General features: G+C 42.9%; 1 protein-coding gene and 1 pseudogene across 2 annotated transcripts; one reads left to right on the top strand and one right to left on the bottom strand.

Annotated features, from left to right (window-relative positions):
• LOC147429914 (uncharacterized) overlaps positions 1-730 on the bottom strand; it is a 9,645-nt pseudogene extending 8,915 nt beyond the window's left edge.
• A 13,811-nt stretch (positions 731-14,541) lies between these two features.
• Positions 14,542-46,059, top strand: LOC147429913 (Nucleotide/sugar transporter family protein). 2 transcript variants are annotated; one of them, XM_086496105.1, is made up of 11 exons: positions 14,542-15,258; positions 15,486-15,655; positions 15,732-15,817; positions 41,903-41,952; positions 42,045-42,112; positions 42,207-42,331; positions 42,571-42,618; positions 42,720-42,920; positions 43,036-43,122; positions 45,187-45,281; positions 45,372-46,059. In XM_086496105.1, the coding sequence occupies exons 1-11, from the start codon at positions 14,645-14,647 to the stop codon at positions 45,487-45,489; spliced, it is 1,662 nt and encodes a 553-aa protein (XP_086352231.1). In that variant the 5' UTR covers positions 14,542-14,644; the 3' UTR covers positions 45,490-46,059. The 2 variants fall into 2 exon arrangements, with proteins under 2 accessions (XP_086352231.1, XP_086352232.1); XM_086496106.1 differs by having other exon boundaries at positions 14,543-15,258; positions 42,606-42,618; positions 42,736-42,920.
• The last annotated feature ends 26,030 nt before the right edge of the window (positions 46,060-72,089 follow it).

Below are 72,089 nucleotides of genomic sequence, written 5' to 3'. Positions count from 1 at the left end.
CTGTTTTCTTGCTCGTTTTTCCTTTGACGAGGTAGGAGTAGCTTGTGCTAAATATGAAGACGTGCATGAGCATGAAACATGGCTTCTCCCTTCTTGCAGTCGAAGGTTGCATGGCAAGTAGGCCGGCGGGAATGGGCGCTAGGCATGGAGGGGATGATTCTGGAATTTTTCAAGGTGAGCATGCCTACAGGAACAGACGCTATGCTCAACACGACGGATTTTGGAGCTGCAGCAATGCTGTCTTGGTAAGTCTCGATGCGAGTGCGGGGGCATGCCGGTTGCTTTTTGCTTCTGCAGAGCAGGCGGCGCCAAACCATGTAGATGAGGTGAAGCAAGAGGTCGTCGCCTTCGTTGGTCTATGTGTTCCCCGATGCAGAATTCCTTTTGCATCGCATAACTTAGGGTACCATAAGGGTGTCCTAGGACTGGACCATGCAACTCTCCACCCAACCATGCTGTATATAGACTCTTAGTCTCTAAACATAGCGCCCCTTGACCACATGTCTGTCCTGGCCCTTGGCCTGACATGAGCCATTTCAAACAAATCTTGCATTTCGTGGCTATCACTAGAGTCTCGCCCATCCATCTTCTTATCAGAGGTGCTATAAATTTGATACATATCAAGAGGACCTTGTCGCCCAAGCATTTGGTTTGAAGAATCTATCCACTGTGGCTGTTGCTCAACGGCTGGGAGTTCATTCAAATCCCAATGACAAGCCATCCCTTCCATTGTCACCGTTATTCTCTATCTTGACCGGGTTTACAAAGACTTTTCCACCTCTCCCCAACTATCCAATCATGAAGCCATGGCAAGAAGATCCTCTGCCCTAATGATGGCATCAAATTTCTCCCATTTTTGCATTGCAATACCCTAACTTGCCTTGGTTTACAATTGAAGAGCTCAACTGTGGGTGGCTGTGGAGAGATTTCGATTCTTCACGACGAATGTAGCTTGGCAATCCAGAGCAGGGACCTTGGCAATCCAAAGCAGGGACAGAGGCTCATAATTGGCGAGCTCTTTCATAAGAGGAGAGGGAGAGGAGAGTTGCATCAACACAAGGCCATGTCAAGCTGCAACATCACTTGCTCTACCTGCTTACACTGACGCCATTCGAAAGAGGGGGAGAGAAGGCTTGCAATGGTAATCCCTCAATGCTCTTCCTGCGCGCCCCTTCGGAGCATGCATGGAGAACCACCACAGTGTAACTACCTCTACAACCCCCAATCATGCAATTTTTGAAATCGCATGACATGGCACCCAACCCCGTCATCATCCCCCACCCCATCAGCCCCACCTCATCCACCGTGGCCTGCCTCATCACCCTGCCACATCGGCACTCCGTAGCCCCCCGACGAGCCCGGGTTTACGTCTTGCAGCGGGCAACCCCGCCCCTGCACCGCCATGCGACTCGCCACGCTGTGAGCGGGATGGAAACACACAGAACGCCTCTATAACAACCTGGCACACACTCTTGGGAAGATACACACACACACTATGGGGCACCACTCGGCTTACACAACCCACCTGGCCGAGACAGGGAACACACAGATGGAGCGAGAGGAGAGAGATTATCCGTTTACCCACTCCACACAGAGAGAGAGACACACACACACACACCCAAAAAACTCAGCTCAAAAGAGGAGAATTTCTGATGTTCAGATACAACTAAGCTTGGGCCAACACCAATCGGGCAAATAGCTCACACAATATGGGTAAAATATGCCATATACAATCACAAATTGGAGCAGAAGCTTCGCTCAGAGGAGAAACTTACACAACCAAAACAATAGAAAAACAATAAGGAATTTGGCAAAATGGACAGCGCCATCACGTCCGGAACGGCCCAAAACCCCAGTCTACAATGTCAAAGTGCTCAAATCCGACCTCGGATGAGCAGTTTACGCCATAACAGGCTCCAAAAACCCCAAAAACACAGTTGCGGCTGTTCCTCCTCTTCTCTCCACGTTTTTTCTGGTCTTCTCTCTGTTTTTTCAGTTCCCACACTTAGCTTTATTAGTTGGGCACCCTTGGCCTTTTAGATGACTTCAAACGGACCCCGGACAGGCCAAAAACTGGCCTCGTAGTGCATAGTTGTCACCTTTTCTCATCATCCGCACACCTGGCACTCAGCTTTTTTCAATAATGCATCCTGCAACCACGTGAAGTGGTCCCAAAAGATGGTCCTCATGATGACCTTTCTGCATAATTATCACAAGAAAACATCCACGTTGTGTCCGTACTTCTCCACGTGCAAGTATTGACCCCATTCGGCCTTCTGACGCCACTAGATGCCATCTGACGCACCTACTTACCTCATGTCGTCGGCCCGCAGATAGCTTCCTCGATAAGTTTTACGTGCTACCAACTCCTCATTATTATATAAAAAACACACCGGTACTGGTAATAGTGAAAAACGATGCACTATGTACACCCTGTCCTACTTGTACACATGTGGGCCCCACGTAACCACCTGGCTATGGAAAATGGGCAATTCTTTATTCAATGCACCATGCATGTGTATGTACATATGTGCAATCACTTCTTCCAAAAAACTCCTGACATAATTTGCCCATCCCCTAGCGTGCTAGATCATTCATGAATAGCAACAACAAAAAGCGATATGAGACTCGCAGCGTCACAAGTCTCCTCATCCTTCACCAACATTGCTTGATCCACAGACAGCTCATCTTGCTCCACCATCATTAACCTGGCATGATACAATTTAAGACGCAATCCATTTACCCTTGACTTATGTAGAACCCCATCCTGGTTAGCCAACTGATATGTACCATTCGGAAAACACTCCACTACCTTGAAAGGGCCTTCCCACTTAATTTGAAGCTTCTTTTGGAAGGTGTTGTCCAGCTTACTGTTATAGCGCAAAACTAAGTCATGCTTCTTGATACCCTTACTTTTGACCTTTTCATTTATCTTTGCCAAAGCCATATCCTGCCTCTGCCCATAATGCTCCAATGCGCTCATCCTATCCAACTGAACCTCTTGTAACTGCAAGAGCCTCTCTTTGAACGCATCACTAGGCGGCCCAAGCAACTTCTCTAACATCTTGACCACAGGCAACTCTACTTCCACAGGCAATAGTGCTTCCTTTCCATACACCAAATGAAATGGAGTAAACCCTGTACCTGTCTTTACCGAAGTACGGTAAGCCCATAATGCACTAGGCAATTCCAAATCCCAATTCTTTCCTTGGCGCTTTGTCACTTTCGAAAGGATTTGTACCAAGTCACCATTGAACCTTTCATTTAAGCCATTACATTGCGGGTAATAAGGAGTGGTATGCTGGTGCCTAATCTTCATCTTCGCACATAAAAAATCTAGCAGTTTAGCTCTAAATCCTGGCCCCTTATCTGAAAGTAGCTCCAATGGCGCCCCAAACTTGCAACATATTTCATCGTACGCAAATTTTTCCACATCCTTTGCAGTGATCTGTTTTACTTCTACAGCCTCTGCCCATCTAGAGAGATAGTCCACTGCCATCAAAATATAGCTTTTGCCCCTGCTTGTGATAGGTAACGGGCCTATTGCATCAATCCCCCACTTTTCAAACACATCAAATGCCATAATGGTTTTTCGTAGCTCTGGCTTCAACACTCTCTTCCCAAATGCTTGACACCTATTGCAAGACCTACACCAATGGTGAACATCCTTGTGCAATCTAGGCCATACATACCCCTCTTGCAAGATCTTATGCAAGGTGATCTTTAGAGAAAAATGTCCGCCACGTGTGCCTTCATGATTCTCTTCCAACACTCTGTAAAGCTCCTCCCGCCAAGGTACACGTCTCAACACAAGATCAGCCCCTTTCATGTATAAGACATCACCAATCAATTTGTACTTGTATGGTCTACGCACAAAACCATACTTCTTAGACTTTTGAATGTCCTTTGGAATGATTCCTGTTAGCAAAAACTCCTCTTCTTTAGCCAAACTTTCCCGGCCATGATAAAGAGATAAATTGGTCCTCAACACAAATAGCTCCCCAATCATGCCTTGAGCTGCTTCATGTGCCTCTCCATTTAGAGAATGTTCAATGTGTTTGATGCTCCATGCTTCAAACTTTTTTAACAGGCCTTTAATTCTGAAACACATTTCCTTCAATGAGTTATTCTTGCTCTTCCACACACCCAGCACTTGCTTCACGACTAACAAGGCATCACCTTTTATGCTCAACCTTCTAACCCCATGCTTCAAACAAATGTGTATTCTGGCTTCCAACGTAGCATATTCAGCCTCGTTGTTACTATGAGCATCCAATTTGAACCCTCTCTTGCATACTAGCTTCCCCTCTGGATCATAAAGTGCTATACCCCCTGAAGCGGCATCATGGCTCTTTCTGTATGAGCCATCAAAGAACAACACATGTGCGTTACTAATCTGTGGCACTTCTTCAACTACCTTTCTCACCACCTCTTCCTTAACAAGAAGGGGATTCTCCTTGTACGTCAACAAATCAGCTAGGGTAGCCCTTGTACTGTCTTCCACTAGAAAAGAGAATTCAAACTCTTGCAGCTCAATTACCCATTTCTTGACCACATTTGACATGTTAGTGCCATTAATTAACTGTGGCAAAAAGGCATAACTCGTCAAGAAAACAAAAGGTCGTGGTAGCATGTAATGACAAAATCGTCGAAACAAGCAAATATTACACTGGCCATCACTAGCTTTACTTCCGAGAACTTTCTCTCTGCTACCAACTTCACTCGGCTTGCACAATACACTGGCCTCATATAATGGCTGCCCTTCCCCTGTTGCAATAGCATGGCCCCAATGGCATCATCCCCTACTGATGGATTTACATAAAACACTTTCTCCCAATTAGGAGCCTGCATGGTTGACAACCTCCCTAACACCTCTTGAAACACTTCTTCACACTTGTCATCCCATTGCAATGGATCATGCTTTGCCACCTGTTGTAATGGATAAAGAACCTGAGAAGACAATGGAATAAACCGTGCCACGTACTTCACTTTGTGTATAAAGGTTGCCAATTGCTTAGTACTCGTAGGTGATGGGAGAAGAATAATAGACTTCACCTTGTCTGGATCAGCCTCAATGCCATTTTCTGACACCATATGGCCCAATAGTTTCACCCTTGGCTGTGCTATATGACATTTCTTTGGATTAAGTTGTCCTCCACATTCATCATACCGAGCCAGTACCATTTGCAACTTCTCATGGTGTTCAGCCCTACTGCTGTAGACACAGAAGTCATCCATAAAAGCTTTAACACAACTACCAATGAATGGTTCCAATACCCAATTTGCTCTCTCTTGATAGAAAGATGGTCCATTTGACAACCCAAATGGCAATACCGTGTAGCAATAGCATCCCCATGGCGTAATGAAAGCTGTCTTTGTTCGGTCTTTAAGAGCAATCTTCAACTGAAAATAGCCTGAAAAACCATCACACACGTTGTACCTCTCATAACCTGCCTGAATCCAAGATCTGATCGATGAATGGAAGAGGATATGGATTCTTCTTAGTGGGTGCATTTAAGGATTTAAAATCTACACAAATCCTCCACTTTCCATCCTTCTTTGGACTGACTACTACTGGACTCACCTAGTCTGTGGTTTCCACTGGGACTATGAACCCTACCTTCAATAACTTGTCCACCTCTTCCCTCAAGGCGTCCATCTGCTCTTGCCTTCTTAGACTTTGTCTCACTGGCTTAGCACCTTCTTTCAGCTCTATATGCATCTCTTTGCCCTTGAACCCTCTGATCTCTTCATATGAAGTAATGAAAAAATCAGGAAAACTAGCCAGCATGTGCAAATATATCTCCTTCTCCATAGCTGAGAGGTCTCCACTGATCATTTGTGTCATCAATTCCTGCTTCTTTGACGATTCAACCTTGGTCTGCATTAGTCCTTCAATCACTTCATAAGGCCCTTCACTTTCATCTTCAACTTCATTCGCAAATGCAACTAAACCAGACTCCTGGATTTCTTTATCCATCAAAAGAAATGCAACATCAGCATCCTCATCACTGCTGGTAGTGCTATCACTGTCCTCATCAGTCATCACTGTGGAATAGTCTTCATCACTAGACTCATCCTCATCTTCATAAAGCTCCTCTAATCGTTTCCTTGTGTCCATATTATAAAGCTTCTTGGCACTTGTCTTTCCATAGAGGCTAATTGTACCACGTCGCCAATCTTGAACAGCTCCCACTGCACGTAACCATGGTCTGCCCAGTATAATAGGATATGCTCCCAACCCCACTGGCATCACATGAAAATCAACGACCGCCTTTGCATCATATGCCTCCACTTCTAAGCTCTTTACAACACCCAAACATTTTACTTTCTGATGGTTTGCCAATCTGATCCGAAAGCCTGACACCCCAGTCACTGTAAGACCCATCTTCTCAACGCATGAGTGTGTTATGACGCATATTTGGGCTCCGCCATCAACATAACCTTGTCCCAGATTTTTTCTTTTATGCCACACATCTACAATTGGACAAATGTCTGGTAGCTCATCCATCGCCAACACCTTCACTGAACCTCTCTCTGGCTCTTTCTCTATTGGGTTAACCATCCTCTTCCATTGTTGCTTTAGTTTAGGCACCATCTCTATAAACTGCCCAAAAGTGACATCTGCCTTCCTGCTTGTCAAATCCTCCTTCAAGTCATAGCTTAATTGCTCATCCCCTAGTGGAAAATCTGAAACATGAAATTTGCAACGAGCTCTCCTTTTCCTCTTGGCCTTGACATCCTCGCCTTCATGGCTCTTTCCCTTCTTCTTACTAGGACCTGGGGTACTTCTTCCTTCCTTTTCCTCTGTAGTCCTATTCCCAATAGGCATCACTAATGTATCCTCCAGCTTTGATGCCTTCTCCAAGGTGACTACACTTAACACTTTTGTCTTTCCCTTTTCCTCTTGGGTTAATCCACTGGTTCCTTCATCTCCCTTAATTTCGATGCCATAATCATTTGACCTAGTTAGCACCTGTCTTGGCAATGGATATATGTCTCCCCCCATCCTTGGTGGCTTATCACATTGTGGGCTGATGTGACCCAACTCTCCACAATTATAACATGTGGGTGTCTGCCTCCAGAACCTACCATTGCTTTGTCCAACACCATTCCTGGGTCTTTCTTCACCTCCTAGCTGATTTTCAAACCTCCCTCGACCTCGATTATTTCCCACTTGACCTAGTAGGTTTAGGCTGAGATTCTTCATTAAATCTACCACTTGCCGCATGTCTTGCCTTAACCCATCATCTTGCACTGATGTAGTAACCACTGCTGGCATAGCGTGAGGAGTAACAGAAACCACTGGTTCATGATGAACCGCTGGCATGCGACCTTGTAAAGGGTCCATAGGCTGAAATTCAGACCTCATAGGCAAAGACTCTACTCCTAGCTGGCTCATTTTCCTCAGCTTCTGTTGGGGTATAGGCGCCTGTGCCTTGCCCGGCCGCCCAGAGTCTGGGCGCCCACTGACTTGTATACCTTATACATAGCATAAGTGTATAGGGGGCTACTCACTCTTTGAGTCTCCCCACCCATATCTGTGTTGTGTGTCTCCTTCTCTCTCTCGCTCACTCTCCGTCTGTGGTGCTCCCCGATCCCCTTCAATTGGTTCATAGAGCTATGGTGACCGCGGAGAGCACGACGGCTTTGAGAGCTTCGAGGCGATAGCTCACTTGCTCTCGACGGTAGAGAGATTAAGAAAGCTTGGAAGCTTTGTGAGAATGCAATGGGACCTTGTGAGCTCAGTTGAGAGTGATGTATGCTCTTGTGGAAGCTCAGAAAGGAGTGTGGAAGATTGTGTGTAAGTGAAGGTGCTGCCCTAAAACTGTGTGCGCAGCACAGTTTTCATATTCATGAAGGTGCTGCCCTAAAACTGTGCGCAGCAGCACAGTTTTCATATTCGTTTTTCTCCTTGTAGAATGCAGATCTACGAATTCTGTTGGCATTGCCCATTCGTTTCGACGTGGTCTACAACTTTGCAGAAGAAACTTTTTGCAAATTCCTCACCATTTTGCTGATATTCAGCTCAGACTGACTGTATACAGAAATTCCAGAGTACAGAAATTCCAGATTTTTTGTTGTCGCATTGTGTGCGAGTTTGATGCACTTTTGGAAGCATGGGAGATGCTTGAAGTTGAGTGCATAAATTCTGAGTTGAAGATGCAATTGCAGCTTGTGTTAAGCTTGTGGTTTGAGGGTTTTTGGTAGACTTGGGCAACGAAGTACGGAGGCGTTTACACACCACCGAAGCAGTCTCTTGAGAGACGCAGTTTTTTGGAGCACCCAGGTGGAGCTTCTTTCACTGGTTTTCACAGGATACTTTGGCAGTGATTTTGTGCTTGGATTCATGGTCTTTGCGGATGGTTTGCATATGGTTATGGCGCATGGTTGATGCCCATTATACATGCATTTTGACGAGCACTTTCAAGTGCCGGTGAGCTCTCTTGAGAGCATTGTTTTCGCATTGAATAAGTTTTCGGATTGCAAATCTTTTGGCGCTTGCTTATGCGCGGTCACTCCGTTGATGTACGTTGAGTGTGGATTGCCATTGTATGTGAAAATGTGGAGCCACTTTGGCATTCTTACTCATTGGCATTGAGTAGTGTTATGGTTTATGGTAGAGATTGTACTTGAGTTTTTGCTCAGTTTTCAGGGGAAATTCTGTCCGATTTTTCCCAGATTCTCGCCATAGTTTGTGATCGAGTGTTTACTCTCACTTTGACAGGTTTTGTCAGTTTGGACACAGTTTTGTGTTTTTGTATCCACTCTCGCAAGAGTGAGGAGTTGTGTATCTTTCTTTGCTTGAGACAGTGGTTTGCTCTCAGGTGGGAGAGTCTTGTGATCTCGAGCATTGTTTGCCATAGTTTTGCAGAGCTTATGCATGTATATTGAGTGTAGTTTGATGCGCATTGATTGCTCATTGTATTGAGCTTGCAGGACAATGGTTATTTTGTGTTGATAGCCATTGTGCGTCGAAACTCTGGCGAAATTTTCCTAGGAGTTTTATGCGTATCATTTATGCGATCTAGGTAGAGATTGCGGGTTGCACTCAGCATTTGCGTGCGGTGTTCGCTGCAGGTGGGAGATTTGTGCGTATATATGCATCGATACCGCACAGTGTGGGCTTGGTGATTAGCTCACAGATTGCAGTGTGATACTAGAGCATGCGAGACTTGTATTGACATTGTGGGAGCTCTATTTTGGAGTGTGTCTCACAGGTTTTACATTGTGTTTCTGGCCATATTGGTAGATAGTTTTCAGGTGTTGTTGGTGAGGTGGTTTTGCTTTCTAGTTTGCTACATTGTGCTCATGGCAGAGACAGGTGATCGATCAGATTGTGACCTCTCACAGATGCGCATGTTTGATGGGTCAGACTTTGCGGCATGGAGAGAGTGTATGCTTGACGCATTGACACAGCGAGGGTTGCATCGACCATTGAGTGGTGATGCAGGTAGACCTTCAAACATGTCTGACGATCAGTGGCAGGAGCTAGAGGAGATGGCACTATCTACGCTCTCTTTGCACCTTGCAGAATCTGTATATGCTCTTGTTATGTATGAGACTACTTCGAGAGCACTTTGGCACAGATTGCATGATATGTATGATAGATCCGAGTCATCACAGACTCGTGTGAGACATGTACATTCACGAGCACGTCGACAGGTGATATGTTGGTATTGTGGTCATTCTGGACACGTTAGACGGCGTTGTTTTCGTCGTATGCGACATCGTAGGAGACATGGCAGTCTCAGAGATGTATGTAGTGATGCCATGGACTCAGTTGCTTTGACAGTTGAGGCACATGCAGTGTCGGAGTATACTAGTGACGGGGATGTCACTTTTACCTCGAGCTATGCAAGAGATGCTATACATGTGGATAGTGCACTCCCTTCGCAGTGGTTGCTAGACGCAGATGCTATATTTCATGTCACGCCGCATCGTGCATGGTTTTGTAGCTATTCTAGCGGGATGCTTGGCAGTGTACATTTGACCGATGGATCGGTGCATGTGATAGCAGGTGCAGGAGATGTGAGACTGTCATTACCGAGTGGTGCATCTTACTTGTTATGACATGTGCGCTATGTACCAGATTTGACAGTGAGTTTGATCTCAATTGGTCAGCTTAGAGATTGTGGATGTCAGATTTCGCTATGAGAGCGAGATTTTGTGATGCATTTGGGTTCGCTAGTGATTGCGAGAGGTGCCAGGAGTGGTACAGGTTACCCATTGCATGTGAATCACGAGAGAGACGGTGTTGTCTCTGTGATCATGCAGCCAGGTAGAGAGCGCGAGAGCAGGCGAGTCTCTTTTGCTCATGGGTTGCAGGGTACTTTGCATGGAGTGCAGAGTAGTGAGCTCGTTGTGCACACAGTTGGGGCACGACTTGAGCAGTCACACAGAGAGGTGACAGAGTCAGACATGCATGCTTTGCTAGTGACTGAGCAAAGCAAAGAGTCAGTTGTGCAAGCTACTTCTATGCAGGATAGACAGGTAGAGCGGTCTTGCTCTAGTGAGTCACGACAGGAGGACGTTGTGCAAGAGTCTATGCATACGGAGTTAGAGCATGAGAGCTCTAGTGAGTCACAACAGATTGAGTGGTCATGTTTGCAGTGGATGATTGCAGAGGAGGCTGAGATGTCAGCGATTATGCAGTCATTCCTTTCTATGCTTGACAGTGAGCATGGGGATTTAGTTGTGCAGGATATGTCTTCCAGCAGACACCTAGAGCAGCTGGTTTGCTCTGAGGTTGCACGACAGGTTGATGTGTCTTTTGCGGACAGTCAGGAGATGCATGTGGCTGACACGCCTTGTCAGTCAGAGATGCCTATTGCCAGGGATATATATGTTGATGCATGCTCCGTAGAGCTAGCAGGGCCCGCTAGCATTGCATCGGTATTCGGTGGTCTCATGTATGAGATGTTGATCTTGAGACCGGATATCGCAGCTGCAGTTGGAGCATTTGCAGTTGGGGTTGTCAGTAGTTTGTTGACTGATGATGGCATAGTGCATGAGGGAGATATGCAGGTATTGCGTACATACTTGCAGTACGTGTGCGGTACGTCTGGTGGTGTATGGACTTACATGGGAGCAGGACAGCCGGATGCACACGATCACAGCCAGCCAGTGGGCATCGGTTGAGAGCGGTTTTCTCTCGCCTTTTGTAGTCTTTAGACTAGATTCTCTTGCTTAAAGGCACAGTCGCCTTTAAGTGGGAGGTTGTTGGGGTATAGGCGCCTGTGCCTTGCCCGACCGCCCAGAGTCTGGGCGCCCACTGACTTGTATACCTTATACATAGCATAAGTGTATAGGGGGCTGCTCACTCTTTGAGTCTCCCCACCCATATCTGTGTTGTGTGTATCCTTCTCTCTCTCTCTCACTCTTCGTCTGTGGTGCTCCCCGATCCCCTTCAGCTTCCACTCTTTGTTCCTTGCCACCTCCAATGCATCTTCATAAGTCCTAGGCTTCTTTAGCTCCACTCTCCAACGTATATTCTCCCAAAGACCAGCCAAGAACCTGTCCTTCTTCATCATGTCAGGCGGGGTACTTGTGGTGCTAAGGCCTTGCACATCCGCTCCCATGCCAATGAAAACTTACGTATGTACGCATCTATTGGCTCACCTTCCCTTTGCACCAAACCTTGTACTTCTTGCCACACTTTGTCAAGATCTTCTATCTTCACAAACTCCACTTCCAATCCATGCCTTAGATTGTCCCAACTCAATCTTACAGGTGGATCAGCCACACGCAACTCCTCTTCAAATGCTTTGGACCAAACTCGTGCATCACTCTTCAAACAGATTTGGAGAAGGCGTAACATCTACGCTGGGTCATGAATTTGGTTGCTAATGCAGTCAACCTCCATCTTTTCTAAAAAGTCTTTCACATCTTCATCACTTCTTCCATGAAACTCCGGATAAGAGAAAGCCATGGCTACCCAAGTTTAATGCTTTAAGAACCCCTTCGAATACACGTGCAAGCACCCAAAACTTTTCACTACCCAATCCCCAGAAACTTCAATGGGGCTCAACTTTAGATAAGGACAAACACATGCACATCAAATGAGTTTTCATAGTTAATCATTGGAATTACAACAGGCAAAGGACATTCCAGGATCTCTCGTAATCTTCTTGGCCCGAACATAAAGACTATGCGCTGCTGGAAAAAAGATCTTCCTGGACACATGAACATTTATCTGGATTCTCTGAGTTAAATGAAAAGGAGTGAATTGAGGGCCATTTTGATCATCCATTAAAGTCAACCATGCAGCTCACAAGAAAGCACACTTGTCTTATCCTCTGATTTTGCCAAAATTTCAGCAGCATAACAGCATAAATGGCTTAAATGACCAAAAAACCAGCCATCATAACTTGGAAAAATTTTGGCAGAGTTTCCCCAGAAGAAGAGCAGTAAGAACCCAAAATATAGACTGTATATGTATGCATAAACTGCCAACAATAAAACCTGAGCATCAATTAGGAATCACTAGTATATAGCCTATGGCGAGGTCACGAAAAGGGTGCTCCAGCTACCTGTATCACCGAAAGGATCTCCACATTTGAGAATCCCCCAGCTCAATAAAACCTCACGCTATCGACCCTCTCACGAAGGCTAATGCAAATCGCGTATAATCAAGTCCCAGAAATGACTATCTTCCAGACCAAGTCTCAGAAATGGCTGGGACTGCCAAATAAAACCAAGTAGGGCTCCACAAAGGCGTACAATGGTAGTTTCCATAAGTAACGTATAATCCAGCAGACAATGCGCTCAAACAGGCGCCAAGTGAAGCATACCCACAACAACGGCAAGTGACACCACTGCTAGTATATCACTGTACTCCAGCTACTTGTACCTTTGTGAATCACCTGTACCTGTACCTGTCCCTATAACCTGTAACCTGTAGTCTGCAACCTATAATCCCGAATCTCGAAGCTTGAAGCTCGAAGCAGAAGGTACTCGAAGAAGATCCTTCGTGGGGGCACCAAAAGAATGTGAGCGGGATGGAAACACACAGAACGCCTCTATAACAACGCGACACACACTCTTGGGAAGATACACACACACACACACACACACACACACACACACTATGGGGCACCACTCGGCTTACACAACCCACCTCGCTGAGACAGGGAACACACCGATGGAGCGAGAGGAGAGAGACTATTCGTTTACCCACTCCACACAGAGATAGACACACACACACACACCCAAAAAACTCAGCTCAAAAGAGGAGAATTTCTGATGTTTAGATACAAATGAGCTTGGGCCAACACCAATGGGGCAAATAGCTCACACAATATGGGTAAAATATACCAGATACAATCACAAATTGGAGCAGAAATTTCGCTCAGAGGAGAAACTTACACAACCAAAATAGCAAAAAAACAGTAAGGAATTTGGCAAAATGGACAGCATCATCGCGTTCGGAATGGCCCAAAACCCTAGTCTACAATGTCAAAGTGCTCAAATTCGACCTCGGATGAGCAGTTTACGGCCAAAACAGACTCCAAAAACCCCCAAAACATAGTTGCGGCTGTTCCTCCTCTTCTCTCCACGTTTTTTTTGGTCTTCTCTCTATTTTTTCAGTTCCCACGCTTAGCTTTATTAGTTGGGCACCCTTGGCCTTTTAGATGACTTCAAACAGACCCCGAACAGGCCAAAAACTGGCCTCATAGTGCATAGTTGTCACCTTTTTTCATCATCCGCACACCTGGCACTCAGCTTTTTTCAATAATGCATCCCGCAACCACGTGAAGTGGTCCCAAAAGATGGTCCTCATGATGACCTTTCTGCATAATTATCACAAGAAAACATCCACGTTGTTTCGGTACTTCTCCACGTGCAAGTATTGACCCCATTCGGCCTCCTGATGCCACTAGATGCCATCTGACGCACTTGCTTACCTCATGTCGTCGGCCCGCAGATAGCTTCCTCGATAAGTTTTACGCGCTACCAACTCCTCATTATTATATAAAAAACACACCAGTACTGGTAATAGTGAAAAACGATGCACTATGTACACCCTGTCCTACCTGTACACATGTGGGCCCCACGTAACCACCTGGCTATGGAAAATGGGCAATTCTTTATTCAATGCACCATGCATGTGTATGTACATATGCGCAATCACTTCTTCCAAAAAACTCCTGACAACGCATTCGACCGAGATGCCCTTGCGCACTGTCGATGCCATCAAACGGGCTTGTCACCATCCAAGGCAAATAGTCCTGAGGCTCTCTTCAATGATGAGGCCTTACCATTTCCCTAATGCATGGCATGCATTGCATGCATAAGTATGTGATCGTATCACATAATTAGCTAGAACAATTCACATGTAGTTCACACATGATTCAGACCCGAAACACAAGGTCAATTTATATGTCTATTACCTACTCATGAAAATAGTTCCTTTTTACATGGAGTTTAATTTGAGATCGAACGGACATCGCCGATCTGACTTGATGTCAAAAGTGGGGCACCGGCCGATCAGCTAAATTTGCAGAAATAGAAAATTGATGTGCTCTTACAAATTCTCTTTTTTCGCTTGAATGAGTCGAACATGTGTCGAGCTGCTTGGATTAGCGCATGATTAGTGCAGAAGTCGCCATTGGTAGCAGAGGCAGCCCCGTGTTAATGCGCGATGGTGGGTGACGAAGAAGAGGAGTACCCTCTCTCAGATGGGGAACTTTCGTTCTCTCGCTGGCGATCCAGCAGCACAGCGCAGCCCCGTGTGAGACCCCAAGTCTCGACCGTAGATGAGCCTGTTCTTGACTTCCAAAAGCAGTTCGCGCTTCGCTCTGAAAGCGAATCAGATGCATCCTTACCTGGCCTTGGAGACCGGAGAGGCATTAACATCACCATCTCCACCCACCCATCTTGGGATCCTACTCCCGATTCCAGTGTATCTTCCCCAGGTTCAAATTATGCTGTCTCTGATCAAGATTTTGAGAGGGATTTTGGATTTATGCCACCCTCTACAACGGCCCATGCAGCTGATCCCCATCAAGGACTGGTGGACCGACATCACTTGTCTAGAACGAGCTCGCGTTCTGCTTATTCCAGGCAAGAAAATGGATACCATGGGCCAGCAGACGAAGAGCAGGGGAGTCAAGGATCGAGCGAGCTATCACTACAAGAGCTAGTCGAGCGGCAAGAAGATGACCTCATCTCTTCTAGGAGATCTATTCTTGTCGCTCTATTCCGTACTTTTATCTTCATATTGATATGGTACTTCTTCAGCACTGGCCTAACAATGTGAGTGCTGTTTCTTTGTACTGTTAAGACCTTACATAGCACTATCAATTTCAAATTTCCGCAGAAACTATGCTCAACATTTGCAGTTTTCTTGCTTTTGTTCATCAAGAAGTGGATATCTTGTGTCATTTTGTTTAAAGCAATGGGCTTAAATTTTTAGAAAAATCTTCAGAAATAGAGCCTATGCATACTGTTTACCCATCCTATTCTACCCTGCACTATTTCAGATACAATAAAAAACTTATCGGAGCCAAGTTGTGGGAATTCCCAGCTCCACTGCTGATGAACACAGTCCACTTTACCATGCAAGCGGTTGTTTCATGGATTGCTTTACGGTTTTTTTTCCCTTCAATGCGGCCAACATATAGTATTTCATGGAGAGATTACTTTGTAAGAGGTAACAAAAATCTTATAAGCATTTAAAGGCCAATTAATTCTTCAGAAATTCTTATTTTTGTCTTCGGATTTGGCAGTGGTTCCTACTGCAATCGCAACGGCATTGGATGTTGACTTGACCAACGCCTCCCTGGTCTTCATCTCGATATCTTTTGAGACAATGGTGAGCTTTTGGTGTAATCAAACCCATGGTCTCGTATTGTAGTAGAGTTGTTGCGATGCAAATAGTCAACATGACACCAAATTTGAAGAGCATGAAAGTCAGCACTTTAAACAAACTAATGTTTGAAGCTAATCAAATTTAACAACGTTGTTTTCTTTGACTGAAAAGTATTATGATACATGGATATTTGAAGTGGCCTATCAAAATATTTTGACAATCAATTGCAAAAAAATCCAGTGTCAAGAGCGTATTTGTTTGCATATTCTATTCCAATGCATGTTTTGAACTATCTATCATTATCACTCCCTCCATTATATATTTTTTCCCATTTTGAAGTTTTCTTTTGCTATGAAATTTGTCTTCATAAGTAGCTACAAATTTAAAATTCTTGTTTTTTGTTGTGACCTTTGTTGGAAGGGATTAGTAGTCTTCTTATTGTTTCTTGCTCTTAAGAGTGGCCTAGCTAATGACCATAGGGAAGCATTGCAACTTCGTCAAATCACTTTTCATTTAGGAATCTTGCTACCCAAGATTAGTGTGATGGTTTACACGAGGGTAGAGAGATCTGCTTCAGACGAACCACTAGATGGGAGTGAGCCTAGACAAGAGACATAAGTTTTTATTGAAGAGTCGGACCAACAATCTGAGGTGTCGACGACAGGTTCATGCATTTGAGAGGGTGCAACAATCAGTGGTCCTTTGTAGGTTCAACCAAAAGTCCCACTTGTAGTGTGGCCTTGGTTGAGCGGTTATAGGAGATTGTACAGTCCCTAGTTCAGCAGGATGAGTGCTTTGATTACTTTGTTGGTTATCCCCAGCTCAGCTCATTTCTTAGCGAATCCAGTGGGACCAGGTCGGCTCAAGGTTGATGTGTTCTTTATGCGGGATTCTGAGAGACAGGGCAGTGTGTTTATTAGTCCAGAGGGATTGCAAATTTTATGGTATATATTCTAGATGATGCATGACTGCGCTTAGATGGAGTTGGTTGTTAAACAGATGGATCGATAGAGCAGCCTTTGATAGAGCCACATAGCTTCATGGGATTTGAGTTTCATCCTCATGTGACAAATTCCGGGTAGATGATGCCTTGGGGAGGATTGTAGGTGGCATTGAGCAAGTCACTGGCAAAGTGGTGAATCCACCGCAAACACACGGCAATACTATTAACACTTGAACTATTAAGAGAGACAGAGTGGTAAAGCTCCACCTCTAGATGCACTAGCCCCTAAGTTACGCCTCGTATGATATTTCGTTTTATATTGATAAAGGAACATAGTACAACTGCCAAGGAGTCACTCTGTAATTGTGCAACCGTGCAGTTGATGTTGTGCTAATTCTTTCGATCTTTGTGGTGCGTATGCCCTATCAACTACCTCATTTTTTGTGCTAATTTTTTCGATTTAATGTTTCTTTTAGTGCTAGGCTTCATTATGGCTGAGTCTGCCCTTGATCTCCGGAGTCATGACAGAAACTCAGTATGCTGAATTATGTGTTGATGTATGCTCATGTGTGTGTGGGTGTGGCGTGTGTTGTGTTTGGGAGCATATGTTAGTACCTAGTTCTACACCCACTATTGGGCACTGACGACGTTAGTGGGGATGTCGTGGTATTTAGTGAATGCTACGCATGATGAGCTGATGGTTATATTGTCTTGTGGGTGACTACCATGGGTTTATACCTTGCACTTTCCTTAGTAGGTGAATCTAGGCTTATCCTGGATTCATCTAGGTATATATTTGATATGCCAAAAGTGACTTCCAGGCTCGTACAACGTATGTAAAGGCATTGAAACCCAAAAGCAACATTGCTAAGAACAGGGTGCCCAAAAGCAAGACTGCTCAAGAACCGACGCCCAAAAGCCGAAAAGCTGCCACATCAGCATTTCCTTACATTTGCTGTCACAAACTGCTATGTGTCAAAGCCCTGAAGAATGGAGCCAACTTGTAGATGCCAGCCGAGGGGCCTAAACCCTAAGAAGAACAAGTAACAGAAGAAGAAGTCCTACTAACTTATGGGGACCCCGTCCGATGGGGCCCCAAGTGACGTAAAGTATTAAAATAAAGCAAGACCCCCACACACACACCTAGATTGATGACGTGGCAGTTGTACACATGCCTAAAATTCCGCTAACAGTGTTGACGTGGCAGATTTGCGCAAAACGCGCTGACAGAGCTGACATGGCAGTTGTACGGATTTCCGCAAAACGCGCTGGCAGATTGTACGGATTTTCGCAAAACGCACTGGCAGATTTTGGGCATTGCTTTTGGACCAGATGCTTTTGAGTTTGAAGGTTTTTCATGTAAACTGCTTTCCTAGGCCAAGGGCCTTTAAATATGTGCGAAGGGCTCATTCTCTGGCATGCTTCCTGGAGTTTAGAGTCTAGAGTACCGGCTTGTACTGAGTTGATGCAATATAAAGAAATACCGAAAGGGGTGCCAAGGTTTGGGGCCAATACTTTCTGGGGTGGAATTCCGCCAATGTGTGTCGCGTGTCACCTCTCTCTCTCTCTCTCTTAGTTAGTTGTTATTGAAGTGCTAAAAGTCTGTTCACTTTGTTCTTTTCTATTGGCACGTGGTGCCGGTCTTGTGACAGTGATCTTGTGACCGAAACCATGGACGACTATAACCATAGGTTTCTCGACGTGTACCTTCCGGTGTCCTCTAAGTTCATTTTCTTGGCAGACCAGTGCGAGCGCTACACCAATGCGGCTACCATCACCATTGTAGGAATATTGTCTCTCCAAGCAAGCCTCTACCATGCAAGAGCTTATGGACCATGTTGCGGTCGGCTACAAACTGATGAAGGGAAAGGTAGAGTTTACCACAGAAGAACCTCCGGCGACTTACCACAACTCTCGCCAACAAAGAACAAATTCTCGAGTCTCGTGAAAGTCAACCACAATGGCCTCGTTTGACACCTCAACAACAAGACACCTTACTACAAGAAGGCCGATTTTTGGATGCTTTCAAACAGGACAACTATTTTGGTTGTCCTCAATACACTGATAGACCCGCGAAGCCGACTCCCGCGTCGACAGAAACCCAGGACCATCTCCAGGCAAACGAGCTAAACCGTCCGTTGGATTAGTATCTGACAATCTATGGCATACGCCTTGAAAGTACAAATGAATTGTGTCGAGCATATGGCAGAGTCAACGGTTTGAAAGCCCTAATTTTCTTTGACCCAGGAGCTACAGAGAACTTCATCCATCCAGAATTCTTGAAGCAGATGGACTTTGATTGATGGACTTTGATTATATGATGCAGAGGGTGGAGAAATTGAAGCTGAGCTAGCCATAGGGCAAACTCAGAAAGTCCAGAATTCTTGAAGCAGATAGACTTTGATTATATGATGCAGAGGGTGGAGAAATTGAAGCTGAGCTAGCCACAGGGCAAACTCAGAAAGTGGTACCACTCACTGGTGCTCTTCTAGTGACTATCCAAGATTATCATGGAAAAGCCGATTTCCACATTATGAAGTTGGGCAATTGTGACGTTCTGTTAGGCATGCCTTGGCATGACAAGAATGATGCGACTCGGAACCGAACCATCACCATGATGCAGATTGGCAAGCTAGTCGTCCTCAAAGTTCGGTTGTTCGAACAAAACCCTGAATGAACTCTCTAGTTGTTTTATAGTTAGATACTTTTGAACTTTGTTTGAGAAAGTATTGTTTGAAACTTTGTTTGAGAAAGTATTGTTTGAAACTTTGTTTGAAATTTATTTGAAATGAATGGTATCTGTTTTGAAACTGTCTTGGTGCCAATTTGAAATGTCCTCTGGCTTTAATACTGGTTTCAATGATTGGTGATTTTACTCCCGAGAGGATGGTGAGAAATGATGAGAATGCTTGTTCATACTCATGGCCCGGACCCTTGTGGTTATTTGCGGGGGGAGTATTGAATGATTGAAAAGTGATGTTTTTACTCATGGCCCGGACCCTTGTGGTTATTTACGGGGGGAGTATTGTTGTTACTCATGGCCCGGACTCGCATGGTTATTTACGGGGGGAGTATCAAGAAGTCTTAAGCAGTGGTTACTCCCAGCACCTCCAAACGACGGAGGCTGTGGTCTAGGGGGCGTTTGATTGTAAAAGGCCTCTATATCTCATGGCCCAGACCTTTTTAGGTTATTTGCGAGAGAAGTGGTGAGGGAGTCGTTGAACAACTCATGGCTCGGACCAGGATGGTTATTTGCGGGGGGAGTGTTCATTGACGGCTGTATGTTTCTATGTCTTGTAACATGCATATGTGAGCATTTGTGCTGCATTGTGATGTGCCAACCATTGACTATTCCTAATTGGATGAGATTGCCTAGGTATGTAATTTTAGTGCATCAAGACACCCATGGAAGATCAGTGCGCTCTGGGTGTGATGGCTAATTTCACTACACCGGAATATCGAGAGTTTCGATCTGGACGGAAGGAGAAGCCAACTCCTTGATCAAAAGCGCCAAAAGGAGAAGCTAACTCCTTAACAAAAAGAGCAAATTGATTGTCCCTCGGAATGTCCCTCAGAACGACCCTTGGAAGTTTTTGAGCTAACTTGAGTTGTTTTGTAGATATGCTGTAATCGCGGACTATTACTCTCTTTCGAGAAGGGGAGATGTCACAATTTGTTGACATGCCAGCCTTGAAGAATGGACCCAACTTGCAGATGCCAACCGAGGGGCCTAAACCCTAAGAAGAACAAGTAATAGAAGAAGAAGTCCCACCAACTTATGGGGGCTCTATCCGATGGGGTCCCAAGTGATATAAAGGATTAAAATAAAGCAAGACCCACACACACACGCATGGACTGATGACGTGGCAACTGTATGGACATGCCTAAAATTCCGTTGACAGTGCTGACGTGGCAGTTGTACGGATTTTTGCAAAACGCACTGGTAGATTTTGGGCATTGCTTTTGGACCATATGCTTTTGAGTTTGAAGGCTTTTCTTGTAAACTGCTTGTCATAGGCCAAGGGCCTTTAAATATGTGCTAAGGGCTCATTCTCTGGCATGCTTCTTGGAGTGCAGAGTCTAGAGTACCGGCTTGTACTAAGTTGATGCAATATAAAGAAATACCGAAAGGGACGCTAAGGTTTGGGGCCAATACTCTCTGGGGTGGAATTCCACCACTGTGTGTCGCGTGTCGTCTCTCTCTCTCTCTCTCTCTCTCTCTCTCTCTCTCAGTTCAGTTGTTATTGAAGTGCTAAAAGTCTATTCAGTCTGTTCTTTTCTATTGGCACGTGGTGCCGGTCTTCTAACATTTGCCATGTGAAACGAACTCTTGAGAGGATCTCCCGGCTACCCGGACCACCTATAAACATACGTTGGATGAACCCACGGACCTTAGCCACCATCCGGTAGCATCCCCTTGCTGCGGCAGCGTCCGAGGACATAGGCGTGCACACCGGGCGTCCTACACTACCTGGCCTCACCTCCTGGTCCCTGGAGGTGACCTCGCGCACTCCTAGCCTCACGTGCTAACAACTGGCACTCTGCCAGTGGGGGTCGATAACTGCAAACGAGGCCTTGGTCTACTTTTATTAAAGTGACCAGCCACACTGGCCGGGCGCACACTACGTCTGCCTGGACACCGGATGCCCTTCCCGACGGTGTTGTAGATTAGATTCCCTCTCTTGTGATCGGGACATAATGTCACGAGGATGTGGCAGATGTTAACTATGTCACGAGGACGTGGCAAGTGCTAACCTTAGTTTGTTTCTTTCCAATGATTTTTGAGACCCTCTTTTTGAAGTAGCAAACGGTCGGACATTGTATGTTCAATGTGAATGGTAGTTTCATCCGTAGACGGGAAGTGGTCGGCACTAGAATTCGTATAGTAAGAGGATGTCTAGGCTCAGAGCAAGATCATGTAGGTCCCCCCGTCGCACTTAGCAAGTTGGTGGATACTATGAAGTGAACTCAATAAAGGCATAAAGTCAAGGTGGGACTACCAACAGAAAGTATCCGACAGTTAGGCCACATTGCACTTTTGGATGCGGTCCCAATGAGGATAGATGGTCAAATGACCAGTGAGAGCCCAACGAAAGCATCTCCTGAAAATTAGGGAACTGCTATTTTGGGCCGAGAAATGTGTTCGCGTCATTACCTTCGCTACGACTAGGGGAACACTTTACAACCCTGCCACGAAGTCAACTGGGCAACCAGTCGGGAGATTTTTAGGCGGCAACCCCGAAACGGGCAAAAGCTTTTAATCGTGCCAAGTGGCAAATTTTCATGCACTTGCCTCATTCAGAAAATTAGGCACTGAATTTTAAGCTAGGAAGAGGCCTCATTTGGTTTTTGTCGCAGGTTAAGAGCTATGGAGTGCTTTCTTTCCCTCTCATGTATAGTGTGGTGCTAGGAGTGATGCCCTGCACACTACACACTGCACTCTCCCCCCTACGTGCAGTTATGTGATGCCCCACAAGAGGGCTCTTCATTTGACTGATGTACAACTGTGTGGGTTCATGCTTTTGTGCTGAGGCAAGAGCCTCCTTGAGCAAGAACAGGGGTAGCTAATTGCTACTCCAAAGCAGGCACCGGTGAGGGTCATAACCTCACCGTACAGGTGCGTTTTCAGTGCTGTGTATGCGCTGTAAATTGACTGTTTTTCAGCCATACGGACGCCAGAACCATTGGGAATCGTGCCCCACTGGCAGAAGACAGTTAGGGGACTGTTTGGGGCTGAAAACAGGGCAAAAACCAGTAAATACAGCGTGCTGAATTTACTGTTTTTGGGCATGAATCAGAGGGTTTATGCCAGTGCAAGTGAGATCCAGCAGGGGAATTGGTTTCGTGCAAGTTTTGGGGCTGTTATGTTACCAAAATTTGGCCAAAACAGGTAGCATCTAGTTGGATACAGGTAAAGAATTCCTGGGACTCCACTTTGTAATTTACCCTCTCAAAGAATAAAGAAATACTGAAAGGGGCGCCAGTTTTGGGGCCTACAGGTTGTCGGTTTCTGCTTGGAGCATTCTAGCTTCCGAGCCGTGTGTGTTCTTAAGTGTTAATTCCCGTCGCAGGTTGCCTTTGCACGTTCTCTGTGTGTGTGTGTCTAAAGTAAAGAATTTCGGGTGAAAGCCAAAGCCTACTGTCCCACGGGCCGGTTTCAAGGTTCCATTGCCGGTATATCAATCACTTTTTCCTCAAAGAGTGAGCCTTGGTTGTTTTGGGTAAAGACACAGAGTACAGGAATGCGGGATTATACTACGGCCGACAAAGGGAAGGGCATTATGGAAGAAGGTTCCTCTTCAAAGGACAGACAGGAAATCCCTATGGTCTTCGAGATTGGTGAGAGCTCACGGCCACGTCAGTCTGTACCTCCTGTTAATGTGAATGTCCCTCCAGTAGTACAGGGCTTTATGACTGGGCAACTTGAGGATGATGCGTTCAGGACTCAGTTAGTTGCCGCGGTGAATGTCTTTTCGCAACTCGTGCAGAATCCAAGGTTTATGGAGTTCTTGCAAGCGTCACCAGTGCAACAGCAAAATAGGCAACCTTTTGCTCCCCAGTGCTCCTGGTGCAGAAAAGGGATGGCTCATGGCGCATGTGTATTTATTACCGTGCGTTGAATAAGAATACATCAAGAATAGGTTTCCTATTTCTAGAATTGATGATATTCTCGATCGTTTAGAGAGTGTTGCAATTTTTAGCAGGATAGACCTTAAGAGTGGGTACCATCAGATTCGTATAAGGCCAAAGGATGCGCACAGGACTGCGTTTAGAACGACATGTGGTCTTTATGAGTTTCTAGTGATGCCGTTTGGGCTAACAAATGCTCCTGCCACGTTCAACAGAATGATGGATCGGATTTTCCGCTTGCATCAACAGCTTGTTGGGACGTTCTTCGATGACATGATAGTCTATTCGAAGAATGAAGAGGAGCATAGGTGTCACTTTACCATTGTGTTCAAAGAGCTGCGCAGTCACGGGCTACTTGTCAATCCTTAGAAAAGTGAATTCTTCTTGGAAGAGATCCACTTTCTTGGCCACATAGTCTCAAAGGATGGTGTTAGAATGGATCCTGCAAAGGTCGAAGCTATTAAGACATGGCCAGACTTGAATACTATGCATGATGTCAGAAGCTTCTTGGGATTGTGTTCCTACTTTAGAAGGTTTATCATAAATTTTGCAAAGATAGCACCGCCTCTTCACGCTTTGCAAAAGAAAGAGGTCACTTTCAGATGGACCCAAAAAGAGATTTCAGCTTTTAGTCTCTTAAAGGAAAAGTTGACTTCAGATCGAAGAATTGTTTTGCCAGATCTCAGGAAGTCATTTGTGGTCCAGTGTGACGCGTGTGGCAGTAGCATCGGAGCAGTGCTAATGCAAGACGAACGGGTAGTAGCTTACGAAAGCCGAATTTTGCAAGGGCTAGAGAGGACTATGCAAGTCTATGAGAAAGAGGTCTTGGTCGTGATTCATGCGCTTCTAGTTGGAAGCACTACCTCTTAGGTGCTGATTTTGTTGTCCAAACAGATCATCAGACCTTGCGATACTTGTTGACACAGTCAAAGTTATCCGAAAAGCATATGCAATGGGCAAACGTTCTTTCTATGTTCCACTTCCAGATTATGCATGTCGAAGGCAAGGAGAATGTTGTGGCTGATGCATTATCAAGGAAGCCACAAATTTCAGATGTGTCAATTCCTTATCATCATGAGTTAAATGACATGAAGGAACAATATGCTACTGATGAAGATTTTGCAAGGATCTTTGAACAGTTGCAAGAGGGGCAACTTCATGAGCACTACCTCCTCAGAGATGGTTTTATGATGATGCATGACAGACTTTGTGTCACTAGGCCATTGCGACATAAGGTCATGGAAGAGTCATGTCCCACCGTATGCAGGGCATCGTGGTATTGATGCGACAGTTAAAGCGGTAGAAACATTCTTCTATTGGCCTGCTGAGATGCCATGTGTCAGATAATAAGGGCAAGTGGGAACAGTATTTGCCTATGCTTGAGTATGCATACAATAATATGGTGCATTCGTCTACTGGCAAAGCACCTTTTGAGATTGTTGAAGGTGGCAAAAAGGTTCCTTCCATTTTGCATACAAAGGAGAAGATCTTTGAGGCAGATCGATATGTTGAGAATAGGGATGAAATGTATAAGAAATTTAAAGTTGCCTTGGAGAAGATTCAGGCAAAGCAAAAAAAGGCTGCTGATCGTCAACGTCGTGAATTGTTGTTATCACCTGGTGATTGGGTTCTATTAAGGTTCGAAAAGGCAAGGTTAAAGAAAATGAAGGGCAAGGAACAGCTGTTTCCTAAGCTCAGTATGCGTTACTATGGGCCTTTTCAAGTGCTTTACAAGATCAGCGATGTGGCTTACAAGCTGATATTTCATGATGCTGGAAGATTCATAATGCATTTCATGTGAGTCTTCTAAGACCCTTCGTGGTGATGTGCCAGAAGATATGCCAAATGAGGATCAGCTAGAAGTTGAGGAACTTGATGAGATGCTGGTCTCTGAGCAAGTTTTGGCACATAAGGACAGAAAAGTTAAAGGACAAGTTGCAAGACTCTATTTAGTGAAGTTCAAGAACTATCCGCCTATGGATGCAAAGTGGATGGAAGCGCATGAATTGTGAGAGTCACCAAATGTATTGCAGCATTACCTTGAAGCCTTTGGGTTACAGCCTACGTATGCCCCAACCCAACGTGTGCAGAGGAGGGGTAATGATAGAGCTAGCACATCAAATGTACATATGAATTCAGTTTTAATAGATGGAAATGACAAAAGTATGAAGGTTTCATTAAGTCATTTGTATCTATGTGTTACGACCTTTCTTGCGGATACATGCGATGATAAAAAGAGTGCTAACAACATAAAATCATCAGTGGCGTGTATTTATGGTATGCAATCGAGGACGTTTGCTATTTCAAGAGGGGGGTATGCCACGAGGACGTGGCAGCTGTTAACTATGTCACGAGGACGTGGCAAACTGCTAACCTTAGTTATTGGTTTCTTTTCAATGATGTTTGTTTTATTTTTGAGACCCTCTTTTGAAGTAGCAAACGGTCGGACATTGTATGGCCAATGTGAACGGTAGTTTCACCCGCAGACGGGAAGTGGTCGGCACTAGAATTCGTATAGTAAGAGGATGTCTAGGCTCAGAGCAAGATCATGTAGATCCCCCGTCGCACTTAGCAAGTTGGTGGATACTAGGAAGTGAACTCAATAAAGGCATAAAGTCAAGGTGGGACTACCAACAGAAAGTATCCGACAGTTAGGCCACATTGCACTTTTGGATGCGGTCCCAATGAGGATAGATGGTCAGATGGCCAGTGGGAGCCCAACGGAAGCATCTCCTGGAACTTAGGGAACTGCTATTTTGGGCCGAGAAATGTGTTCGCGTCATTACCTTCGGTATGACCAGGGGAACACTTTACAACTCTGCCACGAAGTCAACTGGGCAACCAATCGGGAAATTTTTAGGCGGCAATCCTGAAATGGGCAAAAGCTTGTAATCGCTCCAAGTTTCAAATTTTCATGCACTTGCCTCATTCAGATAATTAGGCGCTGAATTTTAAGTTGGGAAGAGGCCTCATTTGGTTTTTGTCACAGGTTAAGAGCTATGGAGTGCTTTCTTTCCCTCTCATGTACAGTGTGGTGCTAGGAGTGATGCCCTGCACACTACACACTGCTCTCTCTCCCCCCTACGTACAATTATGTGATGCCCCACAAGAGGGCTCTTCATTTGACTGATGTACAACTGTGTGGTTCATGCTTTTGTGCTGAGGCAAGAGCCTCCTTGAGCAAGAATAGGGGTAGCTAACTGCTACTCCAAAGCAGGCACCGGTGAGGGTCATAACCTCACCGTACAGGTGCGTTTTGAGCGCTGTGTATGCGCTGTAAATTGACTGTTTTTCATCCATACAGACGCCAAAACCATTGGGAATCGTGCCCCATTGGCAGAAGACAGTTAGGGGACTGTTTGGGGTTGAAAACAGGGCAAAAACCAGTAAATACAGCAGGAATCAGAGGGTTTATGCCAATGCAAGTGAGATCTAGTAGGGGAATTAGTTTCGCGCAAGTTTTTGGGGCTGTCATGTTGCCGAAATTTGGCCAAAACAGGTAGTATCTAGTTGGATACAGGTAAAGAATTCCCGGGACTCCACTTTGTAATTTACCCTCTCAAAGAATAAAGAAATACCGAAAGGGCCGATTTTGGGGCCTACAGGTTGTCGATGTCTGCTCGGGCATTCTAGCTTCCGAGCCGTGTGTGTGCTTAAGTGTTTATTTCCGTCACAGGTTTCCTTTGCACGTTCTCTCTGTGTGTGTCTGAAGTAAAGAATTTCGGGTGAAAGCCAAAGCCTACTGCCCCACGGGCAGGTTTCACATAACACCATCTCAGCTTGGTTTCTTTTTCTTATTATTATATATATAAAAGAAAACTGTGTGAATCTTGGGCCTTACGGTGCCACATCAGCTAAGTCCCGATTTTAATCTTTTAGTTTGTCTTTAGTTTAGTCTCGCTTTACTTCATTTTATTTTTGTATCTAGACATTGGATTAGATCCACAAGGATTGTATCAGTTTGGCCTCATAGGTCATTTTGGCCTTTTGAAGACGTTTAATATAACATTTCATCTCTCTCTCTCTCTCTCTCTCTCTCTCTCTCTCTCTCTCTCTCTCTCTCTCTCTCCTCGGCTTGGGTCATGCCACGTCATCACTTTGTGACATAGCCATCCATAGTCACTGAAGAGACCCATTTTTGGGCTTCCCGTCCCCACTTGCCGTCCCGTCCTCTTTTTTACACTAAAAATCCATTTGAGTCCCGTTCCCTGTCCCCACTCCTCAGGACGTGTCCCTTGTGACTATGGACATAGCCCCCCTTAAGAGGAGTAATCACCCTCGATTACGCCTGCAAAACAGACCGTAAATAGTAAACCAGATTGGAACATTATCATAGTTCTGTGGTTAAGTAGCATTCACTTGTTGTAGTAAGGTGCATGCCAAAGTATCATAAATACTTTGAAAATCCTCACCTTCAATATACAACGCAGACTGTTTAGAAAGGACAACTGATTGTGTTTCTCGCACTAAATACACTAGGTAGTCTTGATCCATAAAAGTTGTCACTGGAATACCAGGATTGTGAGGATTATGAGATTTTCTATCGGTATTCTGTGCTGAAGTTAGCTTAGGGTTGGCCTCCATCTTATGTGATTGTTCCTGTCACGAGGGCGCGGCAACTGTTAACTATGTCACGAGGACGTGGCAATTGCTAACCTTAGTTGTTGGTTTCTTTCCAATGATGTTTGTTTTATTTTTGAGACCCTCTTTTTGAAGTTGCAAATGCTCGGACATTGTATGGCCAATGTGAACGGTAGTTTCACCCGCAGATGGGAAGTTGGTCGGTATTGAAATTCGTATAGTAAGAGGGTGTCTAGGCTCAGTCAAGATCATGTAGGTCCCCGCGTCGCACTTAGCAAGTTGGTGGATACTAGGAAGTGAACTCAATAAAGGCACAAAGTCAAGGTGGGATCACCAAAGGAAAATACCCGACAGTTAGGTCACATTGCATTTTTGGATGCGGTGCCAATGGGGGTAGATGGTCAGAAGACCACTAGGAGCCCAACGGAAGCATCTCCTAAAAATTAGGGAACTGCTATTTTGGACCATGAAAAGTGTTCGTGTGATTACCTTCAGAATGACAAGGGGAACATTTTAGAACTCTGCCGCGAAGTCAACTGGGCAACCAATCGGGAAATTTTTAGGTGGCAGCCCCGAAACGGGAAAATGCTTGTAAACGCGCCAAGTGGCACATTTTTGTGCACTTCCCTCATGCATGAAGAAATGGCGTTGAGTTTGTAGCTGGGAGGCCTCATTTTGCAAGAATTGTCACAGGTTAAGAGCTATGGAGTGCTTCCTTTCCACTCTATGTACAGTTATGTGATGCGCTGACTGGAGTGATGACCTGCACACTACACACTGCTCTCTCTCTCTCCCCTACGTGCAGTTATGTGATGCCCCACAAGACGGCTCTTCATTTGATTGATGTACAGCTGTGTGGTTTAATGCTTTTGTGTTGAGGCTCACAGATCCACCCCCGAAATCAAGGTTTCATTGTCGGGACATCAATCACTTTTTCCTCGAAGAGTGAGCCTCGGTTGTTTTGGGTATAGACACAGAGTACAGGAACGCGGGATTACACTATGGCCGACAAAGGGAAGGGCATTATGGAAGAGGGTTTCTCTTCGAAGGACAGACAGGAAACCCCTATGGTTTTCAAGATTGGCAAGAGCTCACAGCCACTTTAGTTTGTACATCCTGTTGATGTGAATGTCCCTCCAGCAGTACAGGGCTTTATGACTGGGCAACTTGAGGATGATGCGTTCAAGACTCAGTTAGTTGCCGCGGTGAATGTGTTTTCGCAGCTGGTGTAGAACCCAAGGTTTATGGAGTTCTTGCTAGCGCCACCAGTGCTACAGCAAAATAGGCAACCTACACCGCACCGTGTACAGAGCTTGTTGAGGCTCAAGCCCAAGTACTTCATGCGTCTCAGCAGGATAGGGAACACTCGCATGTTGTGGAGTCAGGGGCTCTAAAACATGTTCCTCCCGTCCTTGAATAGGTGGTTACAACGCCTATTCCACAGGCTATGCCAATTCAGCTCGCCACCTTTCAGAGCCCGCATGCTGTCTTGAATGGACAGGGAACTGGATACCAAGCAATGTACCCAGTTTTTCCACCACCCACGGTACATCGTGGGTATTTCGGGGGTGGATCTGTGTTGCAAAGTATGGCTGGTTATGCGTCTGGAAGTCAGCCGTACATGCCAGGAACAATGTTTAGGGGTATGCAAGGCATGATGCCAAACCCCATGTATGGTAGCATCGTCATGCAGCAAGGTTTTCAGAGCAGCCAGGGCCAGTTTGGGGTGCCACAGGGTCATTTTGGCATGGCTGTTTTTTCTGGACAGAAGCCAGATATGGCACCTCTGACGCAAAATGTTAATAGCCAAGATGTGCCGATGATGCCTACTACAGTGCCCATGTTGCAAACTATTCCTTATGACAATTTGGGGGCATTGGAAAAGCCGAAAGCTTACAAAGAAGGTGGTGGAGCTGTAAAGTTCAGCACTTTCAGTGGCTTCGAGGATAAAGCAAAGGCTCTCACTTTCCTCCAATAGTTTGATACAGCTTATGCAGGAGGGAATTTTACAGAGGCCTCTAAGGTCAGGAAAGCTGCCACTTTCTTAAAGGACAATGCGCTTACATGGTGGATGACATTGTTAATGCAAGGACCTTCACCCGCCACTTGGGGTTTACTTCAAGCAAATGTTTGCATCTGCTTAGCTGTCAAATGAATTCGAAGCCAATGTCATGACAGATTGGCACCAGCTTACTTCGGCTACATGCAAGAGCTTGCTGGAGTACAATCGGAGGTTTTGTAAAGCGTTACTCTCAGTGACCTCCTACAGATTTGTGCCATTGACAAAGCAAATAGAGAAGTATTGTTGTGGGCTGCCTAAAGGGCTTTGCGATTATTGTACCAAGAACAGAGTGGCTACCCTCACCCAGCTCATGGAAGTTGCTAACACCGGTCTTGCCTTGTTGAAAGGAGAGGACAGTTGGTTTCCGAGCAACGAGAAAGGAGGGCAGCAAAAGAAAAATTCAGCGAAGAAGCCCGGCTCTTGAAGCGTCACAAGGGTCAGAAAAGGCCACCAAAGATAAGGATTCAGCCGGGACTTTTAGAGTGCAAGCTTAGAAACAGAAAAGAAAGCCTTTTGTGCACAAGTCGCTCGAGGAAAAGAAGGTCCTAACGGCTGAAAATAAATGCTTTATACGCGAGCAGCCTGGTCACTTTGCTACCAATTGTCCACAAAGAAAAAGACCAGCTGACTCAGATGATAAAGAAGACCAGAAAGGCAAGAAGCCTAAACCGAACGGCAGGTTTGGTGCCAGATATGGTGGGTGATAGGCCCAGTACAGATGCCAGTGAGTTATGCAGGGCATGGGGTAAAGTTAGAGACCAGACGACACTCATCTTTTTTGATCCAGGTGCCAAAGCAAACTTCATCTCACCAGAGTTAGCTATGAAGCTGGGCATCAGAGCTGAAGGGATGGGGTACTGAGCAGAGGCAGGGTTGGCATGTCCTGGCCACTCAGAGTGTGTTACTCCCATTATTGGAAAGCTGCGTCTGCATATTCAGTCATATGTGGACACAGAAGAGTTCTATATCATGCCATTGGAAGGGTGCGATGCGCTACTTGGTATTCCGTGGATGTTCAGAGTACATGGCGTGCTGGATGCCTTCGGCAAGACGATCACCCTTCAGCATAGTGGCAAAACTCATGTTTTGGATGTAAAGCTCAAAGGGGAGTCTCTCCCTATTGTATCTGCTTTTGCTATCACTTCTATAATAAAGAATCATCTTTCTGTGTACTTGAGTTTTGCACCTGATGTCTCAGATAATCGTCAGTCAAATTTATCCGTGTTAGATAAAGAAAGGTCAGCATTTTTGCAAGAGTTTAGTGACTGTTTTTCTAATTCATTACCGTCGCAATTGCCGCCAGAGAGACATGAGGACCATCGGATAGATTTGGTGCCAGGGTGTAACCCACCAAACAGACCTCTCTACAGAGTTAGTGCGGCGCGACAGAAAGAGATTATGGGCCAGGTTGAGGAGTTATTAGAGAAGGGGCTGATTTAGCCTAGTTCTTCACCCTTTTGCTCCCCCGTGCTCCTAGTGCAGAAAAAGGATGGCTCATGGCGCATGTGTGTTGATGATTACTGTGCGTTGAATAAGAATACCATCAAGAATAGGTTTCTTATTCCTAGAATTCATGATATTCTCGATCGTTTAGAGGGTGCTGTAATTTTCAGTAGGATAGACCTTAAGAGTGGGTACCATCAGATTCGTATAAGGCCAGAGGATGTGCAGAAGACTGCGTTTAGAACGACATTTGGTCTTTATGAGTTTCTAGTGATGCCGTTTGGGCTAACAAATGCTCCTGCCACGTTCAGCAGAATGATGGACCGGATTTTCCGCTCGCATCAACAGTTTGTTGGGACGTTCTTCGATGACATGATAGTCTATTCAAAGAATGAAGAGGAGCATAGACGTCACTTGACCATTGTGTTCGAAGAGCTGCGCAGTCACAGCTACTCTTCAATCCTCAGAAAAGTGAATTCTTTCTGGAAGAGATCCACTTTCTTGGCCACATAGTCTCAAAGGATGGTGTTAGAATGGATTTCGTAAAGGTAGAAGCTATCAAGACATGGCCAGACTTGAAGAATGTGCACGATGTCAGAAGCTTCTTGGGATTATGTTCCTACTGGAGAAGGTTTATCATGAATTTTGCAGAGATAGCATCACCTCTTCATGCTTTGCAAAAGAAAGAGGTCACTTTCAGATGGACCAAAAAAGAGATTTCAGCTTTTAGTCTCTTAAAGGAAAAGTTGACTTTAAGTCCAGTAATTGTTTTGCCAGATCTCAAGAAGTTATTTGTGGTCCAGTGTGACGCGTGTGGCAGTAGTATCGGAGCAGTGCTAATGCAAGACGGACGGGTAGTAGCTTATGAAAGCGGAATTTGCAAGGGCTAGAGAAGACTATTCAAGTCTATGAGAAAGAGCTCTTGGCCGTGATTCATGCGCTTTCTAGCTGGAAGCAATGTAACAAACTGCTGACATGTCAAAGCCCTGAAGAATAGAGTCTACTTGCAGATGCCGGCCGAGGGGCCTAAACCCTAAGAAGAACAAGTAACAAAAGAAGAAGTCCTACCAACTTATGGGGACCCCGTATGATGGGGCCTCAAGTGACATGAAGGACGTAAAGTAAAGCAAGACCCACACACAGACTTGCACAAACTGATGACATGGCAGATTTTCGGAAATTGCGTTGACATGATGAGGTGGCAGGCTATACGGATTTCCGCGTTTTGCGCTGACTGCTGTACGAAAATTCTGTGATTTACGTTGGCAGCTATTTGGCATTGCTTTTGGACTAGATGCTTTTGAATTTTAAGGCTTTTCATTGTAAATTGCTTTTGGGGCCTAGGGCCTTTAAATATGAGCCTAGGGCTCATTCTTTGGCATGCTTCTTGGAGAAGGTGCAAAGTCTGGAGTATCGGCTTGTACGATGTTGATGCAATATAAAGAAACACCGAAAGGGGCGCCAAGGTTTGGGGCCAATACTCTCTGGGGTGGAATTCCGCCACTCCGTGTCGTGTGTCGTCTCTCTCTTTCAGTTCAGTTGTTATTAAAGTGCTAAAAGTCTGTTCAGTCTGTTCTTTTCTATTGGAACGTGGTGCCCGTCTTGTGACAAGCACTACCTCTTAGGTGCTGATTTTGTTGTCCAAACAGATCGTCAGACCTTGCGATACTTCTTGACACAGTCAAAGTTATCCGAAAAGCATATGCGATGGGCAAACATTCTTTCTATGTTTCTAAGAAGAATGTTGTGGCTGATGCGTTATCAAGGAAGCCACAAATTTCAGCTGTGTCAATTCCTTATCATCATGAGCTTGATGACATGAAGGAACATTATGCTACTGATGAAGATTTTGCAAGGATCTTCGAACAGTTGCAAGAGGGGCAACATCATGAGCACTACCTCCTCAGAGATGGTTTTATGATGATGCATGGTAGACTTTGTGTCACTAGGCCATTGCGACGTAAGGTCATGGAAGAGTCATGTCCCACCGTATGCAGGGCATCATGGTATTGATGCTACAGTTACAGCGGTAGAGATATTCTTCGAGCATGCGTGATTTGCCAAAAGGTCAAGCTTGACAGGCAAAAGGCACCAGGGCTATTACAACCACTGCCGATTCCGGATAAGCCATGGGAAAGCATTGCTACGGACTTTATCTTTGATCTTCCAAGAACGCCAACAGGGAATGATGGTATATGGACCATTATCTGCAGGCTCAGCAAGCAAGCCCATTTTATCCCTGTCAAGAAGAAGATAAAATCTAACCAGATGGCATGCTTGTTCGTGTACAATGTGTTTAAGTACCATGGTATGCCGCAGTCGATTGTCAGTGATCGTGATCCTCGCATGACCAGTTTGTTCTGGAGAGGATTGTTTGAGAACATGGGCACTACGCTCAAGTTCTTGTCTTCGTTTCATCCACAAACTGATGGACAGTCAGAAGAGGCTAATTCTAATGTCTTAGATTTGCTGAAATGCTATGTGTCAGATAATAAGTGCAAGTGGGAACAGTATTTGTCTATGCTTGAGTATGCTTACAATAATACAGCGCATTTGTCGACTGGCAAGGCACCTTTTGAGATTGTTGAAGGCGGCAAAAAAGTTCCTCCCATTTTGCATACAAAGGACAAGATTTTTGAGGCAGATCGATATCTTATGTATAAGAAAATTAAAGTTGCCTTAGAGAAGACTCAAGCAAAACAGAAAAAGACTGCTGATCGTCACCGTTGTGAATTGTTGTTATTACCTGGTGATTGGGTTCTGTTAAGGTTCGAAAAGGCAAGGTTAAAGAAGATGAAGGGCAAGGAACGGCTGTTTCCTAAGCTCAGCATGTGTTACTATGGGCCTTTTCAAGTGCTTGACAAGATCAGTGATGTGGCTTACAGGCTGAAATTGCGGATGCGTGGAAGATTCATAATGCGTTTCACGTGAGTCTTCCAAGACCGTTCGTGGGTGATGTGCCAGAAGATATGCCAGATGAGGATCAGCTAGAGGTTGAGGAACTTGATGAGATCTTGGTACCTGAGCAAGTTTTGGCACATAAGGACAGAAAAGTTAAAGGACAGGTAGCAAGACGCTATTTGGTGAAGTTCAAGAACTGTCTGCCTATGGATGCAAAGTGGATGGAAGAGCATGAATTGTCAGAGTCACCAAGTGTATTGCAGCTTTACCTTGAAGCCTTTGGGTTACAACCGACTTATGCCCCAACCCAACGTGTGCAAAGGAGGGGTAATGATAGGGCTAGCACATCAAATGTACATATGAATTTAGTGTAATAGATGGAAATGACAAAAGTATGAAGGTCTCATTGAGTCATTAAGTCATTTGTATCTATGTGTTACAACCTTTCTTGCGTATACATGCGATGATAAAAGAGTGCTAATAGCACAAGATCACTAGTGGCGTGTGTTTATGGTATGCAATCGAGGACGTTTGTCATTTCAAGAGGTGGGTATATCACGAGGACGTGGCAACTGTTAACTATGTCACGAGGACATGGCAACTGCTAATCTTAGTTGTTGGTTTCTTTCCAGTGATTTTTGTTTTATTTTTGAGACCCTCTTTTTGAAGTTGCAAATGCTCGGACATTGTATGGCCAATGTGAACGGTAGTTTCACCTGCAGACGGGAAGTGGGTCGGCACTGGAATTCGTATAGTAAGAGAGTGTCTAGGCTCAGTCAAGATCATGTAGGTCCCCCCGTCGCACTTAGCAAGTTGGTGGATACTAGGAAGTGAACTCAATAAAGGCACAAAGTCAAGGTGGGATCACCAAAGGAAAATACCCGACAATTGGGCCACATTGCATTTTTGGGTCAGAAGACCAATCCAACGGAAGCATCTCCTAAAAATTAGGGAACTGCTATTTTGGGCTATGAAATGTGTTCGCGTGATTACCTTCGGAATGACAAGGGGAACATTTTAGAACTCTGCCGCGAAGTCTATTGGGCAACCAGTCGGGAGATTTTTAGGTGGCAGCCCCAAAACGGGAAAATGCTTGTAAACGTGCCAAGTGGCACATTTCTGTGCAATTTCCTCATGCATGAAGAAGTGGCGCTGAATTTGTAGTTGGGAGGCCTCATTTTGCAAGAACTGTCACAGGTTAAGAGCTATGGAGTGCTTCCTTTTGACTCTATGTACAGTGTGGTGCTAGGAGTGTGACCTGCACACTACACACTGCTCTCTCTCTCCCTTATGTACAGTTATGTAATGCCCCACAAGAGGGCTACCACACACTGCTCTCTCTCTCTCTCTCCCCTACGTGCAGTTATGTAATGCCCCACAAGAGGGCTCTTCATTTGACTGATGTACAACTTTGTGGTTTCATGCTTTTGTGCTGAGGCAAGAGCCTCCTTGAGCAGGAACAGGAGTAGCTAACTGCTACTCCAAAAGGAGGCAATGATGAGGGTGATAACCTCACCGTACATGTAAGGTGCAGCGGAAGTGAATGTTGAACTTTGCTCAAGATGAGTGCTCGGAACTGTGCTCAAGGTTACTTTTACTTATGGAAGGGAGAGCCTTGTGTTCCTTTAGTGAGAGAGTGCAATGGACACAAACAAAGTGGTTAACACTGTGAATGAAGGTGCTGAGACTGAGAGATAGAGAGAGAAGAATACGACACTTGAATGTTGTCAAACCCTCCTCCGAAGGCCCCACTCTCTATGGCGAGAGCGGTCTACTATTGATTGCACAAATCTCTACAATGCTTGGACTTGCCGACGATGTCGACGACGATGAGGACGACGACGAGACAGGCTGAAATCTGAAAATGCTAATGGCTGAAATCTGCAAATCTTTATCTGCTGAATTCCGACTCTATGTCGGTGACGATGTCGACGGCGATGATGCGACGACGACGCGCTGAAAACTCAGATGCTGAAATCTGCATTTTCCGGGCTGAAACTGTAAACTTCGATGGATCCCACCGTGCGGCGAGGAGCTGCCGCGGGAAGGTGAGATTTGCGAGGTTCGGGGGTTCTATTGCGGAGTCTTGATGCTGAAAACTGAAAACGTTGGTGCTTGTGGAGATTCCGTCGCGAAGATCTGCAAAAACGCTGAAGGGCCTTGCAGATGCAAAAACGCTAGGGCTGAAAATCTGACTTGCGGTGGAAATCTGCTAACGCTAGGACTCTTCTGCTTCTTGCTGTCGGCAGAAATCTGCAAGATCAAAAACGCTGGCTGATCTGGTCCAAAAACTCTAGGTTGATGCTGAGTTGCAAAAACGCTAGGCTTGCTGTTGGGGGTCCTGCTGAGAAGGTGCCTGTTGAGCGTGTGCTCCTGCTGTCTCTTCTCCCGGAAAGTGCTAACTCTGGTTTGCTTATATATTATCTTAGCAAAATTGCCCTACCTAGTTTCCAACAAAAGTCACTTAAAAAGAATAAGTGGAAAATGTCAAAAATAGGGAAAATAGGCCTATGCACTGTAAAAATGCTACTGATGGGATCTGATTGGAATCTGATGGTCATGCTGTGTGCAACCAGAGGATATGCATCTAATTTAAGTGTCTGGACATGCACGGTCTGCGAACAAACTCACAAAAGTGCCATATCACTTTCTATTCTAGACCGAACTGAACCCTGGTCATGCTGTAGCTTGTCCACGGACACATAGGGTTGGATGTGTCACGTGACATCCCCTCCTTTTCAAAGTGAGGTACTGGTACCGAACTGTATGGCGTCGAGGGAGATTGCCAACAACATCCGGAATCTTGGAAAGGACTCTTCGTCGGCCTACTCTAATGTGTGGGTCGTGCGATACTTGAACTTCATAAAGATTTGCAAAGTCTTTTTCTTTGGGCTGTACCGAAAGTGACACAAAATCTTCTTTGGCTTCTTCCATGCTTCTACTTCGTCTAGAGGCATGCGTCTACCTTTTTCAAGAATCTCCGAGGCTGAAAATTCCTGAAACCACTTTCAACACGAAACATGAACATACCCATTCCATGTAAAGTGACTGGAAAAGCTCTTGTCTTCTCTAAAGACTGTGGATGCAATGTAGATGAACATAGAGACGGAGTGCCAAACCGTTCATCAAACACATGCAAACAATGAGATCGAATCTTGTCGTGCTGATCTAAATCAATCAACTGTGGCAAAACACAATGGAAATGCCCATGCTTTGTGCTCATACTTTCTTGTGCTCTTTCTACAAATGTGTCATGCCAAGGAAGAGACATGGAATGTGACTTCCTTGAATGCAAACTTTTCAGCTTTTCATGAGAAATCCGTATACATCCGTGCTCATTTATGAATGAATTGTGTTCATCAGACAATATGTCATGCCTATGAAAAGGGATCACATAAAGACACTGACTAAAATACTGGAAACGATCACGAATGAAACACTCGTACAATGCGTGCTGACTAATCATGCGAACACTTAGTACTTCCTGTGAAGGTTCTTTGGACCTAGGCTCGAGAGCCAAGATCGGTTCTTCCTGATCGATCGAATGTACCTGTGGAGGTGCTGTGGACCTCGACTCAAAAGCCAAGATCGATTCTTCGTGATTGATCGAATCTGCAACGAGGTTAGGTTCGCTAGAAAAAGCATTAGCTAAACCATCATCCTTGTGAACAATCACATCATCTTCATGCAAATCATCATGCGCGTGAGAAATCACATCTTAATCATCATGCAAATCATCATGCTTGTGAGGAATCACATCGTGATCATCATGCAAATCATCATGCTTGTCATTCAAATTATCATGCAAATCTTGTGTGTCATGCTTAAAAGAAGAAGAGACTAAGAGAGTCTCCGTTTCCCGAATCTCTTCAATCTTGGCCTGCACATTAGAAATGAGAGAGGAAGAATGAACAACGTACTTGCGATCCAATTCTGTTTTTCTTTCTGCGTACTTGCGATCAAATTCTTTGGCCTCCAAGCGTAATTGCTCGCGCTCACGCTCCATGGTTACCATTCTTGCTTCGTGCCACGTTGTCATCATGTTTATCATCGTCTTGCACCAAGCCTCCGTAGGACCTTGTGCAATCCTTGGCGTAGATGGGGACGGGGGAGAGTCAGAAAAAGCTCCTGGTGGGGAAAATTCTTCTTCGGCTCTCTCATGCTCATCACCTCCAAGCGAAGTATCCATTCCGCTTCGAGTGATGACCATCCACTGAAAGGGTTCTTGTGGTCTTGGGTTCTTAAGTTCACGAGGAAATTGAGTTCTTGGGGATCTTGGTTCTTGGGGTTCTTGAGGTTCTTGCAGTTCTTGAGTTCTTGAGGGTCTTTCCCGCTTGCAATCTGTGTTAGAGAAGGATCTTCTCTTCACCCGAGTTTTGCTCTTTTCCGCGGGCGCACCCCTTGACGGCCTTGCGCTCACACCAAGGTTGCTTTTCCCCACCTCACGTTGATTGGCCGGCCGCAAAGTGCACGGTCCGCTCTGAATGAGTGAAAAGAGGCACAAGGGGAGGCTGGACAAGCCCTTCTTTCTTGGGATTCTTGTCACTCTTCAAAACACGATTAGGAATCGACATGCTCAAGAAGTCTTGGGTTACGTGCGATCGCAACAAGCAAAAAAAATTCTGTGGTTCTTGTGGTTCTTTCCTTGAGTGATACAGAACACTACCAAAGCTTTGATACCAATGTTAGGTGCAGCGGAAGTGAATGTTGAACTTTGCTCAAGATGAGTGCTCTGAATTGTGCTCAAGGTTACTTTTACTTATTTTAAGGGAGAGCCTTCTGTTCCTTTAGTGAGAGAGTGCAATAAACACAAACAAAGTGGTGAACACTGTGAATGAAGGTGCTGAGACTGAGAGATGGAGAGAGAAGAAGACGACACCAGAATGTTGTCAAACCCTCCTCCGAAGGCCCCACTCTCTATGGCGAGAGCGGTCTACTATTGATTGCACAAATCTCTACAATGCTTGGACTTGCCGACGATGTCGACGACGATGAGGACGACGACGAGACGGGCTGAAATCTGAAAATACTAATGGCTGAAATCTGCAAATCTGTATCTGTTGAATTCTGACTCTATGTCGGTGACGATGTCGATTGCGACGATGCGACGACGATGCGCTGAAAACTTAGATGCTGAAATCTGCATTTTTTGTGCTGAAACTGTAAACTTTGATGGATCCCACCGTGTGGCGAGGAACTGCTGCGGGAAGGTGAGATCTGTGAGGTTCGGGGGTTCTACTGCGAAGTCTTGATGCTGAAAACTGAAAACGCTGGTGGTTGTGGAGATTCCGTCGCGAAGATCTGTAAAAACGCAAGGGCTGAAAATGTGCTAACGCTAGGACTCTTTTGCTTCTTGCTGTCACCAAGAATCTGCAAGATCAAATACGCTGGCTGATCTGGTCCAAAAACGCTAGTTTGATGCTGAGTTGCAAAAACGCTAGGCCTGCTCTGTTGGGGGTCCTGTTGAGAAGGTGCCTGTTGAGCGTGTGCTCGTGCTGCCTCTTCTCCCAGAAAGTGCTAACTCTGGTTTGCTTATATATTATCTTAGCAAAATTGCCCTACCTAGTTTCCAACAAAAGTCACTTAAAAATAATAAGTGAAAAATGTCAAAAATAGGGAAAATAGGTCTATGCACTGTAAAAATGCTACTGATGGGATCTGATTGGAATCATGTGGTTATGCTGTGTGCAACTAGAGGATATGCATCTAGTTAAGTGTCCGGACATGCACGGTCTGCGAATAGACTCACAAAAGTGCGAGATCACTTCCTATTCTAGACTGACTTGACTGAACTGAACCCTAGTCATGCTGTAGCTTGTCCACGGACACATAGGGTTGGATGTGTCACGTGACAGTACAGGTGCAATTTCAACGCTGGTCATGCGCTGTATTTTGACCGTTTCTCAGCCATACGGACGCCATAATTTTTGGGAACAGTGTCCCACTGACAGAGGACATTTTCGGGACTGTTTAGGGCTGAAAACAGGGCAAAAACCAGTAAATACACCGAGCTGAATTTACTGTTTTTGGGCAGATATCAAAGGGTTTATGCCAATGGAAGTCAGTTCCAACAAGGGAATATGTTTCGCACAAGTTTTGGGGTTGTTATGCTACCGAAATTTGGCCAAAACAGGTGGTATCTAGCTGGATACAGGTAAAGAATTCCCAAGACTCTACTTTGTAATTTACCCTCTCAGAGAATAAAGAAATACCGAAAGGGGCGCCAATTTTGGGGCCTATAGGTTGTCGGCGTCTGCTCGGAGCATTCTAGCTTCCGAGCCGTGTGTGTACTTAAGTGTTAATTCCCGTCGCAGGTTCCTTTTGCAAAGTACTGTGTGTGTGTGTGTGTGTGTGTAGACAAGTAAAGAATTTCGGGTGAAAGCCAAAGCCTGCCGCCCTACGGGCCAGTCTCAGTTCCTCTTGTGAGAACAAGAGAAAACTTGTCTTTGATACTGCTGAAGTTGGCTGGCACCACTCTCCAACACTAGCCAACGCAATCAATGATACAACTGCAACAAAACACTTGAGTCGATGTATAATTGGCCCCTTTGCTTCTTCTGCCCGAGCTGTGCTCCGGTTGTGCTCTGCAACGCCAACAGCTTGTCACATGGACAGTGAGAAATCCCTGTCCGATTGATTGTGAGTCTGGGATAAGCCTGTGAAACAAGCCAACTATTTAACATGTGGTCACCCACAAAACACGTCTCGTTGCTATTGAATGTTGTAACGTTTCAACTCATGAATTGTTTCAATACCATGAGGTGAAAAGCTGAACGTTTTGCTACACATGATATACATATGTGTGCATGGAAAATAGCCATTTTGTTATTATCAGGAGCGTTTTATATTGATGCTTGCACATAAGGGAGTGCGAATCAGCACTTGCGCAGAGCGCGCAGGTCATGATGCCACTTGTGCTCATTGTATCTACTGGTGCATTGTGTCTTTGAGCAACTGTTTTTGGCATGTCGTTAGGCTCTTATGGTATGGTGCCGTCTGTACTTTGATGTGGTGGGTGGGGCTACACCATGGCTTTGTGACTTGGGGTGCTATTGCATGGCCCTCACAATTCCTTGGTTCACATCTGATGTATGTGGGGATAGATACCGACTGTGTTTTCATGTTGACAGCCTTGGGTTACAGATGTGGCCTTGTGGTCATTCCCCTCTATACTGTTTATGAGTTTGTTTTGCACCTTGTGAAATATGGTCTTCACTTCCATTTTGCTGTATTACTCTGTGGATGGTTTGGAATACTCGCTGCAAGTGTGTGAGTGCGGAGACTTCCACCACATACATTTTCCTAATGAGTTGGATACTTCAACCAGCTCCTCCAGCACAGTGGGAGAGTGTAGACGCATGCCGTTGAGAATCAAGATGCTGGCCTCGCTGTACTGATGCAATTGTGTACCAAACGAATAAATAGACTAATGGCATTTGGCATTTTATTTGATCACAGAGTTTTGTTGATGTGAAAGTTATTAAGATGCAATTTGTAGGAGTCTAATGCATCTAGTGTTGACTGGCAGTGCAAATCAGCTGCTCCTGTGTTCCTTCTTTTGTTTGCCTTTGCCTTCAAGTGAGTTTGTCCAAAAATTTCATCCATAACTTTTCTTGGTAAACAGCATTTAAACAGATCTGACAGTCCTCCTTCATGGTTTTTGGAAATAGGTTAGAGGTGCCAAGTTTTAAACTATTTGCAATAATTTCGATTATCTCGAGTGGGGTCCTACTGACTGGTAATTAAAGAGATTCTTTGAAATATCGATATTACTATTGAGACGCCCACCCCTTATTATGATTTTAAATGTGGTTTCTATCATCTGTCTGCAGGTCTAGGATCTCTACTAGGTATCAAATCAGAGGAGCAACAGTTTGAATTACTTGGCTTCATACTCGTTATCCTCGCAGCAGTCATGTCTGGATTTCGATGGACGGTCACACAGGTCTTGCTACAGGTATTTTTTGTCATTACTTCTCAAAAGATTTCTTGTTATGCAAGATTTCTTGAGTCCAAAAAAAGTACAGTACGCCTTGCTTTGAGGGGCTCGGAATATAGTATGTGAAGAGGGGGGTTTAACAAAGCAAGATTTTGTTTAAAATGAACCCAAAGGGCATGTTATTTTGACGGAGCTTGTCGGAGTGAGTATGTGAAGAGGGGCTTAACTGTGTTGATGCTTTGTGTGCCGTTTGCGAGGTTTTTACATGGTCTATGGCTTGTTGTGGTGGCAGAAAAAGGAGTTTGGTGAGTTCTTAGCATCCGAGTTCCTCTCTCATATTTTTATTGACATCTGCAAGGTTTTCACCTCTTACAAATTGTAACTTCAGTATTATATAATCACGTAGATATTTTTGTTTGCAGGGTTGAACAATCCTCTGGCTGTCATGGCCCAACTTGCTCCTGTTATGGCAATACTTACTGGCATACTCTCTGTTGCAACAGAGCCCTGGCATAAACTCCGAGAGCATCCTTTTTTCGATACATATAACAATGGCGTCAAGAGCTCCTTGCTGCTGCTCCTAGGTGGATCATTGGCTTTTTTCATGGTATGTCCTTATGTTAAAGAGTTTCGGACAAGGAAAGTTTTTGAGTTGTGGCAGAGATTGACTCTATTGAGTACTTTAATAAAGAGTAACCTTTCTTTCTTCAACTTTTAAGTAGGTTCTAGCAGAGTACCTTCTTATATCAAAAACAAGTGCAGTTACATTAACAGTTGCAGGCGTTGTCAAGGAGGTCGTCACAATTCTGGTAAGCCATATTCACTCTTTGAAAGTGAATGCATGCCTAAGCTGTGGGTTTTTAGGTCTGCTGTGTCAGGTTTCTATAAGGGTGAGCAATACATCAAGCTCCTTCACAAAGTAAAGAGAGAGAGGGGGGGAGCATGGGCAAAGGGGTGGGGTGGGGTGATAGGCGACCATTGTTCCAAGGCTGGAGTGTATTGGGTTACCTCTTGTTTCCATACTTTTATCTTTCCCTTATTTTTGTCAAAACTTCTTAATATGTACTTCTTACACTAATGACCTCGCGTCGCTCTTTGTAATTCTTGGTCGCTCTTAAGGGGATCAGGCCCACCTTGTTTGCTATAATGACCATTTCCCGGGAAACAAATAGGGGTAATGGCAGCTTGTTCTAGTTTCCATACTTATTTCATGCTGCTATTGTGAGAAATGAGCATTCTTTTGTTCCTGCTTTGTCACCAATTCCATGTTTCTTGAAACTATGGTGGAGGATGTGTAGCTGCAAGGAAAAATTCCTATCTTGGCCACATGGTGTAAGAAGCTGAGATGTGCATGTGGGGCAGCACGAACAGCTGTAAAATTGAAGCATGTTTGTTGCCATGAGGGCAAGGGATCAGGGTATAATGATCATAAATCAAACAATTTATTAAAGAAGTTCGATAACTTTATTGAAGAAGGGTTATTGGGAAGAGCTGGCTGGTTTTGATGAAGACCAAAAGTTTGCTTCCTTCAAATGTCTTTGATTTTGGTGAAACTTAAAAGCCGCATAGCTGCAGTCACATCGGAGGGGGCTAAGTGCAAAACAGGGGTTATATAGAAGATACTGCTAGCCTGGGTAAAGGGAAAAGATACTGGAAGTCCAATCAAGCCCCTATTCACACAGAGTGAGGAGAGGCGATTACTTGAAGGAATGATTATGGAGAGAGCAAAAGAGGGAAAAAGGATTGGACAAAATCGTGCGCAGACACTCAAAACAAAGTAGTTTTCAAAGTGTGCTTTCAAAGGTTTGATTATGGCCACGAAGCTATCGGAAATGTAACTTGTTGTAGGTGATTCTGTGCTTTTCCTGGGTATTTGTGCCTGCAATACATATGGTAGATGTGCAATGTGATTCACATTGCAAACCAATCAAGCTTTGTAATGTGATATTTTTTTTCCTAAAGCTAGATAGTCTTTATTAAGAAAATTTTGTTTGGTTTCCATGCCTTTATGCCATAGAAACATGGTATGGAGAACGGGAACGCGGATCGTGGTTGGAAAAAGTTAGGGAATGGGGTTGGGGCCCAGAACGGCAATTTTATTTTTTCATTTTCTCTTGATTTTTTTGAGCTACACGTATGTACCATAGTGCTAAGAATGTTTTGAGCATTGAATTGCACAGAACGGCAATTTTATTTTTTCATTTTCTCTTGATTTTTTTGAGCTACACGTATGTACCATAGTGCTAAGAATGTTTTGAGCATTGAATTGCACCGAAAAAGACAAGAAACATGACTCATAGTAGCAAAATGCCTCAATAAAACATCCCATGGCGTTATAGCGATTACAAGTAGATAAGTACATGGCTCAAGGGCTCAAAATGGCAAGTGATAAAGAAGATACTAGATAGATATTTAGAGAGATCAAGCCTTGAGAGAGTAGAGGGAGCTTGACTCTTGAGACTCCAGAGTTTGCGAGATTAGAGGGAGGGAGCAAGTGAGGCTTGAGCTCAAGTATAGAGCTTGCAATGAGCCTTGAGGCTTGAGTATTGCATGATGCAATGCGCATTGAAGGGGCCTTCTTTTAAAGGCCTCCAAAAGAGCCCCTAAACCTTGTGTAAAAGGTCCCGAAAGCTCCCAAGAAAGTACCCAATTATGGCCATTCAAAATTTTAAAGAGATTTATAAAAAGTATCCATTGGCCGTCCCCCTGTCGTTCCTGACCATCCCCCGTTTCGGAACGCCGTTTTGGACGGTCAGGGCGTGTGATTCTCGGAAAATGCTCCATTCCGTCTGTCCTCGGCCGTCCCCATTCCCTTAACACCCCCGTCCCCCTGTTTCTATTCTTTATGCTCATAAAAATGTTGTTTCAATCAGGTGGCAGTTGTTTTCCTCGGTGACGATTTCACAGCCATAAAGGGAGCTGGGCTTGCTGTTATTCTGATCGGTGTTTCTTGGTTCAACTGGTTCAAGTAAGATGTGATACTTGTTTCTTGTGGATTCGTGCTAGTCTGTTATTGCACAAGCTAAAATACGACGTGAACCATGTGCTTGGGTGACAGATATAAAAAATTCAAGGAAGGCACGCATGGAGATGATGTTGAATTTCAAAAACTACCTGTCCGATATATCCCTTTGACTGACAAAAGCAAGGAAAACGAGGAGATGCATGCATTTTAACTTGATATACCCTTTGTAATACACACGTAAGCCTGCTGCTACTTGGAAGGTACTTTGGCACACAGCATTCAGCACTCGTGTGATTGCAATTGAGATGCTCGGGCTGGCTTTGTCCAGCATTTACACATTACTGCCTGACCCGTCTTTGGAAGCGACTCTGCTGATTGCCAACAGTGAGAGAGAACATGTTGCCTACCAATTTTGGCAGTTCAAGAGCCAGTCTCCCTCTCCCTATTCCCTATTCTCAGGAAGCTGAGGGTTCATTCTTTATACAGGACAATCAGGAATATCATTCAAGACATTCGTTTGAAAAGCTGATATATTGTGGAAAGGTTTTCGCAGATGTAAAAGAGATTAAAAGGGGCTTTCAAAGTACTGTGTACATCAATGGTTGGCTACATCATATAGGAAGATGTGTCAAATTTAGAAGTTTACTTGTATTTATAAGTAAGACAGATTCAATTATGTGGTCGTGATAATTACCCCCACGACCAACCCCTACATCCCTTTCCCCCGGCAAAAAAAAAAGAAACATGTCTTTCAATACTCAATGTACAAATTTTCATGTCATTCCAGTCGTCATGCTTTTGGTATTTCAACTCAAATCCATTTTTTCCAAGTCTGTCAACTCATTTGACAACTCTTCATGACAGACCCTTGGTCATGCCTGTGGTGCATCAACCCAAATCCATTTTTAAACCTCACACCAACGTTTTGGTGCTTCTGTTTCCATTTTTGGAAGACCTCAATACCCCTCCTGGCACCATTGACTGACCTTGCACATGGCATGCATATTTGGAGCACCGTCACCCAAAGCCAGGCTATGTCATAGATGTATTAGTAAAGGTGAAAGGTACAAGAGTCTCATTTGGAAAGGGTGAGCAAGCCCAGAGGTCCTATTTCTTGTAGTTCTGGCTGTAAAAGCCAAGGGGAAGAAGCATGATACATACCATAGCCTACACATAACCTTGTAGAACCCAAAGAAATCTATGGATCTTACGCATCTTTAGGCGAGTACAGCCTTGACTACTTTCTGAGTGCGTGTGCCATACGAATCAAGATTGGATGGACTTCAGATTTCATACTGGTCATCAAAAGAAAAGACCTCTTCACTATCATCTAGAGCATATCCTATTTCCATAACCAAGCCTCTTTGCCTTTGCTGCAGTCAAAACAGCTTGATGTAGCCTATATGATTGAAAACTTGTAGATCCATTCAGGACAGCTCCATTGTTGTCCCCATATTTTGCTCAAAGAGGTACAGTTCTAGATCATCCCTCAAAGTATACCTTCTTATTGATCTTAATGGTGGAGCCAAAAAATTGTAGGCCTGTGTTTGTTTAAATTGAAAAAGGTCAACAATAAATATGATTACAAATTCAAGGGCCAACAAGACGTTATGGGGAAGAGGAAAGAGAGGAAGATAGACTTGAAATGGTAAAGGTCACTCCCTTTGGCTATACAAGTGTCTTGTAGTGCTTTCATTCTTTCAGTTTTGCCATAGAATGTTCTCTAGTTCCCTTTAGCCTTTTGTCAAGCCAAACAATGAATGTTTTGAGAAAGAAGCGATAAGGAATGCCAATTATATATAAGCATCTCAATTACTTAGTAGGTACATCATGTTTGTGCACATCTCTAATAGTACATTTGTAGAGGATCTCTTGCCAATTATATATAAGCATCTCAATTACTTAGTAGGTACATCATGTCTGTGTACACCTCTAATAGTGCATTTGGAGAGGATCTCTTGAGCGGGCTCTATGGAAGGGAACTGCGAAGTGTATCATGATTGATGGTACTTTGGCCAAGCTCCATGGTGGTGTTTTTGATGAAGAGCTAATCAGAGGGAGGTATGAGAAATTGGCCAGGTTGCATCAATATGAGGTGTGAGACATCGGTTATAGTACAAAACTTTCTACCCATCCATTACTTATATAGCCCTTGCTATTAAGTCCCCTTCTTATTATGCCATATGGACTCATTGTCGCTTGCTTAAGACCTTGCCCAAGAACCTTGTCCTCACACTAACACCCCCAAGCAGAAAAGCGTTTCTTAAACACACTAATGTTCTCCCAAGTGGATCCTTCTCAAGTCTATCTTTCCACTTGACAAAAAACACTTCTAAAAAAAGCTTCATAAAAGCACAATCCCCACAAATAGCCATGCTGATTAAGGAGATGTAAACATGTAGCAATAAAATTAAAATGCTTGTAGCATAAACACTTCATAAGGTGAATGGCTAGATGCACCTCTTAAAAAGAATAGTAGTTAAAGATTACCAAAATGTGCATTGTTGATTCTATTCATAAAGAATAACTATTGCTATAAGGAGAACCATAGTGCGGTAGGACAAAATTTACCTCCGTATGTTCTACCATACAACCACTCATATGGTTGCCATACTTTCTTACCTTGCTACTTTTGCAAGTAGAAGCATAAGAACAATTTGGCCACCTAATTGTCTAAAACGAGAGTGCTATATTGATTCTCATAGAACGAGAGTTATCGACATTGTAGGACCTAGGGTGACACATATGGAAGTATTAACCTTTGCAAAAAGAAGTTTGTGCTTATGTGGCTAAACTAAACTCCATGAGCTCTTAAGCTATATTATCCACCCTTGTGATTGATAATATATGCCATAGCAAAGATCTCTATCTTTGTAGTCGTGTGATCTTCATAATCCAATTTTGCTTTCAAGATTTGGAAATATTCATTAAACATTGCTAATTCTTGTAGCTATGTAGCAGAAATGCTAGCAGAGTAGACAACCTTGTGCATTGAGTGTTATGCCTTCCCTTGGTTGCTGCTACCTTTAAAGCTATCCTTGTGCACTGAATGTTATGCCTTCCCTTAGTTGATGCTACCTTTAAAGTCCTTGACTTTGTCACATCAATAAACATACTATGTGATGAAATCTCCATAAAGTAGTAATGAGTGTACTTGCACTCCTTATCTCACAATCTTGCTTTTACTTGCAAGTTTGAGCACTTTGATAACTTAGAAGAAAACCTACCATGAGTATAGTTAAAGGAGCCTGATTGGTTGGTATATGAGTATAGTTAGCCTATAGCACCATGGTAGGACTCTTGTCCACAGGTTGAGCTAGCTTGTAATTCTTTGTCATGAGCTAGAACATTATGGGCTCTTTTTGCCCAACACACTTGTTCGAAGCGTAAAGCATCATGTATGTTCTAATATGTGGATATTTGGTATGTTGTGCATTGATCATTTAGTGGAATACATGTCATGCATGTAACATAGAGTATAACAATGGAATGCTTGACTAAAATGATAAAGTAAAATAAATAACCTAAATCGCTTTGTTATGGTTTTTCGACATACGCGACATATGCCTCAGCATGAAGAGCTGTTCATGTGAACTCTTTGACTTGGAGCACTGCCATAAACTGTTCACTTGGGAGTCCCATGCATAAAAAGACTAAGCCTTGTCCGTTTTCATCGAGCTCTATGCAGGCATGGTGTGCTCTATGGACCTAGCCGCGCCGTGCCATCGATGTCCCATAATCCCGATGCTATAGATGATGTGGTGTTACCTCCCTCTGAAGCGAAGTTTACGTCCTCGTAAACATCCAACAAGAGGAAACCATAAGGTGAAAAAATATCCCTATCAGAACTCTTTTATCTTCTTCATGTGAGTTCTCTCATTGGTAACTCCTTGTCACCTTGAGAGCTTACTATATAAACTCCTCTCACATCTTGATGACAATCTTTAACCTCTTAGATTCTTAGACACACACAATTACCTTTAGCAATTGAGTGCTTAAAATACCCAGACCAAGCATCTCGTACTACTTGGATGGACAATATGATGTCTTCTATTAGGTGATTTTTGTTTACTATCTTTAGAGACCACTGACCAAGGGAGACCTCCAAAGTTTATGGAATGCTTGTTGAAGACATTTACTATCATTGTCTTGGCATCTATGGCAATTGACACTCATAAACTATCTGGTTTCTTTCCAAGCCAACAATATTCTTTTTTTTTTCCCCCACAATTGAGTACTCTTTTAGTTGCGAATTTATTCTATCACCAATTGGTAACAGGTTCCATAAGTCTCTCTCTTTACAATGTGTCACTGGGTAGAGTGACTTCTTTCCTTGAGGCTTACTCCTCATGTAATACTTCATTGTCCGGTGTAACAACCTCTTGGCTTCACATTCTACCTCTCTGCTAGAAGCGGAGCATAAAAACGTATACAAAGTGCTCTTAAATGAAACCATGTGTCACATACAATATGGCTTCATTCATGTTCACTTTGTTGACAAAGTCTTTTAAGGATCATTTCCTCCTTTCATTGAGATTATCTCTAAACATGCTTGGTAACATTTATGTGTGATCGTGTCTTTTTTTTGGTAGTTTGTACTGACATAGAGACTGACTTGTCCACGATGATAACTAGAACGCCTCCATCATCTGAGTGTTCAAATCCGAGGGACTAACAAGGGAACTAGGTGGCTTAGATATGTCAAAAATAGAAAATGTCCGATTTAGCATTTGGAGAGAATTTACATAGTGTAGAGGGAGGCTTTCTTCTTCTTACTCTTGTTAAAGTTAGTAGCATCTCAAGTGAATAGCCCAATGTGATCCCAATATTTATTTTGGCTTTAGGTCTTTATTTTACTTATTTATCAAAGTTTGAGTAGGGCAATTTACTGAGGTGGGTATATATACAACCTATTATCCCAATTGTATTACACAATCAATTAATTGCCAAGGTTGGTTGGTTCAATACTCTCTCTCTCTCTCTCTCTCTCTCTCTCTCTCTCTCTCTCTCTCTCTCTCTCTCTCTCTCTCGTGCATTCTTTCCTTGGTCTCTATGCTTCTGCATTGTCGACTTTGACATGGTATCGGAGCCTTGGTGGAGCAATTAACATGCATTGAGAAGCTGTGGAAATATCTCACCTTTTTCGGTGGTGCCACCTTCATCCCTCTTGCAAATGATGTTCTAAAATGCTGCCCTTCGATCATCATGGAGCTTCTCTACCATAGGCCTTGCATTTTGAAACAGTGGCATTGCACTCATAGAACCGTCCTCCACTGCGCCATCATGCTACATTTTAAAATGCCCATTGTTCTTGGTACTTGGCGCAATGGCGAGTGCAATGAAACTCCCTCTCCCCGTGACATTTTGATACGCGATTTGTGGCTTTCCCTTGACAGAGACAACCTCAAAGCTCTTCCCCAATTTGTGCACACACAATGTTTTAAAACTTTGCTTATGTTTCCTTCCCCTATTGCTGATAGTCCCCCTATTTACCCTCGCTTGTTGACTCAACCTACAAAAGGCGCCCTCAATTTCTTTAGGGGTGAAGTTTAGAGAGGGCATTGGAGAGACCTTGTTTTCCTCTGATCGGCTTTGGGAGGTGTGTTAGAGGTTTGTGACGGGCATCAAACTTGGGAAGGTGGCTTGCAAGAGCCTCGGGAGTTTGTGAAGCAGCTTGGACTTTGTGACCACTCCTTGGAGTGTTGCAAGAAGGAATCCATTATTTCCAAATCTAGCAGCTTCAACATGGCCCCTCCTTGCTTGAGCGCCAACAACAAATTGAACGGATATAATTATGCCCATTGACTTGATTATGTGATTTTTGTTCGCGTAGAAAGCATTATGGGACATAGTTGATGGCTTGGAGCCGTGTCCTACAACATATCCCAACAACAGGTACACATGCCTTAGGATGATGAGTATCAAAAAGCATGTGTCAATTGGGATGGGAGTAATGCAAAGGCAATGTCGGCCAATGTGGAATCTCTTACAAATGAAATTTCTCTAGCCATATAGACTTTGAAGACTACCAGTGATAGGTGATTCAAGCTCGTTGGAATGTTTTATTAGGATTCTATGATGCGAGCATTCACCCTTCTTGGACATTTATTTTCCATCAAGTTTCCATATGAAAGTTCCATGCAGTCATTTCTTATGAAGGCTAAGGTTATTCATGATCAACTATCGGCTATGAAAAGTGCATTGACCGGTACTCAATGAGCTGCTTTGATACTCACAAAATTGCATGAGGCGATGAAACGGTGTCTAGAGCACTTCGGCTACAAATTGAAATGCGAGGATTTGATGATCTCAGCTCTTTTCTCACTGAGGAGGAAATTGTGTCAATAACTCAAGGAAAAATTCAAATTTCTGACAAAGGTGTTAATTCACATATTGCTTTGGATTCCAGAAAGAAGACCAATAGCCGTTGTTACAATTGTGGGAACCATGGTCATTTGTTTAGGAATTGCAGATCCAAAGGCAAAGACAAAGGCTCTACAAAAGACAAATGCAAAGGAAAGCATAATGAGGAATGCAGTAATAGTGACTCAGGGAAGGACAACAAAGAGACTGTTGGTGTGGTGGTGACTACACTGGCAAGGGCTCCCTCCCTTGATTTATCAACCAAGGATGTGGAAGATGAGGTTATCTTATTTCTTGCGCATATATGTGAAAGCCATTGATATAATAGCATGGAAGAGAGTGTTGTGGGACCTTTGTATGTCCTGTTAGAATTTATTGGTTAATAATGCCTTAATGGAGCAGGCAATGGTGCTCGTTGATGGCCTTTTGAATCCGTTGCTAGCGAGTTTTCCATTGTCACCCACACTTTTTGGTTTTTATATCAACGACGTGGTAGTAGACATCATTTGAATCGAGAGAGATTGTGGGTGTTTGAAATACAAACAAATTTGCTATTTTTACTATATAGGTGATCATGGGGAGATGTTGGACTTCTATTTGTACATGGTGTCAATCTAGCTTGCAAACACATTTTGACAAGGGTGAAACCTTGAAACCATAAAAATCTTGAAACATTTGGGTGTTGAAATGCCCCACATAAAACCTTGGTTGAAACACCCCAAAATTTTCACCTAATACTCAAAAAATTGATTTGTTTTGACAATTAATCTCAACTAATTTTTAAATATGGATATTTTATTCAATTTATTTCTCCTCTTGCCTATGAGGTGAAACATTTCACACTGCAACTTTGCGTTTTGGAATGGAATGGGGGCAATGCAATTGCCTATAGTAAGTCATGATGTTTATCCCATGGCATAGATTTCCAAATACCAAGTACATAAGAAACCTTTTTAGAGTGTTCACTTTATCAATATGATGAAGGAACTACCCACCAGGTTATCCTACAAATCATGTGAAGCATTGAGAAGAAAATTGTGCTGAGTACAAGAGATAGATCTCTAGAAACATCCAATGATGGAGTAAGGGCTCCTCAACCATGGACTACCATGGACTACCATGGACTAGATACAAAGCACTTGCAACCATTTGATGACTACAGTGTTTGTAGATGTGTACTACATTGGTGATCACGGGGAGGTGGTGGAGTTATATGTGTACCTTGAGTCAACTTAGCTTGCAAATGAATTTTGACAAGGGTGAAACCTTGAAATTGTTGGAACTCTTGAAACATTTTGGATGTTGAAATTCCCCACATAAAACTTTGGTTGAAACACCCCTCAATTTTGACCTAATACTGATAAAGTTGAGTTTTTTTGGCAATGAATCTTAACTGATTTTCAAATATAGATGTCTTATCCAATTTATTTCTCCTCTTGCCTACGAAGTGAAACTTTTTTACAAAAACTCCATGTTTTGGAATGGAACGGGGGCGATGACATTGCTTGTAAGTCGTGATGTTTATCCCATGGTGGCATAGGTTTCTAGATAACAAGTGCATGCAAAACCTTTTTAAGACTGTTCATTTTATCAATAGGATGAAGGAATCACCCACCTGGTTATTCTGCAAAGAATTCAAAGCATTGAGAAACAATTGTGCACGGCACAAGAGAGAGATATTTGGAGGCATCCACTGATGGAACATGGGCTCAACAAACATGGGCTAGATACAAAGAACTTGCAACCATTTGAGCATCGAATGCTGATCGGATGGCACTTCTAGTAGTGAGAAATCCCCTTGTAAAAGCCATAATTGTATTATTGATGCAAAAGCTTATCTTTAGAATTGTAACTTGTGAATCCCTCCCTCATTAATTTAAATTATTAAAACATGGGTACTGGGCCTAAGGACATTTTTGAAAAGCCCTAGGTATAAATGTCAAATTAAAAGAGAGAATTTTTTGGATAAGCATTGTACGGACTGAGTTGCCATGTTACATAGAGCAAGTTTGTAATCATCATATCTTTTTGCTAATAACCCAAATTAAGTCCCCATTGTTGCGTTATGTTTCTCTCCTCTTGCTCTTTGATTTTACATTGTCAGTTTGGATTATGTTTGCGACTACATTGTGTAAGAATAAATCCACAATTTTGATAGTATTTTCAAGTGTTAATGATATTTAAATTTCTATCAGAATATAATACACATCCAGTTGTTCAATGTAGTTGTCTATCATCTGAATCTATTATTTTTAGATCCTCATCTATATTATCTGAAATTTGTTTGTTGTCTGAATTATGTACCTTCCCCAACTGATCCTATGAGTCTAAACTCATCATCTAGACATCTACTCTGAAGTCTAGTTAGTGACTCTGAGTCTAACTCTAGAATACCTATCAAAGCAATCCAGCTCATTCCATACGGTAAATTTAAGCACCTATGTTGGCATGCATGAGGCAAAAAACCACATTTGACTCAAATGAAATAGGAAGGCACCTTCAGTACACACAAGGTGCTTGTCACCAAAAAATGAGAAATTGTGGAGCTTTGCCAAGTGACCTTGCTAGATGCTTGTCACAATAAAGAAGAATTATGGATCCTAGACAACTGACCTTTTAACATACAACATAATTAGCCAATTATGAAGGATCCTATGTGTGTTTATATCCTCTTTACTCATGTATCTGAAAAAAGATTAGTGTTTACTATTTTTCATTTGCCCCTACCTAGTATTAAAGAAAACCACTACTTTCAAGTATAACTTTAAGAAGCTATTCTTAGATCTTAGATGATGCTATTAGACCACTTATGTTTATGTTTTGTCCATGTGCAAAACGATGGATCCCGATTCATGTACATCTGAAAAATGGGATGTTAGGGCCCAAATAGGTTCTATTACCCCTTGCCTATAGTCTCCCAATTTTTCTTGGCATTTCAACCTCATTGTTTGAGGAATCATCAAGTAGTTAGTAGAAGTGAGGATTGAGCATGCATTAGTCGTAAACCAATAGTGATGATTCAATGATTTCTCAAAAGTGAATCTCTTCTCACATTAAAATGACAAACCCAATGCGTTTCCATGCCCCATCCCAATCGCTTCCATGAGTATTGACATTAGAATATGCTAGTGCCACATAGCTATGCTATAGATGCCCATCGTGGTGATCCACTAACATTGGTGACATTGCCAAGGATTTCATTATAGGATGGTCGAGTGACCTTGCGACAGTATTCGCTTTGTTCAAATAGGAACTTTAAAACCATCCATCTTTCACTAAAAACATAGCGGCAAAGCAAAGTTTTGTCAGTTGTTGGTAGGGTCTAGAGGATGATGACTTTCTAGGGTTACCATTTGGTAGAAAAGAGTGTTGTGATCAGATGATATTAATGCATTTCAATCTTTAATTTTCTCCTTTCTTTTAGCATGTTGTATACACCACCACCACTAGTTGTATTTTCACATTTAGTTCAAATTATTGCATATTGTCATTGTCAGCTCATAGGAGTAGGTTAAGAGTTGAAAAACCATTACTTTGGGCAGTAAAAGTCAATGGAAAATTGTAGAGAAATCATGTTTGGATCAAAAAGACCACGACTCTTTGAAATCTGAAGAAGTGTTGGTAAACAGGGCAAACAATGACCAAATTACAAAATATCACCCAAACTAGCTTTCATTGTTGAGCAAAACTAGAATACATTACAAATTGTAGAGGAACATGGATAGGGCTTCATGTATCTCAAACTAGGCAGCTGAGAAATGAGTGTACATTAAAACACTGGGATATGTGTTAAGAGACAGACCGAACGGGCGCCCACTTGGCCAGACAGGTAGCCAGACACCACATTTGTATTCTATTAGTTTTTCGAGCTAGTGTAGTAATACTCTGTGTAATCCTGATTCTAGAGTAGTGGATCAATTCCTTGAGTTGTAATGCTGTAATGATATTTGTAAAGGTCCACGTGAGTCGGCCACTGTGGCCATTTATAATGCCCTAGGTATAAATGTCAATAACTTTAATGTGACAAGGAGGCTTATCTTTAGAGAAGAAAGAGCTCTGATGTACGTACGCTCAAGCGACTACGAAGCTCCAACTTGTAATCATCGCAGGTAATGATTGGGTAATTCGTTTTTAGTTTAGAAAATTGCATTGTGTTCCTCTCTCTTTGCTCTTTCATTTAAGTGTAAGCATTGTCAGTTTTGTTGTGGTTCACGACTACGTGTATGTGAGCATTAATTGCATATTTGAGTGCTTAAATCACTGTTTTATGATGTTTTGATTATAGGAGAGTCTTCTTAAACCATAGGGCGACCTTACGGACTGATCTGTTGCAATTTTCAGGACCTTTTTCATGATGGATCGTGATTTTGGTACCTTGTCAAATTGCGACCAGACTTGTAGGATAGTGCCCTTAGGTGTTGTAGACCTCCTCCTAAAGTTTCATTGCATTTAGAGTCCATTGCAGTGCCGAAATGGAGTGATGACCTAGAGCTGTGAGAAAGGATATAGGCAGATTTATCTGATCATGGAGTGTTGGTTTGCTTGTAGAGTTGTTGTGTTTGCGTGTTAAGGTTCACTTCTTAAGATTGACGATCTCAAAGAGTCTCCGTGCCCCATCCGAGTCACTTCCCTGGGTATTGACATTATGTTAGTGCCATATCGCTATGGTACAAACGTTCATTGTGGCGACCTGGTAACATTGGTGCCGCTGCTGGGGATATGATCCTTAGATGGTGAGTGACCTAGTGCATATTTAGAGTGTTCTTTTTTGAAGATTTGTCTTTCATTCCATTTACACCTTAGGAGTGAAGCAGCTAGACACGGGGTTTAGTACTTGATAGAGTCTAGAAGTCGAGACTTGCTAGATCTATTCTTGAGAAGTAAAGAGGGCTGTGTATGAGATAGCCAAAAGCATTTCATTCTTTAATTTTCTCTATGCTTTCAGAGTGCTATAGCGTTTTTCATTTCGACCTTATTTTGTACCGTTCTATTTGTTTTTGTTTCATGTTTTATTTCAGTACTTAGAAGTGGGGAATCCCCATCCCCGAGCAAGTACTTCCGAGCAAACAAAAACCCGAGCGAGATAGTTTAGATAAGCGAACTTGTTGTATCTTACTTTGTTTATAACAAAAGATCCATAATGTTAATTTGTTTGCAAACGTATATGGAAAATTTAAGAGAGGCACTTGAACTAACCTAGCCACCAAAAAATTGAGAAAAGAAATTGAATGAAGAACATAAACCCAATCTTCAATAAAGTTTATGTAGCAAACCCGTTGCATCTTACATTGTTTAAAACAAAATAGTGTTCATTTGTTTACAAACACATATGAAATTTACAAGAAACTATTAATAGAATGCACTCTCAAAACTTGTGCTAATCTCTCACAAACTAGGGATTATCATAAGTGGACAAAATACCACTGCATTTCAAACTACATACCACACAAAACCTTTACATCTAGAGACACTTTAACTATTGCTGCACATTTGGCCGCAATTCTCCCAAAGCTTGAAACAACTCCACCTTCATTAGGGCTGCTTGGTGCATGAAGTCATGGGCAAAACACATACTAAATATGCTTGCATGGCACATATGTCAACCTCTTGGACTCTCTCTTTTGGAAGTCCTCACATGTGCATCTTGGAAAATCAGACAATGTCACAGAGTATGAAAATCCCTTTGCCCTTGACCCCTCTGTGCTAATGTAGAAAACATGCGTTTCATTGCACACAACAATAACATCTTTAACTAATGTTGCTACCATGCATTTTCCAATATCAATTTTGGTATGAAATTCTTTTGTTAGCTTTGAGTGCCATTTAATAATCTTGCCATCCCTGTATTTGGGCCAAAAGTCACTTGGAACTCTATTTGCTGCTCGAATGCCCCCATTCAGAGTTGCACATTCTACCCCATGTTGTTGAAGTACAAATCCATTTGCTTGGAGTTTTTCTGCCTCATGTGGTAGTAGATTTGTGCTCTCTGCGACCCTCCAAACCCCTGGTGCAGGTTCGGGTGGCCCCACTAGCATGTCATGAATCTTCCATGTGTGCATGTTACTAGCATTGCAAAACCATACATAACCCTCAACAATCCCCCCAAGCTTTGATCCCGACGAGGGATATTTTCTTCGACCCCAAAAGCACGGTGCAGCTACCCCAGAATTAATATTAGGTGAGCCTTGATTAATGAATCGTCCACATCTATCTGTTTGATCTTGAAAAATTCCAAAACATGTCATTTTGTGTCCAGGTTCAGTTCTCCTAATTGCCCATACCATTTTTGCAACAGTCGCCTCAGGACAATACTTTGTTTCCCCATGTGCACGTGCATACTTTGTTCCACCAATGGGTTCAGTGACTGTGACATACTTGGGCTTGTGGCTATCATCCTCCAGCACAACACCAGCATCCACATAGATTGGTCTCTTTTTCTTTACGCTCTTCTCCCTTATATTTGACATATTCATCTCTGGACTTTGCAAACCCATTTCGTCCATTGAGTAGTGTGTAAGATTGACCAACTTTGTTTCAGCCGAGGCAGTGGATGAATGATCTAAAAATCTTTGTGCAAGGTCTTGTATTTCGGGACCACTACATGTCTTTGCACCTTTAAGGTACACATTGTACTTAACACTTTGTAGTACAACCATTGCCATATCTGCCCCTGCGGCTTCATATAAACTAATTTTCTCTTTGAAACCAAAGCATGCCCGCATGCTAGCATGTTTACTCTCAGACAGGTTAGTATTTGGCACAAAAATGCCAGACTCATCTTGCATAACAAATCTTCCTCCCCAATGTGAACTTTGATATCCCACCAAGCCCACCATGTCTCCAAACATGAAACTTCACCATCAACAGCATGCCCTGCTCTCCAAAAGCGACGAAGATCTCCTTTGCAAATATCTGCTTGATTCTTTGATGGTGCATTTTGCCATTTTTGCCATTTAATTTTGTGCTCCTCTTGTGAGGAAGGTTTGATAGACTTAGTAGAATGCCGGATCATGGATTGCTCCCAATGAAACACGCAAGACCTTTCCTTAGATGGTACAACCTTGTTGGGACCCCCAAAGTAAACTGTTTTGACTACTATCCAATTTGCATTAGCCTCATCAGACATGAAACCTCTGAATTCAGGCTTATCAAATCCTTGATCTTGAACCACCTTATTGAGCATCTTCCAAAACTCTATCTGTGCAAACTTATTCTCCACAGTAAACTCACATGTTGCAATTGTCATAAGTTCACGCACAAACGAATCATAAACATGTGCAGACATTGTGGGCCATCCTTGCACATGATGCACATGATCAAAGTGTACCCACATCTGCTCAAGATTTCCACCTGGATGCATTTGATTAACCACATCAACTCCACTTCCTGGCCCAATTATTGACATCTTGAACACATGTGGTTGATGGGCATTTCCAAGTTGACCAGGCAAGAGAACATCATGTATATGTGGATACCTACTCTTACTCTTCAAGTCAAACACTACTTCTAAGCCTTTTGCACTTATATTTTTCGATCTTTTGGCTCATTCCAAGCTTGTTCAATCCTTTGTCTACTTGACAAAGGTGTGATTGTGTCTAGAAATTCAACAAACTCACAATCTTCAGTATATTTGGTATTGTTTGCATTTTCCATTACAAGCTTTCCCATGATCATATCTTGAGCAGTCATGTGCTCGAGCTGTTTGGATGTAGTGAATGGTTCTTGAGCAGCACGAGCTTGAACCACTAATGATAATTTTTTCTCATTTACTCTTGACCTCCGTTCTGGACAAGGATGTTGATGCTCACCTAGATGTAGCACACAACGGGTCCACTTTTGTTTCTCGCTTGGCATACAATAATAAATAACTATAGGACAAGTTTCCACACACTCTGGCATTTTAGAGCAATGATTGCTTGTCAAGGTGCCATATTCAGGTGTCAGCATGCCTTTTGGAGATGACTTTGAAAGATGACCTTGCCAATGCACCTCATTGTAGAGTCTTGTCCTCGAGTAATATGGACAATCAATGTTGACACAACATAAGTGACCCGAGCGACTGAACCTAATGACCCCTAGAAAGGTATCACTACTACATGTGACATATTCAGTCCACATGTGGCTATCATGTCTCTATTCCATCCCAATCATTCCATTAGCGTGACCTAGAGAGGGAAACTCAAATGCAACATATCCATCATAAAACACAGGAAGCTCTTGAACTTGAATGATGTCTTTATCTTGTTTCAGGGCCAAGTACAAGTTGCTTTGCAAAGGCATTGAGCGTATAATATCAAGTACGCTGGAGCAGCCATGTGACTCGGTATCTGATTCTAAATAAAAAATTACTAGAGGAGCCTTAATTCCATTGTCATGTTTAGGAGTTGTCAAGCAAACCTTGAAGAACTGACAGACATCATGATTCAGAAGGAAGACCTCTTCACCACTAATAGACTTGGTAACTTCCATTTTCACCTGTCCTCCACTTAGTGTAAGTGGATGTAAAGTAAACTCATCAGTTAGCTCAAAATGTTGTTTCACAAAAGAGACAGAAAACGCATATGTGCTGCCTTCAAAAATAAGGACAAGCTTTTGACTAACTTGTGGCCCGAATACTGTAATGCGCCTAGACATTGGAAGCAATCGTCTTAGAGAATTTGAAAGTGAGTGCAGAGTCCAGATTGAAAAATAACAATAGCTACAGATGGTAGTCATTATTTCGGTCGTCATTCTCTAAAAGGCGGTGTAGACAACTTGCATTCGTAAAACATAATCACCCAGGTAGACGTGACCATCATTTAAAGATATTTCTTTTTATTACTTATATTGGCGCGCCAAAACGTTAAGCAAATCCGGTTCAAAATCTTGTCAATTATTTGAAATCTTGTCAAATCTGTAAAATTGGTCCTCTTAGTGGCTTGACTTATGCAAAAATCTTTTAAATGTTTAATAATTGGTCCATATTCCATATGCGAAAACATTCGACCTCTGTGAAATGCGCTCTCTCTGCTTTTTCTCTAAGGTTTTCTCTGTTGCACGCGTGTGTGCTTTTTCTCTGTTGCGTGTGTGTGCAAGGAGCCCTACCATACTAGCCATAGAAGTGCGCACCGGCGCGTGGTGGTTCAGGTAGCTCAGGTTTAGCGTGCTGCTTCGAATACAGCTAGTTTAGGAAGCTTTTGTTCAAGTAGCTCGGGCTCTGCAAGCTCAGCAAGTCGAGGACTCTGCAAGTTGAGCAGCCCTACCATACTAGCCATAGCAGCGCGCACCGGTGCCTCGTGGTTCAGGCAGCTCTGGTTCAAGACATTGCTTCGGGTACCGCTGGTTCAGGAAGCTCTAGTTCAGGTAGATCGGGTACGGTAAGGTCTGCAAATCGGGTACAATAGAACAGGTTCAACAAACCGAGGTCTGCAAGCTCAACAAATCAGGCTCTGTAAGTTCAGGGATTTAGCAGGTCCGTGGATTCAGGGACTCTTTCTCAATTCCCTTAATGAGCGTGCACCGGCGCGCGCCTGTTTACAGTAGGTGTGAATTCCGGTTTCAGAAGAGTGGTTTCCGGGTTGAGAAGGGTGCTTTGAGAGGTGTGGTTTCCGGTTTGAGAACAAGCATTGACAATGGCTGGTCGAAACTCCGCGTTGGCTCGAAGGGGTCGTCCACCTACAAGGTACTCAATGATGCTTAATGCAAATCATGCTGACATTATTTCAGATATTGCGATATGGTTCTGAATTACTACAACATTAACATTGATATTATCTTTCTTGCAAATTTAATTCAGGTGTTTTATTAGAGAATGTCTATGGCTATCTTCAATAATTATCATGTATATGCCAAGGTTTACAAAGTTGTCACAGCAATACTTGAGATCTTGTCTGTGCTTAATTGCTTAATACTTCTTTGGTGAATAATATTGGTCTTAATTTTTCAAGTGAGAAGTCATTATGAGCTATAGTATTTTTTGAAATAATGCTCTATGTACAAAGGTAGCTCTGTCCAAATTTTTTTGAGATTTCTATAGTGTTTTATTTCAATATGGTGCCATATATGGTTTGGCTCTTTTGTAAAACTATTGTCTCCATGTTTCTTGTTGATGTTGGAACAACCCGAAACTGCGTGGAAGATCACAAAGGGAAGGAGTAACAATGCTTCTCTGTATGGCCAGGTAGATGGTAGTGATCAAGTATCTTCAGTCTCAGCTACCCACATGATAGAGGAAACTGAGACACAAGGTGAGGAGGTTCTTTCCATGGAAATGGGACAGAGCTCTCTACATGAAGTTGATGCAACTTTAGCCCCCGAGGAGAATGATTTACAGATTGTCCCATGGGAGATAATCGATGAGGTTACTGCAATGTCTGAGATGGAAGATGAGCAAAAGATCTTTATGCATAGAGGTGCATACATTCTTGAAAGCACACGTGTTTTTAGTTGCTTTGATTGTCCCTCCATTCCTTTATGTAGATTGATTCCATATGCGAGAGTGAGAGGTTTGAGAGATGATCTCAGTGGATTGAAGGCGGCCTTTGCAAAAGAAGGTTATATGCCAGAGAAAGGAGCATTCATTGTCTCTTTGGTAACATGCAAAAGAGAGGAGAGTTTTGTGAATGGTATGTGTTCACACTTTTCATTTTTGTATTGATGTCCACGTGCTGTGAATGTTGTTTAAAGTTTGACTTTGTGAATGTTCTAGATGAGATAAAGGCTACATTGGATCCTCTTTGGAATGAGATCAATGAAGAATTTGAAGCCGAGTTAAAAAAGCAAAGAAAGTTTCAAGATCTCACAAATCACATGTTCTATGTTTGGGAAGGGAATCATCACACCGTGGCTTGGAGGGAAGCGATAAAAGAGAAGTTCTCCACTTCAAAGGAGAAACACTATCGAGTCCTATGCACTTTGGTCTTTCAATGCAGCATGAACACTCATGCTCTTGTTGTTACTCATCTTCGTGATGAGATTGTCAATACGACACATATTTGTACAATAGACCATGAAATGTATCTAAAGGGTTTGCCAGATAGAGACCAAAAACTTATTGCCACTATACAGAAGAAGAATGCCAAAGGTACAAAGCCTTGGTATCCACTTACACGACGGTACCTTGGCAGATTGGTCTATGACGTATGTGTCAGACTAAATGATTTTTGCTCTCATTTAAATGCATGATTTCAAAGCTTGTTAACTTATATTTAATTTTAGATTCAAATGACAAAAGAAAAAGAAAAGCGAGTTGCTCTTATCAAACAAAGCTTGTCTCCAGAAGAGCATCAGAAAGAAGAAGAGAGAATTTGTGAGGAGATTACTTACAAATATCAAGATTGAATTGGAAAGGTATGTAGATAACATGGATTCACGGCATTCTCTTGAGAAAAACGTGCAAAAAGTTACTTCAGTACTTGTCATTTGCAATATTAAATTTTTCAGTTGCTTAACATTGTTGATCCCAATCTTGGGACGGATTGGCTAGCAAGAGTTTTGTCTTTGAAATGGGGTCTTGATAGTTGGGCTGCGTTGGAGAAGCTGAACTTAATAGCACTTCAAGACGCCTCTGTGAAAAACAAGATTCATTGGGTTTCATTATTGGAAGCAGACAAGATTACAAGGAGTGCATATGGTCTGAAAAAGGGAGATCACGTCTTTCGCATGTAAGTATAGCTAAGATTAAAAGTACTATATATATCATGTCTTTATATATATAAGTTTAATTTTGTCTCCTCTTTTTATGTGGGATTGTAGCTGGCTTCGCAGAGAGGATTTTTTGGCCCGGGTTTTTCAGAGGACATTTCAAATTGTGTCGGATCTTTTGGATGTGCCAGGCGGGGTGCCTTTGCAGCATGACTGCACTCTTGCATTCTACTTTGAAGAAATTAAATTTGAGGCGAGGCCCTATCTTGAGAATGGCGGCACAACGTTTGGCTTTCAGGTGAATCACTAACTGACTTAGATATATATTATTCGTTGTTATTGTTTTGTAACCTTCGTGTCACCTAATTGACCTTTGTAGATTCTTCATGTTCTTGGTTACCAAGAGTGTCTTGCCTACCATGCCCTTTCTGGCTAGACAGTGGACTCAACTAGCGATCCAAGACAAGCATGTATCCCTCTAGTATGCACACATTGACTCCTTGGGAGATAGATAATTGTCCATGGTGGATAGATATGGAGAAGGGCCATGTTCTTGGACGTGAAAGAGAGCTACAAGAGATGATATCAAAGGATGCTGTGATGAAGGTTCCACCAGTAGACATAGTAGAAGAGAGTCATGCAGGTATGTTTGATCATGCTCATATTTACCTATCTAAAAGTTACAATGCTCTGATTTGAAGTGTTCTATTTTAGCTATGTGCAACTCACAAAAGGAAAAGGAGAGGGTTGTGGATCTGATCATTGAGGAGGAGGTGGAGCCAACTCCAGGTAAACTACAAAAACATTTGTTAATGCTTTCCTTCCATGTGGTTGATGCATGGCTTATTAAACCTCACTGTAATGTCTCAGTGCTCCTGGCACGATCGTGGCTCGAAAGAGTATCTCTTTTGTTTATATTATGGAGTCTCCATCTCATTGTCTCTCTAGTTGTATGGATACTTGATACATGGCTATTTTTGGGGACTACATTGCCATTGCTGCAGACTATAGGGCGGGGATCCGTAATCTTGCATGGGTCCCTGTACACGAGCATCTCCTCATGCGGGCACACTCTGACTCTATCTTGTATACCCGGGGCACAAAATCAGTTTCATGGGCTACATATTTGATTTTTTTAGATCTTCCATTTGGTGGGTCCCTCTTAGGCTCCACTACTTCACCTTGCTGGGACATTTGCACTGAGGATCATGTACGTGTTGGTGTTCATTTGGTATTCTTGACATTGGTGGATTTTGGATGGCTGTTGATCATGGTTTCTTTGGCAGGTCTATCTTGTTTACAGTCATGCAAAAAATTTGTAATATTTGTGCTATTTATTATTGATATTTAGTTAAAATAACAGGAGAGGCCATTGACTGGGTGGAGAGATTTTCTCGTGCTTCGGAGATGGTGGTTCATCGATGCATTTTAGTGCTCCATCATGGAGCATATGGTTATGTGGAGAGTTTTGGTGGTTGTGTGGAGGTGATACATTTGTTTTTACATCAATATTTCAGAACTTTGTCTTGTTGTTTGCTCTAATCGCGTCTCTTGTTTTGCAGTGTAATTTCTCTATGCTATTTATGATTCACAGAGTGGGTATGCGTCCACCATGCTTTGTATCAGAAAGTGCTGCCTTGTTCTCCCGGCTTGGTATGCACTCTTCGGATTCTTTTATGGTGCATCACCTTCTGAAGCTCTCTCAGGCTAGATCATTATCAGGCGAGCCATTGCGAGGAGGACTGGAGCGGAGCCATTCTTTCATTGCATGTTTTATGGAGCTGCTTTGTTGACGAGGAGGTATTTGTTTGGAGCTTGGATGTGGCACAACCCTTGTACTAGTAGCTTGCTTGGCTTCAGGACGAGCATGTATTGCAGTCAACATTGATGAGCCACTAATTTCAGGATATGTGTTACCGTTGCTTTTCCCTAGAAAGCGGGGAGAGAGGAGGCGTCCACCTCTTTAGATATTGATGATGAGAGTGACATGCCATCGCGTGTCAATCCCTTTGATGACTAGTGAGGCCCACCTCTTACTTTGACATTGACATTGCTCTCATCTTTTTTGTCCCTATTTTTGTATTAGCGTCGGTATTTATTGATCATCGATACTGCCTATATTACTTGTTTGGTGTTTAACTTCACAATCTTTTTTTTTTTAATGGAAGTGCATTGCTGGTCTACGCAGAGCAGATGGCTAGAACCATGGCAGCAGATACGCTATACGATTCTTGCATCCCGGAGAGGTATCAGAGACATAACGTATTCATCGATGATGTGTGCGAGTCATCATAAGAACAATAGATTTATAACATTGGTGGATGTTAAAATTCAAATTCATGTCTTGTTGTGTTCATAAGAATCTCGTTATATCACGATGGAAACATAACAGTTGATGTTCTAATATTTTGGATTGTGGATAAGTAGTATGTACTGTTTTGATGGATTTGGTTAAGGTTTAGAATCCTCATGTGAGGTGCCGTGAAGGCTTATGATTATTTTTGAGATATTGCTTCATGTACAAGGGAAACTATGTCAATTTTTTTAAAAAAGTACTATGCATGTTTTGCTTTGTTTTTCGTGAGAGGAGGCATAATGGTTATGGCCATTTTTATTATTTTTTTTCGAGCGGTGATAATACCACAACTGTAGATGTTCTAATATTTTGGATTGTGGATAAGTAGTATGAACTGTTCTGATGGATTTGGTTAAGGTTTAAAATCCTCATGTGAGGTGTCGTGAAGGCTTTAATTATTTTTGAAATATTGCTCCATGTACAAGGGAAACTATGTCCAGTTTTTTTTAAAAGTACTATGTTTGTTTTGCTTTAGTTTTCGTGAGAGGAGGCATAATGGTTTGGCCATTTTTATTATTTTTTTGAGCGGTGATAATACCACAACTATAGATGTTCTAATATTTTGGATTGTGGATAAGTACTATGTACTATTTTGATGGATTTGGTTAAGGTTTAAAATCCTCATTGAGGTGCCGTGAAGGCTTATGATTATTTTTGAAATATTGCTTCATGTACAAGGGAAACTATGTCCAATTTTTTTTGAAAAGTACTATGTTTGTTTTGGTTTGTTTTTTGTGAGAGGAGGCATAATGGTTATGGCCATTTTTATTATTTTTTTGAGCGGTGATAATACCACAAGTATAGATGTTCTAATATTTTGGATTGTGGATAAGTAGTATGTACTATTTTGATGGATTTGGTTAAGATTAAAAATCCTTATATGAGGTGCCGTGAAGGTTTATGGTTATTTTTGAAATATTGCTTCATATACAAGGGAAACTATGTCCAATTTTTTTAAAAGTACTATGTTTGTTTTGCTTTGTTTTTCGTGAGAGGAGGCATAATGGTTATGGCCATTTTTATTATTTTTTCGAGCGGTGATAATACCACAACTATAGATGTTCTAATATTTTGGATTATGGACAAATACTATGTACTCTATTGATGGATTTGGTTAAGATTTAAAATCCTCATGTGAGGTGCCGTGAAGGTTTATGGTTATTTTTGAAATATTGCTTCATATACAAGGGAAACTATGTCTGTTTTTTTCAAAAGTACTATATATGTTCTGCATAGTTTCTCGTGAGAAGTGTCATAATGGTCATGGCCATTTTTTCTATTTTTTCGAGCGGTGGCAATACCACAACTATAGATCTTCGCTCGAGTTTTGCTTTGCTCGCAAAATCTTGCTCGGGCTAAGGTAGGACTCCTTAGAAGTAGGGTAAGTAGAAACTACCACCATCAAATTTGGGCTAAAACATTGAAGGAAAAAAGGGTGAAAACCATATTTTGTATGAAATAACCATAACTATGAAATTCTAAAAATTTGATGGTAGAGACCTCAAAAGTGATCCAAATTCAAAAATTGCGGATCTAGGGCATCAAAAAACTCTCTAGAAGCAATCTGGGAAGTATGACCAAAATTTATGGAGAAACATGGATCGCGATCCATGTACCCCAGAGACCATTTTTGAGAAAAATTGACCACTTACAGTGAGCATCAGAGGGATATTGCTCTGATCAAGTTTTCTTGAAAGAAAAACTCAAAAATCACATCAGAATTGGCTGTTAGGGCAAAAACAACAAAATAGGTATTTTAGACACAAAATTTGAGGTTTTTCAACCTTTTGGGATCCAAATTCAAAAAGGGGTGAGATTTGGCGTCTACAAGGAATAGAGAACCAACATAACAAAATTCATGAAAAAATGTTGCCAAACATGGATCGATGTTGCCAAACATCCCTTATAACTAGTGGAACAACTTTGCCAAAAGGGAAAATGTCAAAAAATTGAAAAAAGTTGGTCAAAATAGACAAATATAGAAATTCGTCAAAAACCGCAGGGCAGACAAAAAAATTCACTTTTGACTAGGAAAAAGTTATCCAAATTCAAAAAGATTTAGGGAAGAGTATCACCGTAACATGGACTATAAGATGACCAAGTTTCATGCCAAAATGAGGTCAAACATGGATCGTGATCCATGTACCTCATCAAATAACTTGACTGAGATTTGAGCAATAGGTAGCTGGTACCATTTGAAATAACTTTCCCGAAAGAACCATATGCAAAAAAGTTATAAAAAGTGGTCAAAAGAGCCAAAAATAGTTCATTGTCAAAACTGTCACAATAGATTGTAGAAGTTAGTTTTGGTTGGACAAAACTTATCCAAATTCAAAAATTTCTTGATGAGCAGGCTACAAATATCATAAGCTATCAACACACCAAAATTTAGATCCAAAAGTGGTGGAACCCTGATAAATTTTTGGATAGAAACTTTTCCAACCTGTAGCAAAGACCATTAAGAATAAAAGTCCCCAAGAAGCATCATCAAAAAAGTTCAAACAAACGACCAAAAGGGCAAAAAATAGTTTAAGCTAAACACTCTACTAGGGATTGACTTTTGCATGACCTAAACAAGTCCAAATCACACAAAAACCATGTAGCAGGGAGCAGGAGACCAATAACAAGCTGTGTGTCAAGTCTCATTACTATCTGACACATAGGTACATCAATCATGATCCATGTTCCTTTGTCACAGACTGATACCATATTTGCACCATAGCTAAGGAGTCTAGTGGTCTTTTCAAAATTGAATTTGGATATCAAAAACCAAACCAAAAGCCCTGAACTACCAAGTACTTGCACAAATTGCCAGAATTGACCTCACGTTGAACCCAAAGGTCCATTTAAAAAGAAAATGATACCATAGGACCTCCTAATCATGCTGAATTTGATGGTACCAGGAGAAGTCAATTTGGGCTCCAAACATGGATTGTGATCCATGTTCCCATAGTAACAACTTAACTTGAAACTTTCCAGATCAGTAGTGCATACACAAGGAAACACATCCCCAAGCCTAGTTGTGAAAAAATTTGAGCAAAATTGGGTCAAAAGAAAGCAAAACAAGTGACAAACAGAAAACCGCAGTGAAAATCTAATATTGGCCATTTGACCTATCAAACCAAGTTCAAATCCAAAAAGATTTGAGATTTAGCTTGTGGATATAGAGTGCACAAGCTACCAAGAGATCAACTCCAGATGTGGTTGAACATGGATCACAATCCATGTACCTCAACCTCAGAATTTGATGAAAATTGGTACCTAGATTGCATATGACCTTGTCTACATGCAATCAAAATTTGGAGAAAAAAAATTGACACAGGAACATGGATCGCAATCCATGTACAGTAGCATAATGGGGGTATCTGACTTGATGATCTTGTAGACATACTTGAGAACATCTCAAATCTCAAGTTCAAGCTAAAAATACCTTCTGGAGACCAAGATACAAGCCAAAGCTCCCGTGTTCTGGTCCTGAGACTGTCTTGAGTGCTGTTTCAAGTGCAATTCACTAAAATTGCTCTAACTTTTGATAGGCAACTCCAAATTGAGTCAGGTATAGCCAGGAAGAAAGCTGCGGGCAGTAGGACACACCTAGACTTTGAGGGTACCTAGACCTATTTTATAGTGACCAAAAGAGTCACAAGTTCCTGACTTTTGAGAGACCTGATCAGGGACAAAAAGGGATAAGTTGCACTAAGACAAAGTGGGCCTGTAAGCGACTATCTTGAGAGTTTTGAGTGAGCCATGACCATGATAAATAATCCACCACTAGAGTTTTCAAGTCCACTCAGAGACATGAAAAACGCAAGTAATGCTGCAATGTCGACACACCAGGGAGATTGGGCGAATACATAGAGGAGAGGCATCCACTGATCAACAAACCAAACGTGAGATTCATTAGAACCAATGAAGCCATGCGAGTTCTTATGGATTACACTTATGAGGGCTTATACAGATTCACAAATGGGGATCAATATATCTTCTACAAGTGTGTAGAACCCTATGCTAGAGAGATGCTACTAGGTTGAAGCTATGGTGGGTGCCACCTTAGGCAGGCCATGGCAAGAGAGAGAAGGTGAAGAAATGAGATTGAACGAGAGAGAGAGAGAGAGAGAGAGAGAGAGAGAGAGAGAGAGAGAGAGAGAGAATGAATTCGACATTGTATACACACTATTGTTGATTGTATTAATTTCTGTGAAGCTTACATATATAGAGTAAAACTAGCCATCCAAACTAGCTCTAAACTAAAGTGTCCTCTGCATGCTATAAGTGGTGTTCCCACGGGCTTGGAAACCCAACAATCCCCCCCTCAAGCCCGAACTGGACAGACCACTCTCATGATACCTCAAGTTTTTGGAATACGCGGCAACCATGAGTTTTAGGTTCTCTCACAACCAAGGATTTTTGGTGTATCCATAACGTGGTGTGATGATAAAACCCCCCCTTGAACAGATAAGGTGTAGGTAAAAAAAATAGCTACCAATAAATGGAATTTTTGGTTCACTGTCAAACCTTGGGTTGAAGGTGTACCCAGTAGCCTCATGAGAAGCAGGATAAAAAAGGGCTGAGAACAAATACGTTTGAGAGGTCTTACCACTTATGTGTAGCAGTATCTAACCCGTACAAGTTTTTATCATGGCAACATGATTGACAACAGATAAAGTAAAAGATACTATGACTGAAAATATATCATTGTGTTGACAACATAACAATAACAAATCTAGGACACTGAAGAGGGATGAATTTGTATACCACGTTCTTGAGGCAAGTCTTCGTGCATGACAATTGGTACTTCATGGCTCCAAAATATCCTCTTCTTCATGTCTCTCGAGCACAACTTGTTAAGTATGGAGCTTGATTTACCCCTTGTAATTTTTTGTGGTAAAAACGCACACTCGTAAGGCCCTCATTATGAGGAGAAGCCATCGTGCGTGAAGAAAAATCACTCGCCCAAAACCAAAATTTTCACGACCAGTCTCGACTCCAAACCCTAAACCGGCTCCCCGCCAGAATATTCCTTTTCACCGAAATATTATGACCGGATGGCGGCCAGAAAGTGGTCAAAGAACGATCGATCGGTTGGCCGGTTGGTCGGTGGCCGTAGTCAATGGCCGATGGTCGGTGGTCGAAAGTCAATGGCCAGTGGTGGTGGCTGGTGGCCGAATTCAATGGCCGGTGGCCGAATTCAAAAGTGGACTTGTCTTCTCAAGGGCGGCCACACATGGGCGGAATGGAGGGTCCGATTTGGACTTATCTACACAAGGGCGGCTACACATGGCTGCCTCTTATGAGAGTGGGTAGCCCTTTTGGCCTATAAAAGGAGGCCATTTCTACACACATTACACAGTGTGAAGTTGATGCAACAAGGTGGGTATGAGGTGGTGAGAGTGAAGCAAGGCAGGAGCTCTATTAAGGGTCTAATCCCTTTGTAACCTACTTCTTGTTTGAAGTACTAAAGCCATTAAGTGGTTGCTTTCCCGTGGATGTAGCCCACATCGGGTGAACCACATATATCGTGTGTACTCTCTCTCTCTCTCTACTCTATAATCTCTTGTGTGTGAAAATTATCTCTCTCCATTAAGTAATCTACTCAATTATCTACTTAGCTACGTTATATATCCTAACAACTTGTATCAGAGCAAGGTTTGCTCGTAGCTAAATTATCTCAAGGAAAGGATTCCTTGAATTGAGTGGGAGTAATGGCGGAGGAAGTGAAGCTCAAGATCGAGAAGTTCAACGGTAAAAACTACGAACATTGGAAGATGCAGATTGAAGACTATCTCTACCAGAAGGACCTTTATTTTCCACTAGGTGGTCTTGCAAAGAAGCCCGCAACGATGGCAGATGAAGCATGGATTTCCTTGACTGAAAGGCATTGGGAACAATCCGGTTAAGCTTGGTGTCAACGGTGGACTTCAATGTTTTGGAGATGAAGACCACGGAGGACTTGATGAAGTCACTTGACAACTTCTACAAGAAACCATCAGCTTCCAATAAGGTATGTCTTATGAAGCACTTATTCAATCTAAAGATGATAGAAAATGGTTCAGTTGTAGAGCACCTAAATGACTTTAACAAAAACATAAGTCAGCTTCGATCGGTGAAAATAAATTTCAACGAAGTGCGAGCTCTCCTTATATTATGATCTCTATCGGATAGTTGGGATAGACTTGTAAGTAATTCTATTTCTAGCACAAATACTCTTAAGTTTAATGATGTTGTGGGTGTTCTTCTAAGCGAGGAAATGTGAAGGAGAAGGATAGGAGAATCATCAAGTGCTGCATTGTCAGTGGAAACAAGAGGAAGGCCTAAGGAGAGGTTCAGAAACCAAAAGGGTTGTGATCGCTCAAGACGGAGCAAGTCACTCACAAAGTCAGTTCTTGAATGTTGGAACTGCGGCAAGAAGGGCCACATCAAGAAGGATTGCTGGTCCAAGAAGAAGAAGGAGTCGAAGTCTCAAGACAACA

Source organism: Adiantum capillus-veneris, chromosome 22 (assembly GCF_014529385.1).
Source record: "Adiantum capillus-veneris isolate H3 chromosome 22, ASM1452938v2, whole genome shotgun sequence".
NCBI classification, from domain to species: domain Eukaryota; kingdom Viridiplantae; phylum Streptophyta; class Polypodiopsida; order Polypodiales; family Pteridaceae; genus Adiantum; species Adiantum capillus-veneris.
Note: the sequence above shows the minus strand (reverse complement) of the source record. Positions and strands in the feature narration are given on the sequence as shown.

Coding starts and splice junctions, on each gene's coding strand:
- LOC147429913 (XM_086496105.1), top strand. CDS start 14,645: ATGGTGGGTGACGAAGAAGAGGAGTACCCTCTCTCAGATGGGGAACTT. Junction 42,332..42,570: donor TCACACAGGTCTTGCTACAG/GTATTTTTTGTC, acceptor GCCGTTTGCGAG/GTTTTTACATGGTCTATGGC. Junction 45,282..45,371: donor TCTTGGTTCAACTGGTTCAA/GTAAGATGTGAT, acceptor CTTGGGTGACAG/ATATAAAAAATTCAAGGAAG.